At 47.6% G+C, this 72,089-nt stretch overlaps 1 protein-coding gene across 1 annotated transcript; it reads right to left on the reverse strand.

The window, feature by feature from the left end:
- Nucleotides 1–755: 755 nt before the first annotated feature.
- LOC132536237 (heat shock 70 kDa protein 12A-like) lies at nucleotides 756–59,895 on the reverse strand (the record flags this gene model as incomplete). The annotated part of the gene is made up of 7 exons (XM_060183800.1): nucleotides 59,869–59,895; nucleotides 59,546–59,646; nucleotides 47,698–47,960; nucleotides 10,572–10,657; nucleotides 7,554–7,681; nucleotides 2,009–2,195; nucleotides 756–860 (listed from the first exon to the last, which is right to left on the reverse strand). Coding segments are annotated over exons 1-7 (897 nt in total), but the record flags the coding sequence as incomplete, so codon positions are not given.
- Between the last annotated feature and the right edge of the window lie 12,194 nt (nucleotides 59,896–72,089).

The following is a 72,089-nucleotide window of genomic DNA, read 5'->3' on the forward strand; positions in this document are numbered from 1 at the left end:
CCTTACACTGGTCCTTGAGCTTTGTGCCACATGCATTTAACCCGCTGTGCTACCGCTGGACCCCACTCTTGTTCCTTTTTTAAGGTTGGATAATATTCCACTGTGTAGACAGATAAAAGCTTTCTATCATTCACCTAATGACAGGTGTCTGGCTATAATAACTAGGGATGTTTCGTTACTACTTACTTTTTTGCTCATTATAAATCAAGCTACTACACACATCAACAAACAAGTTTTTATGTGAATGCTTTATTTGGTATCTACTAGGAGGGGATAGAGTGTTTAAACTTCTATTTTCTTTTATGTGGTGCTGGGGAATGAATGTAGCACTGTGACCTCATAACCCAACTTGTTTATTCTATATTCATGGTCTATTGTGGGGGGTGGAGGGGTAATGGAGAGAGAGGAGAGGGAAAGAGGCAGAGGGAAGGTAAAGTTGGAGAGACCAAACCACCCCTCCACCATCCAGGAAGCTCTCCCGGGTGCTGTCTGTGGTGTTCCCATATGGTACTGGAGCTTGAACTCAGGGTGTCAGGCCAGAAAAAGTGTGTGCCTTGTCTACTGAGTGACCTCCTGGCCTCTGTGCGTCCTTTGAGGAGTCTCCCATCATTTCCCATTTCCCCAAAAAGCAGCAGCTTGAGCAAGGAATGCTGGAATCCACACACCACCTTCTGCGCCACTGTAATCTCCCCTCCCAACCCAGCTGGCAAGTGCACCCACTCCCCCCTCCCGTGGGGTGCTGAGCTGTGCCCTACCTTCAGTGCCTGCTCCTTGAAGTACTGCAGGGCATATGCAAAGATTTCCAGGGCTTTGACCTTCTTGCCATTTGCTGCTGTCAGGTCTGTATCCATGGTGAGGTCCTTGGTGGAGGAGAGGAACGAAGCAGGGAGAAGATGAAGGAGAAATGAGACTTCTGCTTTGGGCTATCTGGGGACCCCATGAGCCTGATCTGTTTTCTGATGTCTGCAGGGTAAGTCACAATGATGTCCCCTGCTAATGGGACTGGCAGCAATGTTCCCTTACTGTAGCTGCTCCTTAAGCCTCCATTCCCACCTCTCCCTCCCACCCCCGCATCCCCACCCCAGCTCTTTTTCTCTGTCTCTCTGGGAGCTGAGGTTTCTAGACAGTCGTGGAGCCCAAGATGAGAAGAGGCAGCTGGCTCTGGGGCTGATGCAATTTGCATGCTATTTCCACAGGCAGACACGCATGAGCGCCCTCTGTAACCCCTAAAGCAGGCCTAGGGCTGTCCGACTCTCTGCCTTGTGTGATGCTGAACAGACATGCAAGCTTTAACTCCCCAGTGAGCTGCCAACTCAGTTACTGAAAAAGAAAAGCTCCTATTTTAAGACTTGTCTGTCTAACTCACTGGGAACCTGGCATCACTGCCTCACTTTCTGCCAGAAGCTACAGTTATACCAAGACCCCACGAGAGCCCAGATGCTGGCTGGGCTGAGGTCGTTAACACTGGTGAGAGAAGCCCCCAGAGAGCGGGAAAGGGCAGGGAGAGTAAACATCAGAAGGAAGACCCCAGCCCCTCACACCCTACACAGAGGTAGCTCGGTAGTCCGGTTGTTTCTGGCTGCTATTTCCAAACTGTTAATGTCAGTTCCCTGAGCCCTCCAAATGTCCCCTAATCCTCAAACTCTTCCTTCAGGATCCCTCAATCTCCTACCAATCCAACAACGGCAGGGAGATCTCTGGGTACTACAGTCCGCCTACCCCACACCTATACTCTGGCCAGTGTTCATGCTGACTGGCCAATTCCCAAGGCAAGGAAGCCATTAAACATCCTGAATGTCTCCTTTGTGCACATTAGAACATGCTGGGCATTCCACCAAAGGGTGTGTGCCCTGGGTTATTATGAAATCAAGGTCAAGGCTTAATTTCTGCTTGTGGAACACTGAAGGATCATAGGGTTGAAAAGCAGCTCCCAACTCTTCTCCACCCCCTAGCTGGAGGAGCCTTAGCTCTCAATGCCAAAGACTTGGGGCAGAAAGGGCCAGCTCACCCCAGTGGTGTGCAGCTTCATCTTGAACTTCTCCAGGTACAGCCACTGCTTGGCCTCAGTGGGGTCCAGGTCATGGTAGAAGTCCCGGGCGGCATAGCCAAAGCTATGGAACTTCCTCTCAGGAGTAAGCAAGATGGTGGTCGGGGTCTTCTGGTTGGACACACCAGGGTCACCTCCTTCCCACCGCCTGCCACCAGGGAAAAGCAGAGGTGGTGGGCCCCTCCTTGGTCATGCCAGTACTGTGGCAGTGAGGATGCCAACGTTAAGTTCACACACAGGTGTGAGAGTTGGGGTGCTCAGCCACTGTTGCTGAAGCCCTGGGTTCAGCACTGGGCAGTAGGCAGAGGCACACCTTCCATCAAAGAAGAAATACAGTGGGGGCAGGAAATAGTTCACTGGGTTGCGTGTAAGGATTTGACCACCCCCAGACCATGGAAAGAACCGTGGAAAGCATCAAGAGAGCTTCATGGATGGTGGAGTGGTGCTTTAGTCTCTCCTCTGTCTCTGTGCCTCAAAATCACAGAATAGGTGCCGGATGGTGGTGCACCTGGTTGAGCAGACATATTACAATGCACAAGGACCCGAGTTCATGCCTCACCCCCCCATGCCCCACCCTACTTCCCGGCCCCACCAGCAGGGAGAAAGCTTTGCTGTTGGTCATCATTTCTCCTTTGGCTAATTCTGCTTCTGTTTCTATCTGTGTCATCACACCTGGTTCCCCTGTACTGCTTAATGCTGTGGTCTATTTACATAATCATTGTTTTGTTTGAGACCCGCCCTGCCTACAGGGCATTGGTTTAATCCCCATTGGTTTAATGCTCTTTTTCCACTCCGCCCTCTTATCCTACGTACTTCCTTTTCCACCCTACCACTTCCTTCCTGGAAAGTATAAATGCAGATTCTTTTCTCAATAATCACTGAATTGTGTTCCCGCTCAGCAATGAGTTCCCGGTCATCTCTCTCCTGCTTGCGAAGCTAGCGCAGCATACTGGCGCCCGAACAGGGACCTAACCCGCCCATCCCCCAGATAAGTATACACCGCTTGGCTACCTGTCCGCCATGGGCTACCTTCCTACTTATGAAGAAGTTTCCTTAAGTAGTAAAGCAGTGCTGCAGGTGTCTCTGTGTCTCCCTATCACCCCCTTCCCTCTTGACTTCTGGCTGTCTCTACCCAATAAATAAACAAAAATAATAAAAAATTCAAAACTACAGAATAAAAACTGGACCTAGAAAACTCAGTGGTGTCACACATGCAAATGCCTTAGAAGACATTCCTGACACTGCATAAAGCAGAAAATTAGATAAGGCCAAGGATAGAAAGACTAAGCTCTGTCTCAGTAAGAAGACATGACTTCCCCTATCACATAGCATTTACTGAGCATCTATTATATGCCACTATCTGTACTGCTGACACAGAGGCAGAACAGCTATTTGTCTCTGCCTTTAAATAATTCCCAAGCCATTAAGGTAATGAAATTTATTGTTGCTCTCTCCATTTGTAAGCAATGGATAGCAGATGATTAAGTGGCTTGGATCATCTTTGAAACAAGGCAGGGTATAAAGAAATGCATAAACACCTGCCTTATCCTATGAAAGGGGGAATCCAGAGAAATGTCCCCAGGAGGCAGAGAGACCAGCTGGTGAGGGAGAGGAGAGGAGGTAGGGTTCAAGAGCAGTTTGACAAAAAGACAGACTTGGGTTTTAAAGGAGTGGAGGACACACCAGGTTGCTCAGAAGTGGACAAGCACATGGAATGCAGGGGGAATGCTGCTAAGCAGTGGTGGGAGTTAAAGTGTGTGCATGTGAAGAGTGACTGTAAGTGGGGAGTGGGAGAAACGAGGCTGGGAAAGTATTTGGAACCAGGCTGAAAACACTGAGGAGTTAGCCATCTCATCGGAGGGAAAATGGGGAGCCATTAAAGGCTTTAGAGGAGGGGTATGATAGAATCAGCCTGCTGTTGACTAAATCAGAGTGGACTCAGGATGAAGACTAGAAGACAGGAGGTTGAGGAGGCTCTGGCCTCACTGTTACAAGGGAGCAGAAGTGAGGGACTGCAGGGGGTGGGGGAGGAGAAGGTATGAGCAGGGGCCAGGACCCCAATGTCTCAAGCTTGGGGTCCTTCATAGAACCAGGAACCCAGCCAGGAAGGAGATCAAAGAGAAAGCAGGGAACTCTCTGGCTCAACATGTAGGCCAGGATGGGAACAAGAGTTGAGGATGCAAGCTCAGAGATCATAGATGTGACCCAGGGGAAACAGTGTTCATCTGTTTGAGGGTGATAGCTGCAGTGTCAGGTGGCCTGAACCTGGAGTAAGGAGATGGGATGGGACCACATCCTGCAGAGCTGTATTCTCAGGACTCCCACAGTGGGGATGGACAGAGAGCCTGCAGCCAGGCAGGTGCAAGTGACATTAGGGAAAGATACAGGAGCAACAGAGCAGAGCAGAAGGGAGGCAGGGCCCAAAGAAGTTTCCTTCTTCCTCTCAGTAGAAAAGATGGATGGATGGATGGATGGATGGATGGATGGATGGATGGATGGATGGATGGTAGGAGATGAAGATGAATGGATGAATAAATGGGGGGGATACATAGATAATGGATGAGTGGACAGATGATAGATAAGAGGATAAAGATACAAAGAAGATGGATGGATGGATGGATGGATGGATGGATGGATGGATGGATGGATGGAGATGGGAGATGAAGATAGAAAGAAGGAGAAAAGACAAGAAAAGTAAAGCAGACAACTAGAGGTTTCTTCCTTTTGGGGGATTACATAAGAGAAGTCAAGGCTGCCAGTATGGGTGGGGGAGCCTCTATGAAAAGCCTCAGGTGGAGACAGTATTAATGGCCTGTGACAGTGAAGTGGCTATGTTCCTGAAAACACTTAGACCTGCTCCCAACACCACATCATCAAGCTCCAGTGGACCGTCACACTCCAAAAAGAGCCCACCCCACCTAGATGTCCACAGACACTGAGTTGCCCCTGCCCAATTCAACTCCTTCAGAAATAGGGCTTCTATCCAGAGAACCAAAGACCTAGTCACCCCACGGAGACATAGGGTGATCACCATCGCTAGGAACCTGGGCCAGGGGTGGGGGCCCAATTCTATATTCAAAGGGGACCCTGATGTCTCCAGTTTGAAATAAAACTCCTGAGTTTTCCCCTATTGAAACCCATTCCTATTTCAGTAGGAAAAGTGAAACTTTCTCATTCAGATGCTCATGGGTCTGTGTCATGTTAATATGCTCTGGCAGAAGTTAGGCTTAACTGGAGCTGCCCTCCAAGGTACTGCCAGTAATGAAGACAGAGTGACTAGATGCCTTGTGCTCTGCTGAGGCCTCTGAGGAGACCAACCCAGCAAGACCAAAGTCATTCCTGCTCTTTCACATCTTTCAATTCCTACTGCATTATTATCCCTTGGAAATTATATGAATGAATGAATGAGTGAATGAATGAATTTTGCCACCAGAGTTTTGGCTGGGGCTCGGTGAAAATACTACAAATCCATCACTCCTGGTGGCCATTTTTTCCTGCTGTAATTTGTCATTTTTAATAGATAGGACAAAGAGAGAAATTGAGAGATGAAGGGAGACAGAGAAGGCGACATAAAAATAGGTACCCACAGACCTGCCTCACTGATCATGAGTGGGAGCTTGAACCTGGGTCCTTCAGCTTGGTACTATGTGTACTTAACCAGGTCCACCAACCAGTCTCCCCCATTTATTTTTTATGTTTAGGTGGTGCTAAGGAACCAACCCAGGACCTCACTCATCCGCAATATCACTGAGCTGACCCCCCCAGAACCCTCCTCCTTTTTCTTTTCTTTTCTTTTTTTGAGACAGAGAAAGTGAGAAAGAGAAGAAAGAAGGAGGGACAACAGAGCCACCTTCTAAGAATCTCTCCTGGTGCTGTCCATGCTGCCCCCATGCAGTGCCAGCCAGGGCTCAAACCCAGTAAGGCATGCACTCTACTGGGTGAGCTATGTCCCAGTCCAGAAAAATCACGTTTATTTATTTTATTCATTCATTTATATAACTATTATTTATTTATTTATTGCATCGAGGGTTATCTCTGGGGCTTGGTGCTGGCACTAGGAATCCACTGCTCCTGGAAGCCATTATTTCCATTTTTATTAGATAGGACAGAGAGAAATTGAGAGAAGAGGGAGGGGGAGATAGAGAGGGGATAGAGAAAGATGGACACCTGCAGACCTGCTTTACCACTTGTGAAGTGCCCCCCCTAGCCCCCCCCTATAGGCGCGAAGCTGGGTGCTCAAACCCAGATCCTAAGTGCGCAGTTCCTTGCACTTAGTACTATGTATGCTTAATCCATTCAGTTGAGAAGCCAATGGCAATGTGTTTTCAGAATCACCTTTGTATTTGTTAAACTGGAGGTGATAGATCTAGCTTTGAGGGGCCACAGACTCTGCAGGAAAGGGCCCATCTAGGGGTGCCCAGAACCCTGGAAATGAGTGTGTATGGATAGGTAGATGGAAAGGCATGTGGGCTGTCCCCATGTGCTTTTAGGGGGCCCAAGGTCTTTGTGTCCAAAAGACCCAAGCCACTTGGCTGAATTTCACCCCCACACTACTCTTATTTTAAATCACTTTGCTGAGGAAATGTTGATTGACATGGCTGTTGTCACAGGTGAGTTCTACACATCACTTCCGCTCAGGCGCGGTGGGTGCCTTCTGCCTTCAGTGGCTGTTGCCCCATGACACTGCTTCACCTAAGAGAACCACACCTGCCCTGCTGGCACTACCCCTTAGCTCTTGCCAGGGTAGCTCATTCCCCTGCACGCCCACCCGTGAGGCAGATGCTTATCCTCCCCAGCTCCCTAAGAAGCTCCCCAAAGTGAGGTTTGGAAGGTTCTGTAGTTGTCTGAGATCACACAGTGGATAGCTGAGCTGGCACGGAGGCTACTTCCATCACAGACACTAGTCAGCCAGGAGGTCCCTTGGAATCACCTGGGCATACTTTCAAAGTACTGCCCAGCAGTTGGCAAAGTACCTCCCTTGGATACTGTGCTCCTTTCCTGTGCGCATGACCCAAGTTCAAGCCAGGTCCCCATCTGCATCAAAGGAAGGTTCAGTGCTGCGTTCTCTTTCACTCTCTGCTTCTCTACCACTCTCTTTCCAAATAAAACAAGAGAATGGAAGGAAGGTAAAAAGAAAAAAAAGAGGAGGGATGGAAGGAAGGAAGGAAGGAAGGAAGGGAGGGAGGAAGGAAGGAAGAAAGGAAGAAAGGAAGCAGGAAGGGGGGGAGGGGAAGAAAGAAAGAAGGCAGGAAGGAAGGAGAGAGGGAAGGAAAAAGGAAGGAGGGAGAGGGAAGGAGGGAAAGAGGGAAGGAATCCAAGTACTCTCTGCTCTCTGGCCCTTCCCCAAACCAACATCAGAACTGAGCCAATGCTCTTACAGAGCAGGAACCTAAGAGCCCTGGGATCAGCTGAGGCCTTCCGCAAGTTGCACAGGGAGCCTGGACCCACTGGGCCAGGATCCAGTACTCTCTGACTGAGTGTCTTTCCTCCGGGCTCATTGACTCACCGCATCACGTGGATGCACTCCGGCTCCTTGGTGAAGCTGTAGGCATAGCCGCTGGATGTGGTCCCAAAGTCGATGGCCACCACCACCAGGAAGGTCTGCTGCTCTGAGACGTTGGGGTCGGCATCATTCTGCAGAGACATGTGTGAGCCAGGGAGGGAGGAAGGGCTGGCTGGGCCTGGAGGCCAGGAGCGCACCCAGGTGCTCCCACCTGCCCAGCTGTGCTCACTGCAGACACACAGACTCAAGTCTGCCACCAGTGAATGACTCGGAGAGATAAGGAGGCGCCCCCAAATGCAGAGCGGGGCTACCTGGGCAAGGGAGGAGTTGGGGGCCAGTGAGGGCATGGAAAGCAAAGGATGGAGGAGTTGCAAAGCCAACGACAAAATATTTCCAGGGTCATCCTCTCATCCTCAGGTTTGGAAAGTCAGGGTGGCAAATGCCTGACCTTCAGAGTTCTGACATGCCGTACACTGGGAAGAAAGGCCAAGGGTCAGTCTGGAGGCACTGATACAGGTGCCAAGAGAGCCCTACGCCCCAGAAGATAGTCTTTCACAGATGGGTTAGAGGACATGGGAGGCTGAGAGAGCTTGAGTCCACTCCCTGAACCCTGTGCGCAAGAAGCAGGGTCATTGCTGGAACCCTGTGATTTATCATGTCTAGGGATGTGTCTGCAATACTGATTTTTGTGCCAGCCCATTTCTACTATACAATTTCTGACCAGTCATGTCAGAAATCCTTTATCTTCTCTTGTTATTAATATTACCAGCTAACATCCAGGGATATTGGCCAACATCTGGATAAAAACAGATTAACAGGTTAAAGGGCTCCACAGGCGAAGAGTCTTATCTGATACCCCTGAACTATTTCTATATCCTTGGGCTAAGGTCAGAAGTTGCAGAGGAAACATAGATTTTCTGTAATCATGAGGACCAGAGATAATAAGTCTGATATAGAGTGTTTTATATACTAGGGGAGAGATTAGTCAATGTGTATTCTCTTAAAATGTTTACACTCAATGGAGCTGTTTTGATGTGTATCTGTATGCTCAATAAAAAACAGAGGAATACAAATAAATAAATAAATAAAGGGCCAGGTGGTGAGCGCACATGTTACAGTGCACAAGGACCCAGGTTCGATCCCCCAGTCCCTCCCTGCAGGGAGAAAGCTTCACAAGTGGTGAAGCAGGGCTGCAGGTGTCTCCTGTCTCTCACCCTCTATATCTCCCTCTTCCCTCTCAATTTCTGACTGTTTCTATCCAATAAATAAATAACAGAGTGAAATCTCACTGCAGGACATAAACTGATGTCAGCCACCTCCAGACTCCTCTTTCGCCAATGAAGGTGTTTGAGGTCAATTATTCTATCTGGGGTTTACATCAGAAACCCTGTATCAATTTACTTCACAAGCAGTGAAGCAGGTCTGTAGGTGTCTATCTTCCTCTCTCCCTCTCTGTCTTCCCCTCCTCTCTCGATTTCTCTCTGTCCTTATCCAACAACAACAGCAGCAGCAACAATAACAACAACAACAATGGAAAAAAGATGGCTACCAGGAACAGTAGATTCCTGGTAGCCATAGTGCAGGCACTGAGTCCCAGCAATAACCCTGGAGGCAAAGAAAAAGAAGAAAAAGAAAGAAAGAAAGAAAGAAAGAAAGAAAGAAAGAAAGAAAGAAAGAAAGAAAGAAAGGGAGAGAGAAAGAAAGAAAGGAAAAGAAAAGAAAAGAAAAGAAAAGAAAAGAAAAGAAAAGAAAAAGAAACCCCGGATCCTGCCAGTATCAGGCCACCACAGAGATTCTGCCATCAGAGCAGAGGTGGTGACTTCAGTGACCCCATTCTCTCCGAGTCCCCACACAGACTCCCAACACTGCCCAGAGCGGCTGAGCAGCTGTGTCCTGCACACTTCCCAGCGTGTTGTACATGGAGCAGGGCTTAGCATATGGGAACCCTAATCCTGCCTTTCCAGAGCCTTTCTTTCCTCATATGCTGAGGAAATCAGCCCATTGCCAATTTCTAATCTTCTTTTACTCAAAGCGGGACTTTTACTAAGTCCCAGGAGATAACTGAGAAGCTAAAAGGCGTGCCTACCCAGGCATGAAGCCCTGAGTTCAACATCCAGCACCACATGGGCACTCCTCTATCTGCTTCCTTGATTCTTATCTCTTTCTTATAAGGAGGTGGGAGGGGATGAAAATTGGTCAAGGAGGCAGGTCAATAGTGTTATGTGTGTACAAGGACCTGGGTTCATTCACTGACACCCAGGGAAGAATAATAGATATAATATAAACAGGGAAGTGGAATGATAGCTCCTCAGGTGAAAGGCCTGGGCCTCGTCATGAGATTGGCTAGGCTTTGAGGCCCAGCGCCATATGGGAGTTTCATGGCACCAGAGCAAGTTCTGGTGTTACAATGATTCTCTCTCCTTGTCTCTTTCTGTGTCTTTCAGGTTGAAGGAAAAAGTGGGCCCAGGAACAATGAAAAGGTACATGTGCAAAGATGGTCCCAGCTCCAGAAACAAAAAAAATAGAAATAAAATGAAAGCAGTGTAGACTACTGTCTGAGTGCTTACAAAACTCATAATAGCTTTGGACTTGGATACTAAAAGGTCCTGGGTTTGTTTCCTGACACTTGATTTAAAAATAAAATTTAATAAATAAATGTTAAAGCAGTATGGACTTTTTTTTAATGCAGAAGTTGATTTTGGATTTGGATAACACCAGTTAGAGCAGGCAATGCCCCGCCTCTCCCCACCGCCATCTGACCTCCTCTTCCCAAGCCAGCATGGGGACCCTGAAGCTCTGAGGCAGAACCCACAGGTGCAGAGTTTGAGATTCACAGGTCCTGATCACAGATGAGCATGCTACCAATTTCCCCAGAGCAGGGGGAGTGAGTCCACAGAATGCAGTCCCTATAGTGTTAAACGGGACAGCTAGGGGACAGCTAGCATCCTTACTTAATGATGACAACCACGATCATACGGCCATGCACCTTGGGACCACCACACACACACACACATTTCTTACCGCAATATGGGAAGGGGACAGAGGTGTTATTCCTGTGTCCCCCAGACTCCGTGCTGGCGATGAGTATGCAGATGTGGGAGCTGTTTCTGAAAGGAAAGACAAAAGCATACCCCTTAGGAGGAAACAGCTCTACTGGTGAAGCACAGGTCTTGCATGCCTGAGGCTCCTGGTTTGATCCCAGGCTGGATGTACCAGAATGTTGCTTACTTTACTTTGGTGTCTGTTTCTCTCTCTCTCAAAAGAGTACTATGGGGGTGCCTCAAATAACTGGCTACTTAGGAGTCTGTGAGTTTGCTCCTCTAAGCACAGCTGCCCCCCCTGCAAAATCCACTAGCACAGTGGACAAGGCTGAAACCCAGCTACAAATGGATGGACTGTTCCAGAACTCCCTATGTTCAGCATTAAAAATGTATCCTATACTCAAGGACACAGGTTTGAGCCCCCGGTCCCCACCTGCAGGGGGAAAGCTTTACGAGTGGTGAAGCCACATTGCAGGTGTCTCTCTGTTTCTCTCCCTCTCTGTCACCTCCTTCCTTCTCGATTTTTGGCTGTCTCTATCCAATAAATAAAGAAATATAATTAAAAAAAAAGAAAAATAAACTTGTCCCAATGAGATGTTCCCTTTCTCCCAGTGACCAACCCTCCCTCCCCGTCCCACACAGTAGAGATGCCACCCACTCACCCCAGGTCCATACCTTTTGGCTTAGACCCTCTGTACTGCCTTGTTGGAACCCAAGCACTGTAATGGACTAGAACAACGTTTCTCCAAAGAAGATGAACAAATAGCCAATAAATACACAAAGAAATGCTTTCTAGAATAAGTTACTGGAGAAACACAAACCAGCGCCACCTCACTCCCACTAGGACGAAAACAATTTTAAACATGGAAACAATGAGTGTTGACAAGGAGGTGGAAAAATTAGAACCACTGTACATATCTGGTGGGAATGCCAGATGTTATAGTGCTGTAGAAAAGAGTTTGGTGGTTCATCAAAGTCAAAGACAGAATTACCATAGGACATTATGATTCCATTCCTAGGCATCTGCCCCTACGAATGGGAAATGGGAACTCAAAGTGGATTTCACTGAAGTGTTAACCCACAAGCCCCCAAAAGTAGACCTAACCCAAAGCCCATCAACATAAGAATGCATAAACAAAATGTGCTCTCTCCAAACAATGGGGCACTTTCTACTTAATTTTAAAAGGCAAGAAATTCTTCTCCATGCCACAAGATGCATGGGCCTAGAAAAAGCTTTGCTGAGTGAAATCAGCTAGACATAACAGAACAGACACTGCAGAGCTCTATCTGCATTCTGCAATAGGCAGACTCACAGACAGAAAGTAGATTAGAGGATACCAGGTCTAAGGAGAGAAAAAAAAACTACTCCAGCTTAATGAGTACAAAGTTTTTGTTTTACATGATGACAGAGTTTAGAAACAGTGATGATAGTTACACAACATTTTAAGGGGACTTTCTGTCACTTAATTACATAAAAATAGTTAATACTTAAAAATAGTTAACATGGCATGTTGTGTGGTATAGGCATACAAGCATATAGAGATACAGATATACTTGACCACAGTTAAAAACTGTGAAGCTGTCAAGAGATGTTACAGTAGGACTAGCACTGGACTTGCAGGCATGAGACTGAGAGTTCCAACTCCAGCACCACATGTGCCAGAGTGATGCTCTGGTTCTCGCTCTTACTCTTTCACTAGCAAATACCTAAGTCGGGCTGGGCAGTGGTGCGCCCAGTTGAGTAGCACATACTGCAATGCATAAGGACCCAGACTCCATCCTTCAGGGGGAAAACTTTGCCAACTATGAAGCAGTGCTGCAGGTATCTCCCTTTCTCTCTTCTTCTCTCTCTTCCCCCTTAATTTCTCTCTGTCTCTGACCCCTGAATAAATAAATATGAAAAATTCAAAAATAAAATAAATAAATCTTCAAAATGATTTTTTTTTGAAAATTATTTTTAAAAACACCTTGCTCTTCTGAAAGAGGAAGCATTTTCTGAATCCTATTGGTACTCAGAGTTCAGTACTCTTGAAAACAAAATGCAGAGCCAGGGAGATAGCTCAACAGGTTAGAGGTTCCCTGAGGAACCCTGAGGGTTCCCCAAAGCCTCAGATTCAATCACTAGTACCATCACCAGGCAGAGCTGAACAACGCTCTGATCTCTCTCCTCTCCTCCTCCTCCTCCCCCTCCCCCTCCCCCTCCTCCTCCTCCTCCTCCTCCTCCTCCTCTTCTTCTTCTTCTTCTTCTTCTCTCTCTCTCTCTCTCTGTCTCTCTCTCTCTCTCTCTCTCTCTCTCTCTCTCTCTCTCTCTCCCTCTCCACCATAAACAGAAAGGAAGCAAAGAAGGAAGACAGGGAGGGAGGGAACGAGAGAGAGAAGTGTTGATCACACATGACATGTTACAATGCTCAGAGACCCAAGTTCAACTCCCAGTCCCCACCTACAGGGGAGAAACTTCTTAAGCAGTGAAGCAGTGCTGCAGGTGTCTCTCTTTCCCTGTTTCCTCCTTCCCTCTCAATTTGTCTTTATCCAATAAATGAATAAGATAAAAATGCACTTAAAAAAATGCACTTAAAAAAAGGAAGAAATTATGGAAGAAAGTGGGGGAGAAAGAAAGATACCTTTACTATATAAACATAACAGAGTGGAAAAGGCTGGGTCCTGACTCAACACACCGAACTCTATCATTTTTAAAAATCTATTTATTTATTTTGTCGATCTCCTTTCAACTCCATCACTCCACTTGGAAGGTCCAACCAGATGGTTCTGCACCTGTTGGTGAGAGGTCCTCCCTGCCCATGGCCACTTGGGTGGAGAGATGCCATCTTACACTGAGAGCCTGGTCGCCATCTCCACCTGCTACCTGGAAAGCCCCACGGCCATGTGTCCTAATTTGCACAGAAGGCCTTGGAAGGAACCAAATGTCTAATTGCCTGGAAAATCTGGTGTTGGCAATTAGCAAACAAGCTATTATCTGCAGACAAACCATCCACCCCGCTGTCTGTTTGGTTCTAATTATCCCATCACTCTGCCCTCTCAGAGCATGTTCTGCGTCCTCCCACTGACTTGCCACAAAGCCTGTGTTGAGCCACATGGGCAAACACACATGCCTTAGGCTCCCCCAAGGAGGAATCTAGAATCCATGAGGTCATGAACCAAGGATGTGTTTGGCTCTCTCCCCCACTGCTCTGAAAGAAAGCAAACAAATTATTTCTCCAGCTGATCAGCCAGAGCTGCAGACAGGGGAACGGCAAGGACTTTCCCCATCACAGATTCATGCAGTTACCTTGTGTGATCGATCATTTCAACTCATCTGCAGAGAAGGCATAGTGGAAGAAGATTTCTATAGATATGCATATCAGGCCCACCCACTCCTGGAGTTCTATAGATCCCAAGTCAAAGATAATTCACTGGTTAATATGCATCAACTCAGCACCAAGGGCATACAAAAGAAGCCTACAGTGACAACTTTGTTCTCGAGCTAATATTCTGCAACTCCTTAGAATATCTAAGACATGCTCAAGAGGTGCTTCAAGAAGAAAAGAAGAGAAAAAAGCCTAAGGGATGTGGGAAGTTTAACTCTGTTTGGCTAGTAGTCCCAACCAACCTTGAGGTTCTCTTCCGGTCAGTAACTGATTAGGAATAAAGACAACAAGGTCCATGGAAACTTGTGCATTGATCTATGGCTATTGGACAGACTAACAGACAAGAAGAGAGTTGATGTCTATTGTGCAAGGGACACACCCTCGGTGTCCTGGCTGTGAGTTATACAAAAGCCATTCACTACAGTAAGAATTACTGGTTGTCATTCATCGTGATTTTGCTTATGATCCTCTGTAAATACATGCAACACAGCAACATCGGCCCCACAGTTACTCCCACCATGCCATCGTGTATGTTCCTAAGTGACTTAGGCACATTGGGACCAGGAAAAGAAAGATGTACCCTTCTTATCCAACGGAGCTGTTGATCATTATTAAATCAATAAAAAAAGAAAACCGAAAATAGACAACCCCACAATACTAATTCAGCTAAAGGAAGATTTGTCATCTGCAAGCTATCATAGAGGACTGAAATAATTTTCTGACTACAGTTAGAGGTCAATTTAATAAATAGTCAGGTAGATCTTTTCAAAAAAGCAAAAGCAAAAGCTAAAAGCTCGCCAAGAATAGAGCTCTTCAGAGAGCAGGTCCTGAAGGTGGCTGATGAAAAGGGAGACCCATCTGTAGCAGCAGTGATGGAAGAAGGATAAAAGAGAGAGAGAAAGAGAGAGAGAGAGAGAGAGAAGTTTCACCCGGAGATGTGTGGTCAAATGCAGAGTGGAGAGATCTGGGTGTTTTGAGAAACACCCACTGCACTATTGCACCTAAGGACCAAAAAGCGTCTTCCATTTATTTTAGTACATCATAGAATTAGAAATGCCTGAACATTTCAAAAATGCAAATGATTAGTCACAGAACTACGATTAAACTGAGGAGAAAGAAGTCTTAAGTTGTCTGTGAGAAAGAAAATACTCCATAGTTCTATTATTAGTCTTTTATTTTATTTTTATTATCTCTATTTATTGGATACAGACAGTCAGAAATTGAGAGGGGAGAGAGAAATAGAGAGGGAGAGAGACAGAGACACTTGCAGACCAGCTTCACCACTTGTGAAGCTTTCCCCCTGCAGGTAAGGACTGGGGGTTCAAATCTGGGTCCTTGAGAATTGCACCATGCATACTAAACCAGGTGCGCCACCGCCCGGCCCCCTCTGTTATTAGTTTTAACCTGTCACTTCCAGCTTGTGTATTTCATAGGAGGAGGAGGAGGAGGAGGAGGAGGAGGATTTTTGTTAAGTGAACATAAAATAAGGTGATATGAACATTATTTCCAGGCTACTCTTAACTGAGGATCCTTCTCCCTCCAACACATTTTTCTACCAGGCACTTTATAAATGATTTTACAGCAATAAAGGGTATATAAATAAATGAAAAGTTTTATTTTTGCAGCCAAGTAAAGGATCTGTATAGTAAAAGGATGACTCAAACAGCAAGTCTTTTTTTAATTTTTATTTTATTTTTAAAATAAGCGAGCAAGATACAGAGAATGAGACCAGTGCACTGCTCAGCTCTGGCTGTGTCAGAGCTGGGGACTGAACCTTGAGCCTTAGAGGCTCAGGCTTGAAAATCTCTTATATAACCATTATGCTGTCTCCCCAGCCCAGCAAGTCTTGCCGCAGGATTTCTTGAAGCTTCAAACCCAGGAGCCTAGGAGGAAGTGTTTAACTTGTTAGATTAAGACTCAGCACTTGTTTTAGTGGCTTTAAGAATGAAAATACAGGCTTCATCAGGGTTCCTGCTCGAAAATGCAAGGCATGTAAAATTCAGACGCATTTTTATTTATTTGCTCCCGGCTTTAATGGCTTTAATCAAGCAGACATTCTCAAGACAAAAAAAAAAAAAAAAAAGTCTAGATAAGAGAATGTCAAAGCCATAATTCATGAACTTGGCTCGCTGTCCTTAGTGGGAGACATTCATCAGCAAATAGCCGTGAGCAGAATCACCGACTTTCTGAGATACATAAAATCGATTCTGCTCCATAAATACAACATTTCAAAAGATGAAGACACAACCACTGGGCTGACTTTACCCTACAGGGCTCCAGGCTCATGTAAAATGACAGGTGGCCTGAACAGTGGTGACACCCTGGCTTTTCCAAAGAGATCTACTGCTGGCATTGAGATTTCTGTATCTGTTAAATAAATGCTGGGTTTCAAAGGGATTTTTAGGATCTGGTCCTATGGATTTAAGAAATGCAATATATATTTTCATCTCTCTTTCTCCTGCAGACTGTGAGATGATATGTATTTGTTGACAATGGCTTAGAATCAGGCTACTTAGAATTAAAATCTCCTACCCTGCCCCCCTCTCCTTATACATCCTCCCTGCTATTGTAAGCTTTGAAAATTCATCAGCTCAAGGTCACATGGAGGTTACTGACAAATAGCCTTTAAGGAAGGAAAATAAAAGAATATTTTATTACCCTATAACAGGTTTCACAGCTAGATGAGCTAATGCATTATTACCGTAAGCTGAACCTCCATTTCAGTAAATAATTTATGGTGGTTTCTTTTTTATTATTATTATCACTGTCCAGAGTAAATGGAAATTTTATTGGTATGAACTGGGAGACCCTCCTGCCCACGAAGAACACAGAGTGTGGAGTAGCTGCTCTCCAAATGCTAAATAACAATTAGGGAAATTGTGTCAGAGGCAGAAAACAGGACAACCAAGAGCAGGTGGGGTCAGGGTCCTATACCAGCTCCATCCTGAGGCCAGTCAACGCCTGGTAGTTATGCCGTCTGCATAGTGTAGGGGAGATGCCCCCTTGAGACAGTGAAATCCCATATCCCAACAGCCCTGAACCAGAAGAGGGACGGTCACATTTCCCCTCCCTTCCCCCAGCCCTTGTGTCATATTGCCACCAGTGTATAAAGCGTATTGCCACTGTGTATAAAGAATCCACCACTCCTGGCGGCCAGGCTTATCCACGCAGCTTGGTGCCTGCATGACAAGCCCACCACTCCCAGCAACCTATATATTTTTGGTAGGACACAGTAATAGAGAGGGAAAGGGAGACAAGGAGGGAGGGAGAGAGAGAGACAGAGACATCTGCAGCATAGCTTCACTGCTCATGAAGCTTCCGCCTGCAGGAGGGGACCAGGAACTTCAACCTGGGTCCTTGCACATGGCAATATGTTTGCTCAGCCAGGTACTCCACTGCCCGCCCCTGACATTATTTTTTCTTAAGCTGTAGCTCAATCAGAGCGCCTGGTCCAGGCCTGGCAAATGCTCCAAATATGCGTGTCCAGTGACGAACAAGACAGTAAGGAAACAAGCTTCTTTAAACCTATCCACGTAGACTTTGAAGGGCTGGACCTGGGCATAGTGGAGGGGTATCCAGCTGACTTCTCAGAAACTGAGGCTTGGGAACGATCTGGATGATTCTGAAAGGAGCCTGAATTTCAGCAGGTCTGAGCTTGTCCTCCTGTAGAGAGCAAGCCAGATACGCAGACTCCGGCTGAGCACCACCCCCGCACCCCATTCTAGGGAAGGTTCTAGTCCAGCCTTAGAGAGTCTCCCCTGCACCCTGCCAGAGACCTCACAGTCCATCTGAAGAGACAGTCCCTTGCCCACTTCTGAGCACCTCCATGTTCTGAGAAATGAGTCTGTCTGTGCAAAGAGCAGGGTCACTTGAAGGACCCTAGTTCATTGTGCTGTAGACCTGTTGTTCCCACGGGCATACACGAGTAGCAAGAGGCCTTGGAGAAAGAAAGCGCTGATATCTTCTGGCTGTGAGGGCCACAGGAGGTCACAGGTATAGTGTCCTCTCTCCGTGCTCAGTCAGTGAAGCCAGCGAAGGCCACTGTCTCCTTAGGACTAGGGCAGATAGAGCCAGAGCTGACTCTGGCTTGTGTTCATAGAGAAACACAAGAAAAACAAGATGGCACCTGCTGACACAGCAGAATGCAGATATGTGGAGCCAGGGGAAGCTGCCTCACCTCCCTCCCACGTAGCCTCTCAGCCTCTGAGCAGCTGCAATCAGTATTCCTCTCAGACCTCTGTTCCATGCTTCAGGGAACAAAGAAGGCAGTGATGCACAGGAAACCCTCTGAACTACTGCAGCCATGCACCGCATTTGCTGAATTCCTTCACAGGGCCAGGTTTTTCTGCACGTTTTGACTCTTCTGCAATTGTATTCAAACTCTCATCATTGTTGGCCAATGGACCGAACACAAACCCAGTAACCGATCGGGAGTCTTACAGGTGACCCACAGTCAGTACTCACTGAATGCCAAGCTCAAGCCACACTCTACAGGAGTAGCTCATGAAATCTATTGTGTTCAAGGGCCCTGTGGTGCTGTCATTCCCCTCATTCTGTGGGTGAGAAACCCCAGGACTAGAAGGCTAAGGAAGAAGTCAGTCGGGATGCCAACCAAGTGGGTCCTAGGAGAGCCCACGCTGAGTCTGCTTCTCTCCACTGTGCCCAGTGCCAGGTCTCACCCAGGCACCATGTCTCATGACTGATCAAGTTATCAAAGAGATATCAAACTTAACCCCCATTTCACAGGCGAGCACACAAGTGAGGGAGGAGTGGACCCCCTGAGGTTAATCACAAAATGCTCCCACGTTCCTCTGGGGCTCTGAGGCCTAACAGGGCTCACTCTTTCCTCCTCCTCCTCTTGTCCTTTTCTTTTCTCACTGACTGAATAGAAGAAATTGACAGGGAAGCGGGAGAGAGAAGAAGAGAGAGAGAGAAATGGAGAGAGAAAGAGAGACACCTATAATGCTGCTTCACTCCTTGTGAAGCTTTCCTCTCCTGCAGGAGGATCAGGGGTTTGAGTCTATGTCCTTGTGCACTGTGGCATGTCTGCTTTACTGAATGCACCATCTCCTGGCCCGTGAGATCTCCTTTTCAAAAGCTGTGATTCATCAAATACAAAGATCAGAGTGGTAGAAGGGCTTTCAGGAACATGGAGGTTGCAGGGGCAAGTTCAGAGTCAGGAGAGTTTGAGCCCAGCCTGGCTCTGCCCAGATTCATGGGGTTGAATGGGCTACTTAATTTATCTGAGTCTCTGCACCTGGAAACTGGGAGCGAGCGCTTATAGTAGTGGCGACGTATTTTATAGACTCTTTATGAGGGATATGTAAATGAATACCTGTATAACTTGGTAAGCGCTCAACAAACCACAGGTGTTATGTATTATTTATTAGTATTACCATCATCATCATCAAAGCAGTCCACATACTACTGGGAAAATATTCACAGTCGCAGTACAGACCCGCCTGAGCATCAGGTCAGCAAATGCATGTCCTTAGTGTCTTGCTTCTCCAGGCAGGTTGTTAATCAAGAATAAAAGGTCCCACCAGGCAGAAACTTACAAATGGAACCTTCAGGAAAACTCTCAGTGACGGGAAGCACAAGGGCTGGGCCGACATGGGTGAGGAGACAGTCTGACCCTGACTTCCTGCTCAGGCTGACTGCTCACCCCAAGAGGCACTTACAGAATAGCCGAGAATCTGGGAAGCCATGTGGCCCTCCTCACCAAGCAGCTAACCTCAGGCCTTCCTGACCTCCACATGCAGCATATTTAAAACTGACCAGGGGCCTGGGTGATGATGCATCCATACAGCACATGTGTTACCATGTGCAAGGACACAGGTTCAAGCCCCTACTCCCCACCTGCAAGAGAAGGACACTTCACATGCAGTGAAGCAGTACTGCAGGTGTCTATTTTTTTCTTGCACCCAGCAGCTGGAGCTTGGTGCCAGCACTAGGAATCCACCACTCCCGGCAGCCATTTTTTCCTGTTTTCATTTCATTCAATAGGACAGAGAGAAATTGAGAGGGGAAAAGGAGACAGAGAAAGGGAGAGAAAGATACAGACATCTGCAGAGCTGCCTTACTGCTTATGAAGCGTCCCTCCCTGCAGGCGTCTCCCTTTCTATTCTCTCTCAATTTATGTCTCCATCCAAAAAAAAAAAAAAAATTGCCTCTAAGAGCAGGCACTGTATCCAGTGGTAACACTGGTGGTAGTGAGAGAAAAAAAAAAAGATAAAACTGAGCAAGTAAATGAAGACACATTCTCCCTGTCCAGACGCAAGGAGGGTCCAGGTTTAAACTTTCCCGAGCTATTTCCTTTTAAGTTTCTTACTGATGTGAAGCCACACAGGCTTCAGGTACAAAGCAGCATAGCTAAACATCTGGATATACTGTGCAGTGATCTCCATCAAAAGTCTGCTTCCCATCTATCACCACTGACTCCCCTTATCTGACTCAACCCTCCCCCAAGCCTCCTTCACTCAGCTAACTACCGTTCTATTCTCAGAAATTATACGTTTAGTTTCATTTGTTCTATTTCATCTTCCACATGAATGAAAAAAAAACCATACAATATCTAGCTTCTCCACCAGACATTTCAAAATTACAGACATTAGCAAAATGCCCTCCATATTCATCTGTGTCACTGGAGATTTCATCACCTGTTGGGCAGTAAACCAGCTCCCCCTGCTTAAAGCCTCTGTCTCTAATCCTGTTTAACTAAGCACAACCCTGCCGGCTTAACACTGCTGTCTATTTACATAACACTGTTAAATAAGCACCACCCTGCCTCCGGGGCATTGGTTTAATCCTCACTGGTTTGTGGCTTTTTCCTTCTCCCCACCCCCTATCCTATGTACATCCTCTTCCGACCTGATAGTTCCACCTCAGGATATATAAGGACAGGATTGTGATTAGAGATAGCTTAGATTGCGCTGCGTTCCACGTTCCACATGAATAAAGACTGAACTGCATATCACTCAGCCATGAGTCCCTAGTCGTCTCTCTCTCCCGCCCGCGAAGCTAGCCCGGTAATCACCTTTTCTGTAGGTGATGTATTTTGTAGGTGATGTAGGTAGCATTCTACTAGGTCTATATACCCCATCTTTCTCCACTCATTTGCCCGTGGGCGCTTAACTCCCAGAGAGCTTCCTCCAAAATGTAAGAACAGGAATATCACCTGATCCAACTGTTCTACCTGAGGCTTTTTTTAAAACATTTTTAAATATTTGTTTATTCCCTATTGTTGCCCTTGTTGTAGTTATTGTTGTTGTTGTTATTGATGTCATTGTTGTTGATGTCCTTGTTGTCGGATAGGACAGAGAGAACTGGAGAGAGGAGGATAAGACAGAGAGGGAGATAGAAAGACAGACAACTGCAGACTTGCTTCACCACCTGTGAAGTGACTCCCCTGCAGGTGGGGAGCCAGGGACTCGAACTGGGATCCTTATGCCGGTCCTTGGCTTTGCGCCACGTGCACTTAACCCACTGCACTAATGCCCAACTCCCTACCTCTGAGTTTTTATCCAACAAAAACAAAGACATGAATTTGAAGACATAAACACTCCTCTGTTCACTGAAGCATTTTTATAATAATAGTGTTTATTAACTGGATGGTGCACTTGTCACTTAGGTGTACTGTAAATAATAATTATATTTTGAACTTAAGATTTGCCCTGTGGTCCAGGAGGTGGTACAGTGGATAAAACATTAGAGTCTCAACCATGAGGTCCTGAGTTCGATCCCCGGCAGCACATATACCAGATGTGGTTCTTTCTCTTCTCCTATCTCTCTCATGAATAAATAAATTCTAAAAAAAAAAAAAAAAAAAGATTTGCCCTAAGTCCTTTGCTGTGAGCATTTTCACTACAAGATTTTTCTGACTGCATAACTACTGGCCAATGGCTTTAATATTGCTTAATAGACAAAAATCATGAAGCATTTTTTTTCAACCTGACCACTATTCAACTCTCATTCATGATAGTGCCGGGGTTGAACCTGAAACCTTTGGTGCCTCAGACATGAAAGTCTTTTTGTATAACCAGTATACTATCTCCCCAGTCCAGTTTGCAGCATTCTTTTCAATAGCCAAGATTCAGACCTCCCCAATTTCTATCATTAACAGCAAAGGCCACTCACAGTCAGTGCTGACCATATCAGGTTAGAGACAGACAATGTCATTCTCACTGGTCACACTGAGCAGAATCTTTTCTATGCTGAAAACTCAAAAGAGACAAAACAGAAGGCCAGACTAGGAAGACAGACATCTGGTTCACCACACCCCCTTCAACTACTCCCTCCCAAGGGCTGTCCATCAATCTACTATGGAGTCTAAAAGACATCTGGACTTCCTTTCCTGAGCCACAGCGTCCTTTTTCTGGAAACAAGAAATAGTCAAGAGTCAGGTTTCCATGCTTTGCAGCTAAATACTGATTCACAGCTGAACAACCTTGAGCAAGGTTGCAAAACTTCTCTGAGGCACAAGTTGCCTTCTCTGAATAATAAGGGTGATAAGAGTATTTCCCTGGACATGCCTTACCCTGGGTGAGGCCCTGGGTTCAAGCACCATAGGGGACAGTGAATAGAGCAGGGGAGCTCTGCAGATAGCAGAGTGGTGCTGTGATTTCTCTCCCTCTCCTTGCCTCTCAAAATAAAACCCTGTGTGAAATTTAGGAGGGATGCAGCCTCACTTGCCTTGACATCGTCTGCTGGTAAGTGAAGCTAATCGCTACATATTTCTTTCCTCCCTGGACTATTTGCAAAGACAATGCAAGAAAATGCATAGGGAATATTAGCTACTCTCATTAAGACCTTTGGGTGAATCATTTAATCATCCTAAGACCTGGCACAGAGAGGCTGAGCCAGTAATCACACAGCTTGATAGAACAGAGAGAAATTGAAAGGAGGATATAGAGAGGGAGAAGAGCCAGAGAGACACCTGCAGACCTGCTTCACAGCTCCTGAAGTAACCCCCTACAGGTGGGGAGTGGGAACTCGAACATGTACCCTTGAGCATGATAATATATAGGCTTAACCAGATGTGACACTGCCTGGCTCTGGGTATGAGTTGCTCTTATTTACTTATCTATTTATTTATTTTGTTGATTGGTTTATTTAACTAGTTAGGTATTTTTACCAGAGCAAGATTCAGCTCTGGCTTATGGTAGTACCATAGACTGAACCTTTTCAGGCCTCAGCCTTTTACAAAACAACCATGCTAGCTCCCAGGGCCTGAGTTTCTTTTTCAGGTGATGAAAATGTTCTGAAATTTTGCAGTGGTGATGGACACACAACCTTTCACACATACTAGAAACCAGTACTTCGCACATTTTTTAAATGGTGTTTTTCTAATATGTGGATTACATCTCAATGAAAAGAATTAAAAGGGGTCGTGGGGGAGGGGTAGCTCTGTAACATGGCATGTACTCCCCATCCATAAAACAAACAAAAAAAAAAAAAAGAGAAGAAGAATTGGGCTAGGAAGACAGCATAATGGTTATGCAAAATACCTTAATGTCTGAGGCTCTAAGGTCTCAGGTTCAATTCCCATCACCACCATAGACCAGAACTGAGCAGTGCTCTGGTCTGTCTTACTGTATCTTTCTCTCTTTCTCGTTAAAATGGGGCTGGGTGGTGGTGTACCTTGTTGAGCGCACATATTATAATGTGCAAGGACCCAGGTTCGAGGCCCCAGTCCCTACCTGCAGGAGGAAAGCTTTTCAAGTGGTGAAGCAGTGCTGCAGGTGTCTCTCTGTCTATCTCCCTATTACCCCCTTCCCTCTTGACTTCTGGCTGCCTCTATCCAATAAATAAAATAAGTATCTTTTACAACAACTGAAGAGGTGCAGGGTATGGAAAGCTTGTTCCCTGGGCATGCCCTCTTGCCTAGGAGTGAACATCAGTCACCCCCAGCCCATCCCTGCCTCCCTTCCCAGGTCAGAGGTCTTGCCTCTCTGCCAGGCAGATTTTGCAGCAAATCTTCTGGGCCCTGTGTGCTGGTGGAACCTGCCAATACTCTAACCAGTCAGGGGGCACGGGTGGCACAAGCCTGTCTGTAGATTCCCTGCAACTCAGCAACACAAGAAGGCAGGCAGAGCAGGGATGGGGTTTCCCTCTCCGCCAGGTGCTCTGAAGATGGCTGACTAGGGCCCAACAGTCCAGAGTCTCCCTGGGGGTCATGCAGAGCAGACTAAACACAGGACTTGGCTGTGATTTCCTTGTCAGTAAGCAGCTTGGAGAATCCTGTCATAAATGCCAGGAGCAAATACTAACAGCCCCGCAGCCATAACTCGCTCTCAGCATGGCCTCAGCCCCACCAGTCAGGAAGGCAATTGCACCTGCACTAACACTTCCTTCAGGGAACCGCTAAGGGGAAGAGTCTGCCTGGGAGGGAAATGGCTGCTTCCAGAAGATAAAGGAAAAGAAAAGGAGCTCTGAAGATCCCCCCAGGGAGACCAAGCATAAGACATTCATTGAAGCATGGTAGGGGTTGCTGAGGGGCAACCCATGGAGGTAAGGGGCTGCCCTGGATGTGGAGAAGCCCTTGCAGTCAAAGGCTCTACCAAGTAGGGTGCCCTGGCACCTGCTTGAGACACTCCTCACTCACGTGATCAAGGAGGAGTTCATGTCAGCAGGAGAGTCTCATGTGAGAAAGGCCTCCTCAGCCCTTACTTGACAGAAAACTGCCCAGGAGGACTGAAGTTCTCACAAAGACTCCACAAACTTGGCTTTGATTACCTTTAGACTCTGCTAAGGGGGACGGGTGGTGGTGCGCCTGGTTAAGTAGTGCAAAGGTAAGTATGCACAGAATAATTTTAAGAGAAACTGTTACTTTTAGAAATATTTTGTTGGGGTCAGATGGTAAGCACACATGGCAAAGTGCAAGAATCTTTGTAAGGGCCCTGGATCGAGTCCCTGGCTCTCCACCTTCAGGGGAGTTGCTTCACAAGCAGGTGTCTATCTTTCTCTCCCCTTCTCTGTCTTCCCCTCCTCTCACCATTTCTCTCCATCCTATCCAACAACAACAATAACTATAACAAAGTCACAACAAGGACAACAAAGTGGGGAAAATGGCCTCCAGGAGCAGTGGATTTGAGCCCCAGTAATAACCCTGGAGGCAAAAAGAAAGAAAGAAAGAAAGGAAGGAAGGAAGAAAGAAAGAAAGAAAGATTTTATTTATTGACAGAGAAAACTGACTGTGATACCTGAAGCCCCAGGGGTCTCAGGTTTGATTTCAGTACCACATATGCCAAAGCTAAGCAGTGGTCTGATGCGTCTCTCAAAAATACAAATTAAAAAAAAAAAACTTAAATAAAACAAACAGCCTCCCAAGACAGAGGATTGTTCCAGGCCCTTCAGTGGCAGGTAAGCAAAGTCCCAAGCCCCAGGAAGGAGATTTGGCACCCACCCAGAACACCAGCTGCCCAGGTCTGGGCTTAGGGAGGATGTGAGGGGCAGGGTATTCATAAGGCAAGGTAGTCGGTCTGACTTTTCATGGCTGCTATCTCCCAGGCCTGTTCCAGCCAAGACACAGGCCTACCCACTGCCTAGGCCTTCACAGACATCCCTTCTCCAGCCCCCACACCCGTTATGTTTACCAGCAGTGGCAACTCCTCTGCTGAGTGGAATGTTCCAGAGGCCTAGTGACCAACAGACTCTCTGCAGTCACACCCCACTGAGCCCGGAACATCCCTGCACAGAGCAGTGACCTGTGACTTCAGGAGGTATCCACAGGAATGTCTTGGGCTAGGGGGAGGAGGGTTGATGGACACAGACTGCTGTCTCAGGTCCATCCCATCTCCTTGCCACCCTCTTTCCACAGACCTCAGCTGGGAAAGTCCTCCATGAAGTCCTGGGTTCGATCCCCAGAGCCAGATATAATGATAGAGTGGTGCTCTGGCCAGATTACATCTCTCTCTCTCTCTCTGTCTCTCTCTCTCTGTCTCTCTCTCTCTGTCTCTCTCTCTCTCTCTGTCTCTCTCTCTCTCTCTCATTTTCAGAAACAAAGCATTCAGGGGCAGGGCAACAGCTAGCCAGGGCAATGCAATCATCTCAGGATTACCTGCAAAGAAGAGAGAACCAGGACCTATGTGACACAGCCCCCAGGGACCGTCATTAGTCTTGTCCAGTGGACACAAGGGCATGTTCTTATTTATTTCATCCATGAGAAAGGCACCACCACCATGGGTGCTCAAGCCAAGAACAGAGCAAGTGATCTCAATCTGACTACGGTAATTAAGAATCCCATTAAATGCCATTTGCACATGGGCTCTTTATTAGACAGCACGGTAAGTACCCCGGGGGGGTAGGGGGAGGGAAGGCAGGCCCAGGGCTGTGACGTTGACAGGCTCCAAGGGAACCACAGGCATGAACAAAGGCAGAATGGCACCCCACCTCCAGACTCCCCACCACCACCACCCCGGTTCCATCATCACCACCAGTAAGTACATCAGCCCGACTCAACTCTCAGCTTCAAGAATCAGACTATGCCTCCCACTGCCCTCCATAGCAGACTGGATTCTCCAGCCAAGGAGACACTTCCCTTCACCCTTCCCACTATCCCTCCCGCCACCACTGCTGCCCCCACGCAGCCCCCGCACCTGCTGGGCTGTGTCCTCTACCATCTGGGAAGCCAGCTGTCACCCCCCAGGCCTGTCTCCTGTGACCATGTACAGAGAGAAAAGATCCTGCTGGCCTTCCCATAGCTGTCCTCCACCAGGCAGAGACCTGGGCTTCTTGGTTAGCGCTGGGGAAGGGGTGGGGGTGGGGGTCAAGGCCTCAAAGTGAGCTGGGCTCCAGAAAAAACACCCTGTTGTGCTGCATTAGCGGCCTGGCCCAGCAGTTTAAGCTCTGCTATATGGGGGTGGGGGGCAGGGCACCTGCTAGGAAGAAGCAAAGCTGCCCTTGTGCAGAAAGACCCCCCAGGCAGCATAGTGAGGCTTCCTGCCCACCTCCAGGGCACATTCCACATGGGACTAGAGGCGCTACTCCCACAGACAGCCCTCAGCCTGCTTCCAATCCCAGCTGGTCCCGCCACCAAGGCATCCTTAGAGAAAGGGGCTGGGACTCCTGTACCCATGTGCCCCTTTGCCAGATGCCCACCTGGGGGCCCCAACCACACCCTAACATCTGGGGCCAGGGTCTAGCAATCTGAGCCATCCAGGGCTCGGGCTCAGCCAGGCACCAAGAGCCCTAGGCTTCAGGAAGACACAAGTGAAGGTGGTTTGCAAGCATGTGCCAGCCCGAGCACAGAGCCTGCTTCTGGGGGAGTCCAGCCTCTCCTGCCCTCCAGGTGTTGGGTATAAAGGCATGAGGAGTAGGGTGTGGTGGATTTTGTTGTTTTGAGTTTGCTTTGGTGCCTAGGATCAAGCCCACAGGTACCACGCCATGGCCAAGACAAGGCTTTCCAAAGAGCCCACACTTGGGGCTTAGCTACTGTTAGCCCACTGCAGCTCTCTCTCCGTGGGGCTTTAACCAAGCGCCCAGGCTTTCCTCTTCTCTGTGTCCTTATCCATATAAGCAGGGCGAGTGGGCTGGGCCTGGCGACAGTCCCTCTGTTAGCTCTGCTCCATCAGCAGGCTACTTACCAAGGGGTGAGCGAGCAGGTGATGCCTCTGACTGTGAGGCCCTGGCTGGCTGCTCCCACCTTTTTCCTGTGCATGCAATTATCCATACTGAGCATTTAGTGTTTGTCATTTGAACCTGTTACCTTTGTTTTTACCCAGCACCTGGATCAGGAAGGGTGGGACAAAGGAGCTAGTTAGGTGGTGGGTAGGGTGCACAGATGAGAGTGTGAAGCTGCCATTTTTTTTGCTTTTTTTTTTTAGATAGAGACAGAGAGATAGTGAGAGTGAAAGAGACCACAGCACTGAAGCTTCCTCCAGTACAGTGGGGGGTTGGCCTTGAACCTGGGTTTTGCACATGGCAAAGCAGTGCACAAACCGAGTGAGCTATTTTGTCCTGAAGTGGGCTTTTGCCCATCACTTCCTTTGGCCTCACTGGGCAGGTCCTGCCCAAGTCTGTTTCCTGCCTCAGACGCCTCAGCCTCCATCCACCAAGGGCCTACTGTCTGGCAAATCTTCCCAGCAAAGTGGAAGGGTAAGTATGAAAGATTTCAGCCTGCCCAAGTCCTCACTGCCAGTACAAAGCAGCACTGAGGCTCAAACCCAGGACTAGAGTACACCCATAATGCCACACTGCCTCCCAGAGAGAACCACCTGGCCTCTTAGTCGGCTCCAGGCCCTGGAGAGGGGCTACCATTATGAGTGTGGTTTCTGGTTTCAATATTCAACCCCCCACACACACACACAGATGTCCCCAAACGGTCATGGCCCTGGCCTGGGACATCCTGGTACAGAGACAAAAATCCTGCTTCTCTCTTCTGCCAGGTGTGGGCACCCTGCCTTGGTTCCTAGCCTTGCCCCCTCCCCACCACACCCCTACCCCAGCACTGCTCATTTTCATTAGGTTAGAGACCTAGTGGTCAGCCACCAGCTTTGAGGATAACCCGGAGTTTCCCATGTGCCTGGGACACCATATGGTCCCCTCCAAAGGACTACTGGGGCCCTGACAGGCAAGGTCAGTTTAATGAATTGTAGCAGTTTCACACACCCAAACCAATTTACAACCTCTCTTTGAGGTCAGCCTAGGAGGGATGAGCAGAGGGTGGGAGAGGGAGGGGTCTGGAGCCTGGAACATAGTAGCCCTGGCCTCTCCGGATGAATCACAGGATAAGGAGCAGCTGGCCCACTGCTGCCCACCCCCAGCCCTGTGACTGTACTGTTGACGGTGTTTTTGTGTTCAGCTGCTAACATTTCACTAGAAAGTGGTCCCACCCTGTCCCGGCCCCTACACATGTGAAGGTTGTTGAACAGCACTGACTTCCTCCAATCCCTGACCTATTTATTTTGAAAAATTTTTATCTATTTGGATGAAAGAGGCTGAGATCAGAGCGCCACTCTGGCACACATGGTGCAGGGGATCGAGCCCAGGGTGTCATGCACGCAAGTCTTGGGCTCTACCGCTGAGCCACCTGAGCTCACAGGATGTGCTTTTTTTTTGAGGGGTGTCCTAACAGGACCCCTGGCTGGACTCCAGCGTGGGTGTCCTCTGTGTTAGTTTCTAGGGAGCACAAACCCATTGGCACAGAGAAACTCAGCAAGAGAGTCTGCTTGTCCACACGAACATGATTCAACACATGGAGTTTCAACTCCAACAACAACAACAAAAAACCCAAGTAGGTCAAAATGAATGCTCACACTGCAGCTGCACCATCCCACTGGCTTGTTGCCCTACCTATGAACCTCAAGCTCTGTCCCCCAACAGAGGCACTTGGGGACTTCACCAGTGGATGTCCACAGAGGCCCAGGGGACTGTAGTCAGGATAGAATGGCAGCCATGAACAGCCACGTCTGAGTCCATGTTTAATAAATCATTTGAACCCCATGGTAGAGCTACCAGAAGTTGCTCACATCTCTGTCTCTCCCTTCTGTCTCTCTTTCTTCTTCATCTCTGCTACACCCTCTCCTCCTCGCCTTACTTTACATGCAGACACACACACACACACACACACACACACCCATTCCCAGCATCCTCTGGGGAGACAGGTGCAGCAGAAGCCAGCAAGCTCCAGTAGTGTCAGGTCTTTTCTGAGTAGTTGGCCCCTCTGTGTGCACCACTCCCCTTGGGAGTGTCCCTCCCCCCGAAGTGTCATCCCCTAAGGTACACAAGCCTCTATTTCCCACAATGCCCCAAAAGTACCTCTTAAGTCAAGTAGACCACAATCAAGGTCCCTATCCCCAGTCTTTCCCCCAAGCCCAGCCAGCCAACCAGGGTAACAGTGGCTTTGCATGTTTCAAAGGACAGCACCGCCCTACTCTGCCACCAGGGCACGAGGATTCTATTTCTTCATCTAGAAAATGGGCCGCAGTGCACCAGGTAGAATACACGTGTTGCTATGCATGAGGCCCCCTGGCCCCCACATGTGGGGGAAGCTTCTCAAGTAGTGGGGCAGGGCCGCAGGGGTCTCTCTCTATCAGAAAAGAGGAAACACTGCCATCTGGAGTGGTGAAATTATCATGCAGGCAACAGCCCCAGTTGCAAAGAAAATAGAAAGGAAAAAAGGGAAAAAAAAAGAAAAAAAAATGAAGGTGTTGGCTCACAGAACATGGGCAGCCCCTCCATGCACCTCCAGTGTTACTCATTTCTTATGCTGGTCACTGAAGTCGTGCTCACCACTGGTGAGTGAAAAGATCCAAAGTTCCTCAGCAGCTCTGCCGTACCCCAACTCCACTAATTCCCTGGTTCTAAGGTCACTCGACACACCACGCACTGACCCTTATGCCTACAAACTGTGGGCTGACAGTATTGTCAAGTGTTCTTTTTGCTGCCATGAGACATTCAAACCCTTTATTTTGTTAAAGGTATCACATGCTGCTTATGCAATTCATAAAAGAATGGAACTGTATCAGGTTTTTTTTTTTTTTTACTATATCAGTTTTCTATTGCTAATGGCAAAAGAAAATTGACCACTACTGGTGAAAGTGGACAGTCTTTATTTAGTTTTGACCATATATAGGTACTAAATCCTGTTTGGGTTTTTTTTTTCTGCATTTTTTTTTTGTTCATATAAGCATATGACCTTTTTCTTTTGATGCTGTGGACTATCACATTAATTGATTTGCATACTCAAGACATTCTTGTATTCCTAGAATAAACCACAATTGGTTTTCTTTGATTGCTGAATTTTATTTTTAAATTTTCAAACAATGTGAGTGGAACCTTTTATCTATTTGTTTAATTTTTACTAATTTTTATTAGTAATTTATTATTTATTTATAAGGTTATATCATAGGGGTATAACTCCATACAGTTCCCACCACTAGAGTTCTGTGTCCCATTTCTTCCAGTAGAAATTCCTCTACTGTTTACCCTTCTGGGGTGCAGAAGGTGGGAGTTAGTACTTTTGTAATTGTTTCTGAAAAAGGACCTTTCAGGGGCAGGGCTCTGGAGAGGTGAGATTACAGGAAGCATTGCTGAGGTCATCTGCCCAGGGAAGTCAGGATACAATGCAAACAGCATCTGGAACTTGGTGGCTGAAATGCAGTAAAGTAGAAAGCAGGTCAAAATGTTTGATAAACAGGGGCCATAAAGGAATAGGGCAGATACAAGAAGGGACCTTAGGGTGGAAGGAAGCTAGGAAATCTATTTTAGGAATGTTCCTAGGATCCTCTGCCTTAGTAATCTTTGTTTGAGCTTGATTTGCATACTCAAACCATCCCTGTATTCGTAGAATAAAATCCAACTAGTCAAGACATATGAGCCTTTAAAATATTGCCGAATAAGGGAGTTGGGCTGTAGCGCAGCGGGTTAAGCGCAGGTGGCGCAAAGCACAAGGACCAGCATGAGGATCCCGGTTCAAACCCCGGCTCCCCACCTGCAGGGGCGTCGCTTCACAGGCGGTGAAGCAGGTCTGCAGGTGTCTGTCTTTCTCTCCTCCTCTCTGTCTTCCCCTCCTCTCTCCATTTCTCTCTGTCCTATCCAACAACGACAACAACAATAATAACTACAACAATAAAACAACAAGGGCAGCAAAAGGGAATAAATATTTAAAAAAAAAATATTGCCGAATTCTATTTGCTAAGATTTTGTTGAGAACTTTTACATCTATGTTTATTCAGAGATGTTGGCCTATCGTTTCCTCTTTTGTGATGTCCATGACACACACACACATTCATTCTCTCTCTCGTCTGTTTAGTTTTTTTTTTTTTTTTTCAAATTGCACAGGTACAATGTTACAGCTTCCAGATCAACTCTTTCATTATTTTTATTTTAGGTAGAGAGAGGACTAAGAGAAACAGAGGAGAGATACATGACAAAACTGTTCCATCATCCATGGAGCTTCCTCAGTGCTGTGGTGCTCCTAAAATGATGTCAGGACTGAAACCCAGGAACTCACACATGGTCAGGTATAAACTCTAGCAGGTGAACTATCTCTTTGTCTTTATCTGGCTTTAAATCAGGGTAGTGGTGGTCTCATTAGGAGCATTTGGAAGTGTTCTTGTTGATTTTGTAAGACTTTAGAAAAGGCACATATTGAAAAACTAAGCAACAGCAGAGAGAATATGGAATGAAAGAACCCTCAAATGATGTTGGTGAGACTGTCAATTGGTGCAACCACTATGGAAAACAGTACAGGAAATGGGCTGGGCAGTGGAGCACCTGGTTAAGTGCACAAAGTACTAAGTATAAGGACCTGTGCAAGGATCCGGGTTTGAGCCCCTGGACCCCTACCTGCAGGGGAGACACTTCACAAGTGGTGAAGCAGGTCTGCAGATATCTATATTTCTCCTTCTCTATTTCCTTCTCCCTTCTCAATTTCTCTCTATTCTATCCAACAAAATGTATCTAAAAAAACAAACAAGCCATGCCAGCACCAAGCCTTGGAGGCAAGGAAAAAAATAAGAAAGAAAAGAAAAACAGTATAGGAATTTAAAAAAAAAATCAGACATCACCTCTAGTCTAAAATCTGGCATTTGGGAAACACAGCATTTACCAATAACCACATTCCTGCCACAGTAAAACTCCTCTCCTGAGGAGTCTTCTTGGATCCAAGGACTTCACATAAGTACCACAGATTGTCATGGAGGTCAACGGGGGACACGGGACCACAGACACCTGGGCCAAGCCACACTAGCTGACTCTGGTCATGCAAGTGTGGGCTTGCTTTGGTTGAAGCACTTTCAGTAAAGTAGGCACTTTCAGTCAAGTGTCTCTGCAGGCTCTGTCCCTTTCTCCTCAGAGCCAATGAGAAGCTGGCTGAGAGGAGCTACCAAAGCCAAAACCCTCAATTCCAAGCAAGTAACAGCACCTGGGGTCCGGCCAGAAAGGACCCTTCAGGTTCATTTTTTTTTTAATTAGTGATTTAATAATAACTGACAAGATTGTGGGATAAGAGGAGTACAAATCCACACAATTCCCATCACCAGAGGTCCACGTCCCATCCCCTCCATTGGAAACTTCCCTGTTCTTTATCCCTCTGGGAGTGTAGACCAAAGATCTTCATGGGGTGCACAAAGAAGGTGGGAGGTCTTGGGCCCCCTCGGATATATTTAAAATAGAATTCCTAGCTTCTTCCAGCATGAAGACCCCCAAGTCTCGCCTGCTCTATTCTTACCTTTAGGTTCCTGATTTATTAAAAATGTGTTCTGCTTTATATCTTAATGCTTTTCAGCCACCAAGTTGCAGATGCTACCATGATGCTAACCTGACTTCCCTGGGCAGATGACCCCACCAATGAGTCCTGGAGCCCCACCTCCCCAGAGCCCTAACCCAGTTTGGAAAGATAGGAACAGGCTGGGGGTATGAATCGACCAGTCAGTGCCCATGTTCAGCAGAAAGGTCCTTTCTTAATGGGGAACTGTTAGGGGTTTGGGATCTCCGTTATTTGAGGAAAGCCTCCACCCGCAAACTAGAATCCTATCTGCAGGATACCTGAAAACAAATCCTTGCGACTTTGCAGTAATTCATGTATTGATGTGAAGGTGGGGTTACATGAGTGCATATGTGTTTGTCAAAACTCAGGTAACTGTGCACCTGTAAAGTGTATGTCTCACACCGTGCAAGTTGCACTTTAATAAATCTCACATTGAAAAGATCTCCTGAGACTGGGTGGTGATGCACCTGGTTGAGCACACATATTAAATGTCTAAAGACCCAGGTTCAAGCCCCCTGTCCCCACCTGTAAAGGGATAGCTTCACAAGCAGTAAAGCAGTGTTGCAGGTGCCTCTTGATCTCTCTCCCTCTCTAGCTCCCCTCTCTCATTCCATTTCTGTCTGTCTCTATCCAGTAACAACATAACTAACTAAATAAACAAAAAGAATCTCCCCAGCATGAAAACATGCCTCACCTACTTAAAAATTGCACCTGCTCCTGGGACCTTTCTGAATATCTAATTCATCCCATGTGGGTGCCATAAATACTAATGCTGCTTACCACTGAATGGGAACATCTGGGGTGCAAAGAATATCCAATGTATAATACCCAATGTATATCTGAATCCTCAGATTCCCAGGACCATGCCATGGGATGCCATAACCCACAGGTGACTGAGAGTATACCCACAGAGGTAACTCTCACTGAACAACTTGCTTATGTCAAGGTCACACAACCAGTTAAGTATGAAGGCCAGGACTTGGGCCAGAACTTTTTAAAAAAATTAATTAGCAATTTAATTTTTATTTGCAAAATTATAAGATAACAGGGGTGTGATTCTGCACTATTCCAACCAACAGAGTTCTGTATCCCTATTCTATCCACTGGAAGCTACAGCAGTTCTCCCAAGGTTGCAAATATGGGTTAATTATCATTTCTATAATTATCTGCCTATATTTGTATATATTTGCCCTTTTTTTTCATGATCCAATCTTCTCTTCCTTTCCAAGTCACACCTATACTTATTACTATTTCCAAATTTCCCTCCCTTTTTTCTATTCTCTCTCCAAGTCCTGATGGAGTTCAGAGTCCCCTGGTCATCTTCCCCCTGTCATTTCTCCTGTGCTGGGAGTATGGACCAAAAATTCTTCTTGGGATGCAGTTTGGAATATCTGGCTTCTGTAATTGCTTCTCCACTGGGTGTGGGTGTTGGCAGGTCAATCCATATCCCTAGCCGATTTCTATCTTTCTCTATTGGGGTAAGACTCTGGAAAGATGAGGTGCAGTCGTCTGCTCAGGGAAGTCAGGATGGAATCATGATAGCATCTGTAGCTTGATGACTAGAAGGCAGTAAGATACAAAGCTGGACAAAATGATTAATGAACAGGGACCAAAAAGTAGGAATAGAGCAGATGAGAGTAGGGATCGTAGGGTGGAAAGAAACTAGGGAGTCCATTTTAGGTATGTTCCCAGGAGCCCACAACTATTGTAGTTTTTGCTTGAGTTTGATAGCTAACATGGAGTTTGACAAAACTACTGTCTGAAAAGATGGTGTCAGAGTTGAAAATAGGGCTAGAAAGATGAATTAGGGCAGCGTAGCTCCCAATCTTGAAGAAAATTTATGAATAAAATTAACTGTTTACCCTATCCACCTGACCCAGGGCATATATATATTCATATTTAGCACAAGAGCCTGTATACACAGGCTAAGTCCTTGTCAGTCTGAACTCACAGTTCACGGTCACAGCTGGGAACATTCTAGGCTGCACTCATTTCAGAACCAGTGTTCCTCAAATGGCAGGGCAGGATGACCCAGGCTCCTTTCAGAAAGAGGGACAGTCCCTACCACTGCTGTTTCATAGGGAGGACAAGTTCCTGGAGTGGCCCAGGAGAGGGTTTATGCTGATGTTCCTAGTGGGAGTGACCAGTGATGGTGGAGAGAGGGATCTATTAGAGGTCTAGGCCCAGCTGTGTGGGAATCTAAGAATTCCCTGACTCAGAGGCAGAACTTTCTTCTGAGCTAAGCCTGCTTCCCTCCACCAGATTCTTGTCCAGCACTAGCTGCGAGGCACAGAGTGTCGCATCTTTTTTTACTGAAGCCCAGAGAGTGTGAGTGATTTGCCTGCGATCACACAGCTGGAAGGGACTGACACCAGGAACTGAAGCTAGCACTGTCTGATTCCAAAGTCCATTCTGCTTCACCAGCCACAAAGGAGACCTGGGGTCCTTCCGGCGTGGACCCACCACCAGCCCCTCTGTTCAAGGACTGTGGCTCCAAGTGCCTCCCCTCTCCTCTCCCATCTGTCCCAGCAAGTGACCTGACGGAAACCCACCCCAAGGGTAGATGGTCACTTCAGACAGCTTGCAGAGGCGGGTTTGAAAGTGAGGACCCTGGGCAATGGCCTTCCAAGGGTACCTGCATAGTCCCAGGATCATGGCTAGGAGAGGCCAGGCCCAGTTGGCTGCCCAGGCCAGAGCAGAGCACACCTCTTCTCCCAAATCCACAGAATGTCTTAGAAAAGAAACCCAGGGAGCAGGTGCAGAGAGAGATGGGAACGCAGGAAAGTGTAGCCCAGCTCCTCTGAGAAGCCGTGTTCCCTTGGCTCAGGGCTCCCAGAGCAACCCTCTCAGGGAACTTCCATTCACGCAGAGCAGGCACTGCAGCTAATGTATCACATGGTAACTTTGGCCTCGGAGGACAAATGGCATGCCCCTTTTGCTGTACTCTCCCCACTGCCCCCCAAAAGCTACTGCTTCACCTGAGGTCCACGGCCACTTTAAACGGGGCCAAATGGCCAGTGCCAGGTGACTTGACCAGGGCCCAGCATGCACTGGGAGAATCCTGCATACTCCATGATCAATCACATCACACAGCATGCACCACTGACAAGAGTTTTTTCCACAAAAGATCAAGAGAGTGAACCTTCCAACAGGCTGCACATTTATGCTCCACCTGTGTCTCCAGCCTTCACCCGCGAACCATGAGCTGCACGTGACTCAGTTATTAGCACTGTGACCAGCCACTTGGAGATGTCACTCTGACCACCAGACAGTGCTGTTCCTAACCCTCCTCTCCCATGAAGATAGCCTTAACCCCTAGCCAGGGGTGCTATTCCAGTTTGGAGAACGTAGGGTATTGTCTGGGAAAAAAAGATTTGGGGGAGGAACACAGACTGGTGGGGGGAGCACTACAGGGAGAGGAGACAGAGTTGACAAACAGGACAAAGCAGAGGTATGAGATGGAGAGGAGGAGCAAGGGGTACTCCAGGCTCTTCCACACTTCTCCCAGCTTCAGAAGCCACCCCAGAATCATAACATGAAGACTCCTTTCAGGCTTCCTCCAGTTCAAATAAAAGGTTTTAGTTACCTGGAACCAAAAGTCTCACTTCACACTCTTTTACAGTGGGCATTCAGCTAAGGGCCAGGGCACAGCAGACAGATAACCAGGCCTGTCCACTGAGGGAATGTGCTTGAGAGGAGGCAAGCAAAGGCCATGGTGAGTGTTCTGTCATTTGGGACTCTTGTTCCTAGCACTGTGATTGTACACTTCAGTTCAAAGGAGGTCTCGGAACTTTACATCAGGCTCAACCTGACGCTGTTGACTGGCTACGGAAGAAGGGCAAACGCTAGAAGAAGAAGTCCTCTGAGTTAAGCACTACTTCCTCACTCTTTTAAAATGTAACTAGGGGGTGGGAGGAAGTCATCACTTGCTAATGACAAAAAAGGGGGTCCAAGCTATAGGCCCTCTCTGGCTCACTCCAAGAGTGGCTAGGTGGACAGCTGTGTTGAGAAGGATTCTGAGGCCATCTCTGGGCTCAGTGGAGAAACCTGTCAAGGGAGGGAATCTTACCCTGGCTTTGGGAAGTGTTGGGCACAATCTCTCCCTTTCTTTGGCCTACCTGCAAAGCACAGAGGGTCACCCAGGTCCCACCTGACTGTTGATATCACCTGCCAGCTCTGTTTTCTCAATGACTTTCATCTGCACTTTGGGAACCAAGGTCCTAACATTTGTGCTGGAGACCATTTCCTATCCCACCAGTAGAGATGGCCCCTCAAAGAGAGAAAAGGAAGAAAGAAAAAGGAACAAAAAAGGAAGTGACCAGAGGAAATTAGCCATTGGCCCACAGGAAGCCTGGGAGATGAACAAAAAGAGGTCCATGGGAGACCCCAAGACAGCAGGCTAGAGCCCCAACATCTACATCTTATGCCCCAAAGAGGGGAGTAGCGGCTAATTTGGGAACCACTGCCCCATGTTACACATAAACCAACAAGAACACAAGGTCTGTTTTGTTAAAATTCGGCGGCTCTAGCTGGCCAGGCGGGCTGGCTTCACGGGCGGGTAACAGAGACGCGGCTGGGCAGGGAAGCTGTATTTCTTTATTCAGGAACAACGATTCATAAACTAAGACAAACTAATCACCAAACAGAACTCTGCTGTCTCTTTGCGGGCGGCGCAAGCACTCTCTCTTTCTCTCAGGAACTCAGGAACTCTGGCGGGGTTCCTCGGGGCGGGGCCAAGCGGCCCGCGAAATTAGCAGGCCTGATCTAATTCTCTTGGCGGGGGGAGAACTAGAACCCAATGTAAAGCATACAACAGGTCTGATTTGGAAAAAAAAAAAATCAGCAAGATGAGAGAGCCATTTACTGCCAGTTTATGGGGAACAAGGTCATTGGCAAAACCTCCTCCCCCTGTGAGTTCTTGAAGTGCTCCATTGAACAGGAGACCAGCCTACAGAACTTACCACCTTCCTGGAGCCTCAGCTTCCTGGTGGTAGCATTAGAAGGTGGTAGACAAAACTGGCCCCCAAAATATGCCCAGACGTCCACTTAACTTACACAGAAACAAGATGAAGAGAAGCAGTACTTCTGTTGGCCAAGGTACTACTCTGTAACAGAGTCTATTCTAAAATGCTCTCCCATCCTGACAGCAGAAATATGAGTGTTTCTATTGTAGGGCAGTGTGTTTTCTGGAAATTTTTCACATTCAGTAAAATTCTCACACTAAAAATAAGATCCCAGGGAGCTTACTTTGAGGGACAATGGCATACCCTGCAGAGTACACGTTACCATGCGTAAGGACCTGGGTCCAAGACCCCAACCTCTACCTGGGGGGGTGGGAGAAGATTCACAAGTGGTGAAGCAGTGCTGTAGGTGTATGTCTGTCTCTCTCCCCTTCTCCCTCCCCCTTTCATCTTCTCTCTGTTTCTATCAAAGGAAAAAATATATCTGCCAGGAGAGGGGGATTTGTCACACAGGCACTGAGCCCCAGCAGTAACCTTGGTGGTAATTAAAAGTAATACTTTCTTTAAAAGATTATTTGTGATTAATAGTGGCTTACAAGATTACAGGGTATAGTTATAAAATAATAATTAAAAGATCCACGATTACTTATGGAACTTCTTTACCTGAGTGTTCCCCAAGCAAGAAGCTCTAAGAATGCCTTATAATAAATAGACAAAAGGAGCTGTCAGAAAGGAGATGTGACAATGACAGCAGAGACTTGAGTGTCAGGCTGTGGAGATGGAAGAAGGGGCCACAAGCCAAAGAATGTGGATAACTTCTGTAAAAGTGGGAAGAAACCGATGTCTCCCATAGAGCCTCTGGAGGAACATGACACAGTCACACTTGGATTTTATCCCAGCAAGACCTGTATTATACTTACTTCCAACCTTGAGATTATATATCAGATAATAAATTTGTGCTCTTATATGCTCTGAGTTTGTGGCAATATCTACCAAGGTTATAGGAAACTAACATACTGGCTAATTCCTCCTGCCTCCGAGAATGTACTTTAGAATAGCCATTCATTAACAGTAACAGCTATTAATAAAAGGCTGATCTGAATTCAGTGTCAGCTTTGTTCTAAGTGTTTTTCCTGTATAAATTCATTTCAATGTCATCAAAGGCACCACTGAAATCCATATTTTAACAGATGAGAAATGGAAACCGTGAGAGGTAAAACAATGCACTAGAGGCACAGAGCAAGTAAATGACACATCCCAGAGCTGAACCCAAGCAGTCAGGCTCTGGAGACTGTGTTTAACCACTACACCTGTCAAGTCAAGTCAAGTCCATTACAATGACAACGGACTCCCAGCCACTACAGAGCCCCCTCTGCTTAACAGGGGCTTCACATGGTCTCTTGTTTACTTCTCATAGCATTCCATGGGGCAGGGCTATTAATCATCCTCATTTACAGCAGGAGAAACTGAGGCAACTGCATGTAATGGCACATCCAGGCGTTCAATGCATCAGAACCCAGATTAGTCTGAACCCAGAGGCCATGTTCAGCCTTCCCCTTGCTCCCTCCTTCGTCCCAATGGAGGCGCAGGCGTTGTGGAAAGGACCAATCTAAGCAGCCCCAACTAGGGACACTCAGAAACTGAAAGCTGTCACCATGAGTCATTTCACTGGGCTGAGAGGCTTAAACCAGAGTCTTGGCTGCCCTGAAAGATAATGGGACTGAAACCAAGTCCACAATCTGCAGCTCAGTTCTTTCCCAGAAGGGACGCTGTACAACACCCATCAGCCAGTGCAACAGCATCCAGGAGAGGGTTAGGCAAGCAGGGGTGGTCCTGGCACAGCTCAGAGCAGCATCTGCAAAGCTCCAGAGCTCAGGGCCCCAGCCTGTTCAATGGTGGACAGGGAGTCCATCTGAGGGCAGAGGCCAGAGAGCCCTGGATAGAGTCCAGAGACTCAACAAGACCTTGAACCCTATTGGCGGCCCCAGACAAGAATCCCAGCGGGGAATGGGAACTCAGAGCAAAAAGCCAAGTGGGGCCAAGAGCCTGAGACACCCAGGTCTTCAGAAAGCCCTGAGGCTGCTGGAGAAGGAGCCACATGGTTCTGTGACTCAGGCTGGGTCTGCTGTTTCTGGGCTGTAGGGCCATGAGCCACCCTTTCCCCCTCAGGATGAAATGTAGCCAGAATTAACCACCTTACCTGCAGCCAGGAGTTCACAATCATAACTAGTAAGAGCAGAACACAGCAGGCATATATACTCAGCACTTCCACCGAGTACTCTGCTTACTCCTCCTGCAGCAGCGAAGACACTAGGGTGGAGGAAGGGGTGTGGTGCCTGACTCACCCAGTGTCCCAGGGCTGAAAAGTGGGGAAGCCAGGATTGGAATCCAAGCTCACTGCCTCCGTATAACTGCACAGGGGCATTCAAGCTTGCTGTTTTGCTCAACCCAAAGCAGCTCACTTCATGCAGTGCTCCCCAGAGAAAGGACCCCCATCCTCCTGGAGGGTCAGAGGGTCCATGGACCCCACAGTCACATTTGACCTCAGTTCTTTCCTGATTATAAGATCCATCGGTGGGCTTTCCTAGAGGGTCTAGTCCCAGCAGATCTAGATAGGAGGATTACAGTGACCTTCCTTGAGTGATTACTGAAACTTCCCCATCTGGTCAATTCTCTTTCCAGCCTGACTCTACCATATCCTACCTTCCTTGAAGGTTCCGGTGGATTCTCGTCTCTCTCTGTGCCCAGAAAACAGCTTCAGCCCAAAGTCTTAGGCAGGTGAAAGCTTTTGCCTAAAGCTTTTCACCAACTTTGGGTTTCCTTTCTTTTAGGTGGTGATTCCTTTCTCTTTCTGGCAAATGTTCTACTTGGTGAACTGGCATAACAAGAACTTTAAATGCATCTTTAAAAGCACCAGATTAACTTTTAAAAGAGTCAGTGATAGTTCGGGGAGGGCGTGCGTGCATATGATGGAATCAGGAAGGTGAAGTTCAGCAGTTCCCTGAGGCAATGAGGCACCAGCTGAGTCTTTCCTGACAGTCCTGAGCTCCTTTCTAACATCACTCCTTAACCTAAGTACCTCCCAGAACGGTACTTAACTGCCCTGAGCCTCAGTTTCCCCTTGTGTAAAATCATTCAGTTTTGTGATTAGGGAACAGATCTCGGTGCTGATAAAAAGACTTTGGGACACAATTAGCATATGGCTGACGTCAGCCTATGAGCACAGTAGGACCTTACACAAACCCACCAAGGGATTGTGGGTACATTGTAGAACTTATTCAAGTGCTAGCCAGCCAGCAGTCGCTCTCAATTCCTGCAAACTCAGCAGGGGCTAACTTCTCTGGCGGGGTGTCTCCATGTCTGCTCTCCTCTCCAGAACCCCTCCCCGGCCACGGCCTCTTCTGTCGGGACCTGAACACGTGGAACTCAGCTTTGGTAAAACTAGCTTAAAAAACTTATGGCTCTCTGGCACTATGATTAGCAGCCAATATCTCTGCCCCATTGTCTATTTTGCTGTACCTAAATAATATTCTATCGTACTGCTGCACCACGATGTAGTAAATTCCTCAGTCATTTAAACTCCAAACCCACACCCAAAGTCTTTTATTTTTATAATTACAGTATCTGGGGCCCGAACCCACCACCCTGAGATTAAGTCTTGTGCTCTACTGAGCTAGGGGGGTTAAAGGAGATCGAACAGGCTGAGCAGTTCACACAGGGCTGGTGCAGAGCCAAAAAAGTGCTGACTCAGTCAGTCCTGCACGAGAGTGGGCGATGACCCTCCCTTTCCCCTGACCCACACCCCCTATCCTCAACGATCCAGAACTCACTAGTTCTCAAACTTGGCTTTTACATGAAGGGTTCTAGGTCAAGACCTGGGCATCAGGCCTTTGAAAGCTCTCTACCGGGTTCAAGCAGGTGCCCAGGGTTGAGAGCTTAGATTAGCCAGAAAGGGTAGCTGCCTGCACCCCACACTCCAGGCCCAGCCCGGGGAATCCAACCTCTCTGCTTCCCAACAGGGGAACCAGCAGAAAAGGGAAAAGGAGCCAGAGAGAGCTGCTTTCACACTGGCCGAAGAGTTGTCCTTTCCATCCCTTCCCAGGGTCTTGCTTCACAGTAATAATGGTTTAAAGGCAACAGGACCCAGGTTCAAGCCCCCAGACCTCTGTCTGTGGAGGGAAAGCCTTACGAGCAATGAAAGCAGTGCTGCTGGTGTCCCTCTATCTCCCTCTCTCCCTGTTTCAATTTCTCTTTGTCTTTATCCAATAAACAAATTAATGAAATTTAAGGGGGGGGGCATGAGGTGGCACACCTGGTTGAGTGCCCATATTACAATGAGAAAGGACCGGGTTCAAGACCCAAGTTCCCACCTGCAGGGAACTGGTTCACCACTGCTTTGCAAGTGTCTCTCTCCCTCTCTATCTCCCCCTTCCCTCTAGATTTCTAGCTGTCTCTACCCAATAAATAAGATCATGTTTTAAAATTTTTAAAAAGCATCAAGAATCAAAAACATTCCTCACAGAGGCACAAGTCTGGGGGAAAAAAAAAACTAGAGCAGAATGGACTCTTCATTGAAAGTCTCCACAGCAAGCAGTCTGTCACATAAGGCAGTGACAACCCTGGTGGGCATCTGGGGTGTGGAGGCAGGAAGGCCACCTCTCCCTTCCTCCTGTGGGAAGAGAACTGATAAGTATTAAGACCATTTCCTGCCCATCCATTATCTCCCCCATTCCCACCACAGACCAGGAAAGGAGGCTCAGCTGCTCCTGGATCCCGCCACACCTGCTACTGATGGCTCGGAGCAGGCTGGCAGGCTAGGCAGCAGTGTGCCATAAGAGGACTGGGGCCGTTGTTGGCAGGGCCTGCTGAGTGAGGCTGGGTGGGTTTCTGAGTAGAGCTGGTAGATTGGGGGTCCTCTCTGGGGTCTGCTCTGCTGTCCAAGCAGTGTCCAGCCCCAGACATACCCAGGAGGTGAGGTAGGCTCATAGACACACCCTGCTTACTCATTCATTCAAGCCCTGGTCTCCCCCCACCCCTGTCACTCTATGCACAGCGGCAATAAAGAAGCTTTCTCCCTAACCAAAGAGGCCTATTTATGCGATGAGAGAAAGCACTTCGCCCCCACAAGATGGAGTCATCACTCAAAGTCTTGTTGGAATCAAAGTGGCATCTCTTGGGGGAGGAGGATTTGACGGCCCCGCCCAATGCCTCCCCCTCCAGCTTCCGCCCACACCTGAGCATCTGCATTTCCTAAGTGCCACTCCAGTATGGGGTGGGCAGAGCAGGGACGCTGTACCTGCTTGTGATCTGCTGGATGGTGCAGGTCATACAGCAGGGTGCCTACTGGCACCTTCCAGTGTCCTTCCTAGGGACAAGCACATGACGCCAAGGTCCCTGACCTTCTCGGGACAAAAGGCACTGAAAGAAGGGACATCTGCTTTTAGACTCCACCAAGTGACCCAGTTTCTCAAAGCCTCACTTGCAAAAAAAAAAAAAAAGAAAAGAAAATGGGGTGATACAGTTTTGATGTTATCTACACATATCAAACTGAAATGTGAGGAGCACTGAGCTACCTACCAACTGTCAGTACCCAAGGTTGTGGAACTTGCAGTTGGGGTCTGGCCCTGAAGGCGAAGTCCAGGAAGGCTTCCTGATAAGTGACACACAAAATGATTTTTTTTTTTTTGCCTCTAGTGTTATTGTCAGGGGCTCGGTGCCCACACCACGAATCCATGGCTCCTGGAGACCATTTTTTCCCCTTTTGCTGCCCTTGTTGTTCCATCATTGTTGTGGTGGTGTTGTTGCTGTCGTTGGATAGGACAGACAGAAATCGAGAGAGATGGGGAAGACAGAGGGGGAGAGCGAGACAGACACCTGCAGACCTGCTTCCCCCCGCCTGTGAAGCGACTCCCCTGCAGGTGGGGAGCCGGAGGCTCAAACCGGGATCCTTATGCTGGTCCTTGCGCTTCGCGTCACGTGCACTTAACTGACCGACTCCCATAAAATAAATTTTGAAGGATGAATAGCAGTGTGTTAGACAAGGGTGAATGTTCCAGGCGGGGGGAAGACAGCACGAGGAGCAAAGGGTAATTACTATAAGTCGACAGTGGGGAGAACATACCTGACCCAGGGCCTGGCTGAGAGGGACCACAGTGACTCAACTCTAGAGTCAGATGAAGACATGAAGTAGAGCCCATGCCAGCCATGACTGGGGGCAGAGGTGTTCTGGAACCATCTCAAGCATCTTTCCCTTCCATCAGTGGCTCCATGGCCACAGGGCAGTGGGGCAGCAGCATTCTCTGTAGTAGTCATGCACTCACTCACTCACTCACCCTGACACTCAGCACAAACCCCTGAGGACCCACAGCAGGCCAGGCATGTGCACGGCTTGACCCCTTCTTCTAACCCTCACTCAATCCCCTTGCAGCTGAGCCTGGCAGCTTTGTCATGAGATGGGGGGTGAGCAGGCCCCTCTCAAAGAGCTGTTCATTCAACAACAAATGAGCTCAGGGCACAGTGAGATAATTCAATCAATATTTCCAGATTTCGGCATCAGCTAAATCCTCAGTAAATGTCAGCATTCAACATGTTTATCTTGACTACGATGAACTGCCAGGATGGAAAGAATCTCATCTCCAAAGCTCAAAGCAATGCCTCTAGGCATTCCAACACAGGCAAACTGCTTTACCTGGTATTCCCTGCCTGAAATCCCAACACTGGAGAAAATGAGTAGACTTCCACTGCCTCCAGCTCACTCTGAGTTGGTCACCATAGGAGAAATCCCAGCCAGAAGTCCCCTCTGCCTCCTCAGTCCATCTCATGTTCCATGTGTCAGTCAGCTCTGACGGGCGAGGGAAGAGAGGCCGAACCAAAGTGTCATCTCAGCATTTACTGCTCAAAGCTTCAGAGATTAAAGGGGTGTCTTTAGTAGCCAGATGGAGGCATACACCTTATCATGACCAAGGACCTGGGTTCTAGCCTCCCATCCCCACCTGTAGGAGGAAAGCTTCACTAGTGGTGCAGCAATGCTGCAGGTGTCTCTCTTTCTTTGTATCTCTCTCCCCACTCTAGTTCACTCTGTTTCTTCCAAAAAATAAAAAGGCGAGAAAATGGCCACTGGGAAGAGGGGATTCAAGCAGGCACTGTACCCCAGTGACAGCCCTGGTGAAAAAATAGGCAAATAAATAAAAATGAGCCCACTGGGGTTTTTGTAAATTAACTAATTTAAATATTCTAGTTAGGAAACTGACACATGTATACAACGTAATCTGAATAGTTATGAACTGCTATCTACCCATTCAGCCAGCTTCAACAACCACCCACAGCCTACTTGATTCTTGGGGGAAGATTTCATGGCCAACCTCTCTTGAACCTCATCACTGGAAGTCCTCAGTCTGATGCTCTTGGCATCAAGGTATCCTTGAGACAATCTCCTGAAAGACAAGCATTTTTCTGTCCCTAACAGAATGGTCACTGTCAGCCTCTCCCTCAGGGATTATACAGAATGAGAAAGGACTGGAGCCTTGGAATCAGGAGGCCTGGGTCCAAATCAGTGCTTCTTAGATGTGTGACCTTGGCTAGGTCATTCAGCCTAGGGTTGAGCTTGTCCACCCAGGAGAAGGGGGAATGCTGGCTAAGGTTTGTGGTGAGGGTTGAAATAATAAAGGTATCACAGGTTCACTGCCCAGCACAGAAGGAGCTATGAGGGAGCCCTGGAAAGAGACTTGTGTGGGGCAGGCTGAGGAGCTCTGCCCACGAGATGAAGGCATGAGAACCCAGAGAGAAGCAATGAGGTACCCAGGACAGCACGCTCCTTGTCCTGAGCCCATGTGTCTGGAATTGTCCCCACTGCCTGCAACAGCAGATTGCTGCAAATGAAGACACTCTGGAACTGTCATAGGCAAGCAGTGGCAGGTGGTTCAGTACACCCTGTGTTTTCCCAGTCTGCAGAAAGCAGCCCTGTAAGTGTGTGTGTATCAGAGCTGATTTCTAGTCCCCAAGCCAAAATGTGGAATGTGGTGGATAGACATCCCTGCTCGATCTTCTCTCTTGGCAGATCCTATGGCCAATCTTGCATCGGATACAGTACTCTACTAAGCACAAGAGCCAAGAAAACTGCTTCACTAACTTCTGCTTTAGCAAGGCTGAGCAAGTCAGGTGCCAGTCTGTATCATCCTAATCTTCCCCACTCCCCCCCTTCCTAGTTTACAGAAAGTGGGTGAAGGGGAAAATGGACCCATCCATCCAGAGGCTTAGTGATGTTCAGACAAAGGCAGTCTCCATCCAGCCCATGGCCCTAAATTTGCCAGATGGAGAGGGGCAGGGGAGGGGTCAGACTGAAGAGCACATTTGTACTGGGTCTGGGCTTTCCACTGGCCCCCACCCCCATCCCAGGAGTGAGCCTAAGCAGGATCCCCTCCCCCCTGCACTCCCCACCACTGCAGTGTCTGCGGGGAGGCACCTCCCAGATCCGCAGGAACAATGGGCTGGGAGGGGGCAGGTGTGGCCAGGGGCGCGGCAAAGGGTGGGCGACCACTTGGTGACTACACAGCCACCTGACTCAGTTTCCCCTGCAGTAAGGTTCCTGCAGAGCCGAGCGCTAGCTGCGTGCCAGGATGAATTCCCAATTCGTCCACTGGGGATTTGAACTGCACCCTTGCCAGGCGGCCCTGACGCTCCTGGAGTACCCACGGGCCATTTTCCCCCCGCAGGCGCTGCCCTAGCCCAGGCCCCGCAGCTCACCTCCCAGCGCCCAACTTTCCCCACTTGGGACCCACAATTCTGACCGGCCCGCCTCCTCCGGGGTGAGGCCGTGATTTATAGATGCTTGAGCAGCTCCTCCTCTGCTGGCTGGACCTCCCTGCTTCTCTCCCCCTGCCTCCCTCCTCCCCCTTTCCATCTGAGCCCTAGGGGCGCTCCGCAAAAAGAGAAAGAGACTGAGCGACAGTCCTCGCACCTGGTCCCACGCCCTGAGCCCGACCCAAGTCGCGGTGGCGGTGGTGGGGGGTTGGGGTTGCAGTGCAGCCCCCCACGGCTTCACCTCTCCGGTCCCAAAGACTCGCTGGAGGTTGCAGGGGTAAAGTCCGCGCTGCAGCCCCCACCCACTCCCTGCGCGCCGGTGCACCCTCGGAGAGGTGAGGGCACAGGTCCAGAGTTCGATTCCCCCGACCCCCACCCTCGCCGAGCTGAGTCACTGAACTGAGCCGCAAGGGGACACTGGGACACCCCTCTACTGGCCAGCGCTGGGTGCCCGCAGCGCGCCGAGGATGGGGCTTTCTGGACCAGACGCGCAGGAGGCACCACCCTGCGGTGGGGACCCTCGGGGAGCCGGGCGGAGACTCGGCTCCCCGCCGCAGAGTCCGCACCCCTGCAGAGAGCTGAGCACGTGACCCCGCGGAGACCCCCGGCCCAGCCGCAGCGCAGACCCCGCCCGCCCGCGAGGACGGGATGGGGCGCGGGCACCCACTTTGCAGCCCGGAGCGAGCGCGCTGCAGGCAGGGCGCGGGGCCGAGCGCCGCTCCCTCCGCCTCCTCCCCGCCCGCCGCGGCTGCGGGTCCGCGCTGCGCTCACCTCGGGGCCCCGCGTCGCCGCCGCCCGCCTCCTTGTCCGCCATGGTCGCGCAGCCCGGCCGCCACAAGCGCCCCCCGAGCGGCTGCAGGTCCCCGTCGGCGTCCTGGGCGGCGCTCGGGCCGAGTGTGAGGCGCGGGGCGGCGGGAGCGCTCGGTGACGCGGAGCCGCCGCAGCCCGCGCTCCTCCCCGCGCTCCTCCCGGCCCGCCCAGCGCCCCGCCCGCCGAGCTCGTCCCCGCGCCGGCTGAGCCAGCGAGCTAGCGAGCTGCAGGGACAGGCTGAGGGCGCCTCCCGCCCGGATGCGCGTCCGCTCCCAGCAAGGCTGCAGCCCGGCACCCGGCCACGCCCGCCGCCCCCTGCCCCAGCTGCTCACCCCGGGCCCGGGAGAGGGGCTCTAGGACCCTTTTCCACAAGCCGCACAAGGAGGAACCCGGAGGATCCAGGCTGCAGGCTCAGCCCCCAGACCCCAGGGTGGGCGCCCGCCTCCAAGCAGCCTGGAGCCCAGAGCTTTTGCCTCCATCTAGGACCTTCCTTCCTAGCCCACCTGCATGCTAGCTGTCGGACTCAGACAAACATTTACAGTAAAATCATGGGCCCCTTGGAATATAACTAAAATAGACTCTCTAGCTCCTCCCAACATGAAGACTCCAACTTTCATCTGCTATACTCTTACCTCTAGGTTCCTGGTTATTAAACAAATTGTTCTGCTTTACAGCTTAATGATTTTCAGCCACCAAGTTGCAGATGCTACCATAATGCCAACCTGACTTTGGTGGAACCCCACCTCTCCAGAGCCCTGCCCCAGTAGGGAAAGATAAAAACAGGCTGGGAGTATGGATCGACCTGCCAACACACCCATGTCCAGTGGGGAAGCAATTACAGAAGCCAGACCTCCCACCTTCTGCACACCATAAAGATCTGTAGTCCATATCTCCAGAGGGATAAAGAATAGGGAAACTTCCAGTGGAGGGGATGGGATATGGAACTCTGGTGGTGGGAATCTTGTCATTATTAAATCAGTAATAAGAAAAAAAAAGGGGAGAAGCCTGAGAATAACGACATTAATAATGCAAGATGTAGGCGGTCTGTGATTCATCATCCCTGTCCCCTCCAGCTCTGACACAACACACAGGCAGGCGAACCACCTGCACTGGTTCTCACCTAGACAGTGGCTAAGGGACTGACTGACTGCCACCGGCTCATTTTGGCAATCCAGTGGTGAATGACATAATGGCTTCTGTGATTTCAGCCACTGCGAAATAGTCTCAACTCATTTTTCTTTTTCTTTTTTTTTTTTCTGCACAACTCTACAGTGGGGACTAGGGCTTCCTCCATTTGGCATATTAGCAAACTAAGGCTTGAGTTGAGGTAACTGGTGATTCCCAAGATACCATGCAGCCAGGATATCTCCCCCTCTCCAACCCAGGTTATCATTTCCAGTCGCCTCTTAGCCTTAGCCCTGAGATTGTTCACAGCTCTCAAAATACCCAGGGAAGGCACCATTCCTGCTTAGGTAGGGGGTGGAGGTGGGCAGAAGGTAGGTGGGAGTTGATGGTAGCGGGTGGAAGTAGGATGAACCTGTCCTCTATGGGCCTGTGTTAAAGGAAGTCAAATGCACAGACTCACTGGCTGTGTGCTCTAGCTCTCTCACTGAGCCTCAGTAAGCTCAGTTTATGAAGGGGGCCTATCAGGAGAACCCACCCACCCCAGTTCACACAGAGAAGGAAGAGAATTAGATGAGAAGACACATGTGACATGTTTGGCGGCAGGCCCATGGTAGACAAAGAAAAAAAAAAGTGGGAGTCAGGCAGTAGCACAGTGGGTTTAGCGCATGTGGCACAGAGCACAAGGACTGGCAGAAAGATCCCGGTTCAAGCCCCCAGCTCCCCACCTGTAGGGCAGTCGCTTCACAGGCAGTGAAGCAGGTCTACAGGTGTCTATCCTTCTCTCCCCCTCTCTGTCTTCCCTTCCTCTCTCCATTTCTCTCTGTCCTATCTAATAACAACAACATCAATAACAACAACAATAATAACTACAACAATGAAAAAAAACAAGGGCAACAACAACAAAAAAGTATTAAGGCAGTATTAATTCAAGATGCCTTTAAAATAGTAGCCAGTTGTGACAGGCACTAGACTGTGGGGGCACACTGAAGGACGGGGCATTTTCTGAGATAACACATCAAAGGCAGACCAGGGGGAGCTGGAGGTCAAGAGAAGCACATGGTCCCTAAATGCAGCCCTCTATCTCCAAAACCCGCCCCCCACTCCTACCTCTTCCTGCCCACACCCAGGCCTCCAGCCTCCACCCCCCTCCCAGACCACCAGCCCAGAGAAACTTCCAGGGACACACGTGCTATGCTAGTCTACACACACCTTCCTCTGCACTCGGGGCTCCTCCTGCCCACTTTGGGGGACCCCTGGCCCGCACTTCAAGCTGCGACTCTCTCTTCTCGCTTCCAAAACTTGAGGGATTCTCCCTAGGCCGCCTTCTAGACACCGCCCCCCCACCCCACTCACCCAAAGCCCAGTGACTCCTCATTCCCCTCACTCCTGAGTGCTGCCTCTCAGGAAAGAGAAAGTCCTGAGGTTTCAAACCCCCTTCAAACACGTTTGGCAACCAAGCCAAATCCTGGACCCCAGTTTGAACTCTGCCCTCAGTGTGAAAATGCTGCCTAGCTGACATCTGAAATGTTTTCTCCATCCTCACTGTCACCATCAGTATCCAGGCCTTGTTCTCCCATCTCCTGGACCCCCTGAGTCCATTCTCTGTGAACCTAGACTCCCTGCCCTGACCTCCAGTTCCTGCTCCCCCCAACACTTGTTCCCACCCCTCCTCCTCTCCTCTTAGGTTGAGGTTGAAAACCCCTTCGGACACGTTAGATGTTTGGGCCACTCCCTGCACACTTCCAATAGCATCCTAGAGATCTCACCTCCACACCACAGGGAGCCTTCTCTGCTCCCCCATTCTGGCTTGGGCATGTTTGTGGTACCCTTGCCTCCACAGCCACACTCCCCATTTCCATTGGAGGGACCAGTCACCCAGCATTCAGACAGCAACCATGGCAACCAGAACCACTGCAGAGCCCACAGCTCCAACCACCCTCAAACCCCCCCCCCCGCCCTGGCACCATGGGTTCTGTTCTTCTTCTAGCGTTTGCCCTTCTTCCGTAGCCAGTCAACAGCATCAGGTTGAGCCTGATGTAAAGTTTCGAGACCTCCTTTGAATCTGGAGAGGTGGCAGTCGTTGACTATGTGGGTCATAGTCTGTCTGGAGCTGCAGGGGCAGTTCGGGTCGTCTCTGGCTCCCCAGCGATGGAACATAGCGGCGCACCGGCCATGGCCTGTTCCATAGCGATTGAGGAGGGCCCAATCAAAACGTGCTAGGTCAAAGCCGGGTTGACGCTTGCAGGGGTCTGTGATGAGGTGTTTGTTCTTTACCTCAGCTGACTGCCAACTCTGTTTCCAAGAGACTGGAACAGAGAAGTTCAGTGTAGGCGTAGGGGACCAGATTGGGTGATGAGACTTCAAGCGTTGGACAGGGTGGGCGAAGATATCCGCGTATATTGGCAGGTCCGGTCGAGCGTAGACGTGGGAAATGAACTTAGATGATGCCGCATCCCACGAATATCTGGTGGGTTCTGTGAGGGGCAGCTATAGGCTCAGCCTACCCCCAGTCTCTCTCAGCCCTGCCAGCAGCCTGTTCCCTTACAGGAGAGGAAGCAGAAGCTCAAAGAAGATCAAGGCGCATGCTCAGGCTTCCTTGGACAAGAGCAGCTGGACTGGGAGTCAAGGTCTGGGCCCATCATCCCCTGCCACTCAGCATCAAGGAAGGGCATCTACCCTTGACCTCTAGAAGCATTTCTCCAACAGCTACCCCTGTGAGATGATGTAATTCTGTCACCAGCTCCTCCGTGAACAGGCCTTCATGAGTGCAATCTCTTCCCCCTTCTCTCTCTCTCTCTCTCTCTCAATTTAAAAGCAGTTTATGAAATAGATACAAAAGGGAAAAGTGGTAGTTAAGAGCAAGGACAAGCAAAATATACCCTCAAAGGAGCAGGAGGTGGGCAGGACAGGAGAGAGAGGCTCTGCCCTCTTCTTTTGAAAAGAGTTATTTAATTTTTTCCCTTTTATGCCACCAGGGTTATTGCCTGCATAATAAATCTACCACACCCAATGGCTATTTTTTTTTTTTTGCTTTTCCTTTTTATTTGATAGGAAAGAGAGAAATTGAGAGGAGGGAGAGAGAAAAAGAGATAGCTGCAGCCCTGTTTCACAACCCATGAAGCTTCCTCCCTATAGGTGGGGAGCAGGGGCTTGAACCCAGATCCTTGTGCATGGTAAGGTATGTGCTTAACCGGGTATGCCACCTCCCAACCCCTTAATTTTTTTTTAATGAGATAGGGAGGAAAAACCAAAATACCACTCTGGCACATGCAGTGCCAGAGATCATACTCTGAATGTCATGTTTGTGAGTCCAACACTTTATGTTCTGCAGTATGTGTGTATGTGTGTGTACAGTTGAGATTACTCAGAATATGCAATGTCACCTTTCTGGTTCACTTTTCTCATTCAGGTGGGGAGATGGTGGGCACCACAGCATGCCATATGGTGCCAGGGCTCACACAGGACTATGCAGGCACCCTGCCCAGTGAGCTACCATGCTAACCTTGTATGTTTGTTGATTTATTAATTTATTTGTTTTGAAATTAATTTCTTTACTCAGGATAGAGGAGGGCAAGACAGAAAGGGAGAGACCTGCAGCACTGCTTCACCACTCATGAAGCAGTGGGGACCGGGGGCTTGAACTTGGGTCCTTGCACACTGTAATGTGTGTACTCGACTGGGTGTGCCACTACTCAAGCCCCCTGTTTATTTTTATGAGAGAGAGACAGAGACTAAAGCTAGGATCTTAGGCAAGCAAGTCCTATCCGCTACCAATGAGATATCTCCCCACCCCCTACTTTAAAATTCCTGACACAATTAGCACATAAGACTTGCATTCCATTTAAAAAAAATAGTTGATATCACTGTTTTCAGCCGATCTTGGATGGAGCTTGAAAACCTCATGTTAAGTGAAATAAGTCAGAAACAGAAGGATGAATATGGGATGATCTCACTCTCAGGCAGAAGTTGAAAAATAAGATCAGAAAACACAAGTAGAACCTGAACTGGAATTAGTGTATTGCACCAAAGTAAAAGATTATGGTGTGTGTGTGTGGGGGGGGGTTTGAGAATACCGGTCCAAGAAGGATGACAGAGGACCTAGTGGGGGTTGTATTGTTATATGGAAAACTGAGAAATGTTATGCATGTACAAACTATTGTATTTACTGTCGAATGTAAAAACATTAATTCCCCAATAAAGAAACAAACAAAAAAAGACTTGCATTCCAAAAGTCCCAGATTTCATTCCAGCAACACGTAATACCAGGGTTGGCTGGTACAGTGGACTCTTTCATGAAAATAACTAAAATTCTAAAAACAAAAAACTCTCGGGTCGGGGTGGTAGCACAGCAGACCTCCACGGCTAAGCCACTGGGGCCCCAGGTTCATAAGCCAGAGCTGAGCAGTGCTGTCTGTCTCTTTCCTTCACCACCCCCGCCTCTTATCCCCCCTCTGTGTGTCGCTGTCTCTTGTTAAAATACTTAAATTAATTCTTTGAGTTATTTTAAAATCCCTGATGTCAGGGGGCTATGTGGTGGTGCATCCAGTTAAGCTCACACATTCCCATAACAAAGACTGGTGTTCAAACCCCCCACTCTCCACCTGCAGGAGCAGTGAAGCAAGTACTGCAGATGTCTCTCTGTTTCTCTCTATCTCCTTCTCCCCTCTCATTTCCTCTCTGTCCTATCAAATAAGTGGGGGGGGATGGTTGCGGGGAGTAGTGGATTTGTTGTGCAGGCATTGAGCCCCAGCAATAACCTTGGTGGCAATAAAAATACATACATACAATCACTGATGTCTTTTGGCCTTGTAGCCCTCCTCTCTCCCTTCCACCAAGTCAAAACAAACATTTGAACAAATCTGGTCCATGTTCAGGGCCTTTGCACTAGTTGGTCACCCTGCCTGGGACATAGTCCCTCTATGGACTCACATGACTTGCTCCCTCACCCACTCTGGGAAGTGTCACTGTCCCAGTCTGCTTCATCCACAAGAGGTGCCTCCCCCAAGCAGGCAGGGTGGTTTCCTCCATCCCTGAAGCAGAAGCACACCAGGCTTGGCCCAGCTGAGGGAACCCCCAACACACACACACACACACACACACACACACACACACACACGAACAGGCATTACCCTGACTCCTGCGGGCCTCCAACCATATTGGAGCAAGTCCAGAATTGTAAGGTGACTCAGCAGCAAGCCCCCCTCAAGCCTGCAGTGCTCCCTGGGGACTTGCCACAGTATCTGCTGGGCCCTCAGGGCCAGACTGTGGCCTGTGGTGGTGGCATTCTGTATGTTTCCATGCCACCAGTACCAATTACACTTCTCAGGAGGACATCTGTGTCCCCAAGAGGGCTTATCCAGAGTCAAATCACCACTTTCCAATCCCCTATCCCCAACTTCTAGTCACTCTCACCACATGGCTGTGTCCTCAGGTCCCCCAAAAGCAGATGCCTCAGGGACTGGTCAGTAGCACACCTGGTTGAGTGAACATGTTATAATGCACAAGGCCCTGAGCGCAAGCCCTCAGTCCCCACGTGCAGGGGGAAAGCTTTGTGAGTGGTGACGCAGTGCTGCAAGTATCTGTCTCTCTCCCACTCTATCTTCCCCTTTCCCCTTTTGATTTCTGCCTCTATCCAGTAAAATAAGTGAATAGGTAAATAAAGAAATGTCTGTTTATTTATTTATTTATTTACTTACTTACTTATTATTTTTACCAGAACACTGCTCAGCTCTGGTTTGGTGGTACAGGGGATTGAACCTGGGACTCCAGAGCCTCAGGCATGAGAGTCTATTTACATATTTCCCTAACCCCCCCCCCCAAGAAATGTCTTTAAAATGAAGAATAGGCACCTCTGCAGGAGTTCATTCTCCATTCCCTTCTGCAGGCCACCTGCTCCTCTTTCAGGTCACAGCTTACAGGTCATGCTCTCTAGGAAACCAACAGAAACCCCTCCTTGTTCCCCTGTGCCCGACTCCCTCACAGGGATCACAGCGCTCATCACAACTCTGGGCTTGGTGTGGTCAACCCTGCAACTGAGACCCAGCTGAGAAGCTGCAGAGCTGAGACTAGAACTCTGAAATGAGACCTTGGACCTTTCCAGTTTCAAGTTTCCCATCTTCCTCTCTGGCTGCCAGCCCTTGGGATGGGTTAGCCATGCCCACATTTGCACAAGCCAGTCCCTGGCACAGGGCCTGAAATGATAATGATACATTGAAGGAAGACAGCATTCACCACTTCAGACCCTCCATTTTCTTATCTTCTCCAGCATCTTCCCCCCCCATCAAGGTTATTGCTGAGGCTTAGCGCTAGTAGTATAAATCCACCACTCTTGACAGCAAATCTTTCCTTTTTTTTCACTTCCTATTTTTATTTGATAGAACATAGAAACTGAGAGAATGGGGATAAAGAGGGAGAGAGAAAGAGATACCTGCAGACCTGCTTCAGTGATCATGAAGCATCCCGTGCATTGGATCCCGTGCATTGGATCGACCTTCTTGTGGTGCATCCTGTGAGTACCCATTCATTGGGGAAACTGACGATCCTTCCTAGCCGACTGAATCCACATGGATCCCAGTCACTTTCAAAGCCAGCAACAAGCAGCTCCTGACAGCTTTCAAGCTGACGCTGTTGACTGGCTACGGAAGAAGGGCAAACGCTAGAAGAAGAAGAAGAAGCATCCCCCCCATAGGGGGGGAACAGAGGCTCAAACGCAAGTCCTTGTGCACAGCAATGTGTGCACTCAACTAGATGCACCACTGCCCAGCCCCCTCTCTGGAATCGTCTTCATCTGCCAACCCCTAGCCATCTCCTGTCAACACTTCCCTTGTACCTCAGTCCACAAAAACATACCCCTCTTCTGTAGTGACAACCCATGCAAATCTCAGAAGCCACAGCTTCAGCCTAGCACCTACTGTCACCTGTAGCCCCTGATCAGTGTGAAAAGGCTGCCCACTCTGGGTGGGGTAGGAAGTGGGGTGCCAGGGGAGGTGACTGAGTCCTCTGAGCACAGGTAAGGTCTAGCATCCATCTATGGATGGCTCAGCCTTGAAGGCTAACAGAACACAGGATGACACAGCATCAGCCAGGCCAGGGTTCAAATCTAGGTTGAGTTAATTGAAACCCCATCAGGCGATTCTGGGACACTTCTATGTTTCTGTCCCTTCACCTTTAAGTGATTACAGGTGGGGAAATTGTAGAAGAAATTGCATGTAAAACGTTTAGCGTAGGCCTGTGCTACATAGTCAGTGACGTATAAAACTTTCTGTTCTTTTTAAAAATTTTTTTATAGAGACAGAAATTGAGAGGGAAGGGGGAGAGGAAGAGAGATACCTGTAACACTAATTCACTGCTCACGAAGCTCCCCCCACACCCTTCAGTTCTTGAGCCTGGGTCTTCAAACATAGTAATATGTACACTTTACCCAGAGCACCACTGCCCAGCCCCCAGGACTTTTTATTCTTCAGTGTGTTTGTCTGACATCAAAAATACCTAATCCTATGGCAGGGAGATACTTTGCCCTGTAGGGTGCACATCTTGCCAAGATCTTGACTTTGAGCCCTGGCACCACGTGTGAGCATTGTGGACAACACCAGGGAAGCTCCATGAATGTTGGAGCAGTGCTTCAGGGTCTATCTTCTCTTCTATCTCTATCCCTTTCTCCCCTCTCTCTAGATCATAAAATGGAATCCAGGGAGAGCTGTTGAGTAGTAGTAAGTATCGCGCATGTTTGAAATTCCAGTGCTACATAAAAATTATGCTTATTCCTTGCGTATTATAAATTACAGAATATAGAATGGGCTGCGGCCCTAAGTTATCATGCACAATAACTTGGCTTCAAGCCCCCATTCCTACCTATAGTGGGTGGGGACGGGAACGATGCAGAAGTAAACTTCACAAGCAGTGGAGCAGTGACGCAGGTATCTCATCTCTCTGTTTCTCTCTCTCTCCTTTTCTCTCTGTTTCTCATGAAGAAGAAGGTGGAGCAGGAGGAGGAAAAGAAGGAAGAAATGTAAAAACAAAATGGGAAGGGTAGAGAAGTCTTTCAAGCAGGCACTGAGCCCCAGAGATAATCTTGGTAGCAATAAATAAATAAATAAACAAATAAATAAATAACAGAATGGACCTAGGCAGCATTTTCTTGGCTGGTGGAGACACACAGAAGATGAGGGGGAGAATGGCTTTGTTATTTTTAATGTTTATCAAAAAATATTTTTTTTAGCTTGAGAAAGTAATACTGATCTAAATATGGGCTTTTATGTTGGCACCTTCCAGCAAAAGTTGCTTTGGACTTTATGCTATTCTAACAGAATTGTATCTTAACATAAGACAAAGAATTCTGATGAGTCGAGGCAGCATAAAAACTTAGAGGAAAAGCCTGGACATGCCTCTGAGTCCTTGACCTCTGACCTTGAACACATTTGAAAAATTCATCATCAGAGCAGAATGACACTGCCCAATTTAGACAGCAACTTCCCTAGGGTGGGTAGAAATCCCATCTGGTGTGGATCAGACTCTCTCTAACAGTCCCAAACCTGCTTCACACACATATATCAACTGTACATAATGTGTCTTGCAGGATTATTCAAAGACTAGAGGAAGTTATTCCCCAAGATACCACAATCACTCAGGCCCCAAATGTAAACTTTAGAAAAGCCTGCCCAGGTGATAGAGGGTTATCCAAATATTTTCTCTAAGTATTTCAAACAGCAGAGCAAACATCTATGCCAAACTCTTTCTGAAGCATTCTCAGAACTGCTCAGACTCTGGCCCTGCACGCTTCCAGCTTGTACTTAAGGTGGAACATTCCCGAAGCCACATCTCCAAGAGAACGGTGCAAAGTGGGACAAGGTTCAGTGAGGAGAAGTAATCACATGGCCTAGAGTGCTTTCACTAGGACTGCAGTGAGCCTCAGTCAGAGAAGAAAGGTTTCATATTGTGGAGAAAAATGCATTCAAGCACTGTTTTATTTGGGCCAGAGCACCACTCAGCTCTTGTCTGTATTGGTGGTGCAGGGAAATCAAAGTCAGGGGACCTGCAAGTCCTGTGCACTACCACTGTGCTGGTTCCCTTGCCCCCTACCTATTCCATCTTCTGTAGCTCTCACACCAACCAGTGCTTGACTCACAGCAGTGACTGCCAATGTGTTGAAGAAATGAATACATAATACGTAATGGAGTGGAAACAGGCCCAGAGAATCTAAATCTCTTGTTCAGTGTCACAAAAATTAGTGATAGAGCTGCAGCCAACCTCCAGTCCCCTCTGGAGTCAGCTCATCCCTCAGTGCCTTCCTCTGTAGAAGACCCAGTAGAAGGTAGCACATGCTACCTGGGATTGATTGGTGATGCCTAACTGGGACACTGAAGAAGACACAAAGGCCTCTTCTATCTCCGCGGAAGTTCATATAGTGAACTAGTAATGCCTGCTCCTATAAGGAGAATGTGGGTCAGTGGCATCTGTGTTATCATCTTGTCTTGGGATCCCTTAACCTCCAGAAGCTGTCTTCTTTAATTTTCTTAAAGTCTATAAGGGTCAAAGAGAAGATGTTGCCCTGTGCAAAGATAAGTCTGGGCAGAATCAGTCACCTGCATCTTCAAATGCCAGGAGCAAACCCTGAAAAATCACTTCCACCCTAATCATGGGGCTGGCTGGTCACCCTCAATCCTGGAGCTGTCCATCTGGATACTTTTGCCCCATCCCAAGGAACGTATGTGCAGCCACCCCAGACAGAGGCAGGCTGTACCCATTCATTGTGTCTTCTTCCTAGAGGTAGGGTCATTGTCACAGAATTTGCCTGGAGAATAGAGGGTGATGGCACTGGAGGGAGGATTGTCATTGAATCACCAAGTGTCTGAGCTCAGTTCTGTGGGAGCTTGTGTCTGGACCTTGATTTTGTCATCTTTAAAGTAGCAAAGTTACATTAGGGTCCTTCAAGTTCTTCCTAAGAGTCCATGAGTAGACACCCTCCATTTCTAGAAACCATAGACTTGTCCAGCCTAACTAGCCAAAGATGAAGTATATTCTCTGTAACAAGTCACAGAAATGGGTCCATGCCCTTGTTCTTTTACATTAGAGCATGCATTAAAGTTGAACAGTTTCTAGAAGCTCCCTACTCCCAATCAGCTAAGACCTTGATGCTGGGTATTATCCAGCCCAAACCTCAGAAATGAGAGAAATAGACAGAAAGCACCAGAGTTCAAGGCACATCTTGACTAGTAACAAGGCATACACAATTTACAGTGAAAATTCATGGGTCAGGAGGCTCACCTATCCTCTGTTTCTCCCATCAGAACTCAGAGACTCAGAGTCCTAGAAGGAAGAACACAGAGAGCAGAGGGGTTTGAGGATGGATAATACGTGAACTGGAACACTGGCTCCATCCCTAGATATATGACTTTGAGTCTCTAAGTCACATGTAAAAGACACATGTGAAATCCTCCATACTAGAGCCTTGAAGCATGATATTAGATGGTGCCTAACAGTTTCTTTTGTAAAGGAAGCTCTCCATCACTGAGGTGTGGGAGGTGCAGACCCCCCACCCTGGGTAGAGGCCTGTCACTTCTGCATTAACTCTTGAGGAGGTAGACCCCAAGGTCAACCTGGCCTAAAGGTGTGTTCCTCCTTGGCTGTGTAGGGTGAGATGGCACCGAGCTCAGGGGCAAGGGAGCCGCCTCCTTTCACAACATACCCTAAAGGTTCCCGTTTCTTGTGCATGACCGATACATGACCTCCCTTTATAAGGCCATAACTTGGTTCCTTATAGGCTGGTAACTTGCCTTTGAGCCCAAGCTGGATATGAGAAGTAGGTGTAACCTAAGAGCATGAATAAGATGCACCTGGGGGTAATTAACATGGCATGAGTGTCACGCACTTTCCTCATTGGGTCCTACATACTTCCCCAATGTTCCTATTGGATGGTGATCAGTATATCTAACCCCGTGTATGAACAATAAACGAGCTGTCTCTCTGAAGCACCCCCCGGAGGTTGGTCTAATTCCTCCAATGCCTCACCCTCACCACCAGTTCCTGGTTCCCCATGTTGCTGCCATTTCTCCGCTAGCCAGAGGACACCCAGTAACACTGAGGGTCATCACAATCTACTCTGACTCATATCCAGTTCTTAGGAATGAGTCCCAGCTTGCCTAAGGGAGGTAGACATTTTGTGAAAGAGTGTGTCTGTTCCCCAGGATGTTTTTCTTAATCAGCCATGCTTTGGGAAGTCTGCACATTTGCAGAATAAATAAAAAAAAATTAAGTACTCAATCTTCCCTACTCATCTGGCCAAGGATGTCATCCACATGTGAGAAGAACAATCTGGAGGTCAGTGGAATGGGGGCAGAGACACCCTGCTGTTTCTCAGCCTCACGCTGGTCACTGGCACATACTCCATGGTCCTACAAAGCAGATCTGAGGGCAATGTGGATGGGGTGACCTGGCTCCATGCTCAGGAATTCTTGGCTCCCACCCAGTCTCTCTCCAGGACCTCCTCCTAGGTTGGGGTTGGACTACACTCAACCCTCAGGTCTGAGTCCCTAACTATATGAATTTGGGGTCCCAGCTGTTTGAGGAGTCTGAACGAGGATGAATTGAATGAATGAATGAATAAATAACTGAGTGTCTTGACTGATTGGGAGTGGGATGCTTTTAGAAATGGTACAACTGCAATGCATTCCAGAAGGGTAACTCACACCCAGTGAGTGTACACCTAGCCAATGCCATTGGTCATTATGTCAGTGGTGAGACAAGCCCCAGATCTGGTCTCAGCATCACTAGCTCCAAGACCAAGCTGTGACACACATTTGCTGTGTGACCTTGGGAAGGTCACCGAACCTCTCTGATGCCCAAGCCTTCCATTTATACAATGCAGGTGAAAAACCACATTTATTCTTTTTGCCCCATGTAAGCCTGTTACACACCTGGGGTGGAATCCCATTACCAAATAACTAGTTTCAGACTTTGGAACCTTGCTTAGGATTATTAGGAACATTCTGATTAATTATCGCCTGTTGTTAAAATCAATTCTGTGTCAAAAGAAAAATACTCTGCAATGCCATTGCATAAAAGGAGTACAGTTAAAGAAAATTACAAGTACAAACAGGAATGTGGTAGAGATACATAGTAAAATGGCACAATATAATACCAAGCAGGAGGAAAAAGAAACATAAAAGGTACATATACAGTAATGACTTCAACCACTAAAAGTATGCCCTGAGCTTGCTAGAAAAAAAAAAATTGTACTACAATGACCTTGGGTCCATACTCCCAGAGGGATAGAGAATGGGAAAGCTATCAGGGCAGGGGAGGGTATGGGATATGGAGATCTGGTGCTGGGAGTTGTATGGAGTTGTACCCCTCCTATCCTACAGTTTTGTTAACCTCTCTTTTTTAAATTAATTAATTAATTAATTAATTTATAATTATAATTGTGCTATAGTGGAGAGATAAGGGAGAATTTTGTCTGAGCTATCATTCCCCCCAGCACTTCTTCTAGCTATCTCTTTTCCTTTCCTTTTTAAAGTTGAATCCTTAATTTCAATGTTAAAAAGTATGATACAGCATGATTAGATCAGGTTATTTAGAAATCTGAAGTAATTTTTAATATTTTGCCACCCACTGGCATGATTTAGCATGTTAATAAGAAATAAATATGAATATTTGACAAGGAAAAAATAAAATTGAGGCTACCAGTTCAATAGATGAGGAAAAAGTTTGTTGACTAAATTCACAAACTTGCTTAGGATGTAAATTCTCCATTCAACCAGGAAAAGAATTCATGTTCTCCAACCTGAGAAAGCACATCTAAGAGAACACTCAATCTCTTTTCTTTTTTAACATTTTATTTATTGATTGATTTGAAAGAAACAGAGAGAAATTGAGAGGGGTGAGGGAAATGGAGAGGGGAAGAGACAGAGAGAGACACCTGCAGTCCTGCTTCACCACTGGTGAAGCTTTCCTCCTGCAGGTGGGGACCAGGGGCTTGAACCTGGGTCCTTGCGCACTGCAATGTGAGTGCTCAACCAAGTGCACCACCTCCTGGCCCCTTGATCTCTTTTCTAGACTTTTTTTTTTTTTTCACCAGAGCACTGCTCAGCTTTGGCTTATAGTGGTACACTGGTGCGGGGTATTGAACCTGGGACTTTGGAGCCTCAGGCATGAGAGGCTCTTTGCATAACCATTATGCTCCCTACCCCCACTATAGACTTTCCATCTGGGAGAGTACCCCACAGTTCCAGGAATAATAGAACCGCCTACTCTAACACTCCTTCCTCACCTCTTAATCTGGTTCCTAGACTGTGTCGTGGTTACTTAAAATGGCTGCTCTCAAAGCAAAGCAACCAAGGTGTGAGCTCGGCAAACACTTCACGGAAACAAACACATCCACCTCTGTTGCTGAAATTTCACACAGAACACAAAGTGTCACTCCCCATAAAAGGTTTCAGGGGCCCCAAGAATGCGCTCAGAAGGGCTGCTGGTCCTTTCAGCTTCTTGGTGTCTCTTTGGGACTCTGACAAGTGATCAGATTCTACCAAACATTGTGCAGTTCATGGAGCTACCAGCTCACTCACTCATTCACTCACCTGTGCAGTGAAACCAGCATGTATCTGGGGCCTGTGTTGTGCCAGGCCATGGAGAAGTCCCTCCTGTTTCTCCCACTGTCTTAGGGACATGTACACAGAAAATGTGAAAAATAGAATGAAAACATCCAAGGAGTTGTAGTTAGGCTACTGGCCCAAGGATACAGTTGTGCCAGCATCAAAAAAAATGCTGGGATTGAGGGCCAGGTGGTGGTGGTGTACCTTACTCAGTGCACATAGTACGAAGCCCAAGGACTCAAGCAAGGATCTAGGTTCAGTCCCCGGACCCCCACCTGCAGGGGGGATACTTCACAAGAGGTGAAGCAGGTCTTCAGATGTCTATTTCTCTCTCTCTCTCCTTTGCTCCCTCCCTCTCTTCCTCTCTCTCCTATCCAAAAAAAAAAACAGTATTGACTGAGCATTCACTAGATAGAGGCTAGCTTGGTCCCTGAGTCAATTCATGGCATAGAAAGCTCACTAGGGGGAGTTGGGCAGTAGCGCAGTGGGTTAAGTGCAGGTGATGAAAAGCGAAAAGAAAGCTCACTAGGGATTTTCATGGGTTCTGTTTAATTCACTTCATTTTCAGCAACCCTAGAGACAGGGACTAGTATTATCCTCATACAGATGAGGAAACTGAGGCACAGTGGAAAATCAGTCATTTGTTCAGGATTGGGCAGCGGAGAAGTTTGAGATATGGACCTTGACAACAGATGAGACTAGCAACCAAGCAGCCTTAGCCACCATGGAGCTCACTGCGGGCAGAAGGGAATGAGCAGCAAATGGGAGGTGGTGACTGGACTCTGTGGCCTCCCAGAAACCTGGGCACCATGCTGTTCTGGATGATGCCTGAATTTCCAAGATGAGTTAGAACAGGAGGACAAGGTTATGGACACGTCCAGATATTGGGTGACAGGGTTAAGGATCAGAACCCAGAAGGGGCTTTGTACCTGTGTGGAGAGCCAGGATCCTATTTCTAGGTCCCTCGAGATCCCTCAGCCAGATTGACAGGGCTGGACTCATAAGCCCACACACTCTGGGTATGAAGTTGTACAAGGACCAGGTGGCAGGGAGAAACAGAGCAGTCCTGTAGTCCGACCGCAGAGAGAAGAAGAGCAGGAAGCAGAGAAAAGGACAGGCCTGCATTTCATCTCTTGTGTGTGACTCTGGCTACTTCTTGATGCTTTTATTTTTTTTTCTGTAAAATGAGGATAATTATTGGAATTGACTTTATAGGAACACTATGAAGATTAAATGAGCTAATATGAATATGCAGAAAGTGACTGGCACTTAGCCAGTGACAGTTAATGTCTGACTCTGTGGACTATAGATTGAGTGGTCATATTAACAAAGTCACAGGAGGTGGGCAGATAGCATAATGATTATGCAAAGAGACTTTCATGCCTGAGGCTCCAAAGTCTCAGGTTCAATACCCCATACCACCATAAACCAGAGCTGAGCAGTGCTCTGGTAAAAATAAGTAAATAAATAATTAACTAATTAACAAAGCCACATAGCCAGATAAGTGAATATCATATAGCTTTATTTCTCTAATAATGATGTATGTATTTGTAGGGAATGGAGAGGACACTAACGTATTACCGATGGCAATCCCTTACAAGTGAGGTAATCAGCAGTTTATATTTCTTTATATCCCCCTCACCCGCCCCCCCCCACACACACACTGTTACAGCAGATGTAACATTTTCCTTTTATAACGTAAGGGGTTAAAAAGATAGGTGTTGAACATGTTTTGGGAAAGGTGATTCCTCCATTTGTAAATTCCAATCTCTTTAGAAATGTCTGAGTCACTATTTCATTGTTTTTATTTGTTTATTATTGGATAGAGACAGAGAGAAATTGAGAGGGGAGGGAGAGAGACACCTGCAGCCTGCTTCACCACCTGCAGGTGGGACCAGGGGCTTTGAACCTGGGTCTTTGTGCACTGTAATGTGAGCGCTTAACCAGGTGCACTGCTGCCTGCACTCTTCAAAGCAATGCTCAGCTCCCATCTTCTGAGAGTGAAGCTAACTCTGTACCCTGACCCCACACATTTGGTCTCCTCTGCATGTGTCCAGACCTTCAGGAAGAAACACCCCTATGACTTTAATTGATATGTACATATACATATCAATCCATATTCTACTATGTGATAGACCCTAGGATGGCTACATGACTGGGTGGGGCCCAAAGACAGCAGGCATCTTGCCAGGACCACCAATCCAGTGGTTAACACCATTAGAGTTCAAATGCAGGTCTCTTAAGTTCAAGGTTTACCTTACTAGGCAGTTCAATTAGTCAGGGATTACTGGACTAGTCCGGGGCCAGGGGAGAAGGGCTCTGTTTTCTGGTGAGAATCCTTGCCTGTGAGTGATCTGGGTGGTACCCCCACATGTGTTTGCATCTGAAAGTATGCATATGTAGTTGTGCATGTTAGAGACAGGGAGAGAGCAAGAGTATGATAATACAGTATTTTCCAAGACTCTAAGAATAGACAGCAACACATGGAGCTTGCCTAAGTTTTGTAAAAGGAGAACCATTTAAATTAAAAAAAATTAAATTAAAAATAAAAAAATAAGAGGATGAACTTGGATGAGTAATAAAAAATATGGCTCTGTGGAATGCATTGGGATGGAGCCCAGACTAAATCTAGATCCTCTTTCTGACCATAGAATCCTGGAAGTTCAAGGTCAGAAGGAACTTCAGAGGTGAGCTTGTTAAATTTTCCATTCCATGCAGAAATCGCTTCTGCAGCACCCCAGCTGCTAGTCTGTTTGAATGTCTCCTTGATGAGAATGCAGTATCTGAAAAGGTAGCACAGCCCCCTTAGCTGCTGTCAGCTAATGTGCCCTCTTACAGGACTACTCTCCCTATAACCTCACCTTTTAGATGCAGTTTCTTCTTTCTTTCTTTCTTTCTTTCTTTCTTTCTTTCTTTCTTTCTTCCTCCCTTCCTTCCTTCTTTCCTTCCTTCCTTCCTTCATTTCTTCCTTCCTTTCTTTTTAGCATTTATTTTTTATATTTCTTTATTATTGGATAGAAACAGATAGAAATTGAGGAGGGGGAGATAGGAAAAGAAACAGAGAGACACCTGCAGCCCTGTTTCACCACTCATGAAACATTCCCCCTGCAGGTGGGGATCAGGGGCTTGAACCTGGGTCCTTTCTCACTGTAATGTGTGCGCTCAACCAGGTGCACCACCGCCTGACCCCATGGATGCAACTGCAATCTCTGTTGTGATGAACAATCAACCTGTCCTTCTATCTAAGAGAGCTTATTTTTTTCCTCCTTCCTTCCTTCCTTCCTTCCTTCCTTCCTTCCTTCCTTCCTTCCTTCCCTCCCTCCCTCCCTCCCTCCCTCCCTCCCTCCCTCCCTCCTTCCTTCCTTCCTTCCTTCCTTCCTTCCTTCCTTCCTTCCTTCCTTCCTTCCTCCTCTGTCAAGAGTGAATGTTCTCTTTTACACATAATCAGCTAGCTTCTGGCATTTCTGACTGGAAGTGGGCCTGTGCTCTCTTTTTCAGCTTCATTATCATGCTATCAGCACCAAGTATGCACACAAAAGTGTCCTTTTAGGGACAGGGAAGGGGGTCTACATTTACTGAGAAGAGAATACCAGGCATTTAATTATTACCCAATTTGTCCTGCTTTATATCTTATTGCCTTGCAGAGACCAAGTTGCAGATGCTACTATGGCTCCATCCTGACTTCCTTGGGCAGAAAACCTTAACAATGTGTCCTGCCTGGGACCTCACCTCTCCAGAGCCCTATCCCACTAGGGGACAATAGAAACAGGCTGGGCTATGGGTCCACCTGCCAATGTCCATGTCCAGCAGAGAAGCAATTACAGAAGCCAGAGCTCCTATCTTCTGCACCCTATAAAGAATTTTGGTCTGTACTCCCAGAGGGGGAGAAATGTGAGGGGAAGATGACCAGAGGGCTTTGAACTACCAATTCTATCAAGACCCAGAGAGAGAAGAGGAAATTTGGAAGTGGTAACAGGTGTAGATGTGACTTAGATCCAGCTTTCTAGTCCTATTTCCAACTCTGATGACATCTCCCCAGACTATATCTTTGGTCCACCTGCATGTTAGCTGTCAGACTCAGGTAAAAATTAGTAAAGTCATGGGCCCCTTGGAATATACCTAAAATAGACCTACTAGCTGTTTCCAAAATGGAGACCCCAAATCTCATCTGTTATATTCTTGCCTTTAGGTTCCTGATTATTAAACAATATGTTTTTCTTTATGTCTAAATGCTTTTTAGACACCAAGTTGCAGATGCTACCATGATGCCAGCCTGATTTCCCTGAGCAGACGACCTCACCAACATACTCTGCAGCCACATCTCTCCAGAGCCTTACCCCACTAGGGAAAGACAGAAACAGTCAGGGAGTATGGATTGACCTGCCAACGCCCATGTTCAATAGAGAAGCAATTACAAAAGCCAGGTCTTCCACCTTCTGTATCCCATAATGATCCTTAGTCCATGTTCCCAGAGAGACAAAGAATAGGAAAGCTTTCAAGGGAAGGGATGGGATACAGAACTCTGGTGGCAGGAACTGTGTGGAATTGTACCCTTGTATCCTATGGTCTTGTTGATAATTTTTATTTTATAAATAAATTATAAAAACAAATATTACAGATGGGGGAGAGAGCATAATGGTTATGCAAACAGACTCTCATGCCTGAGGTTCCAAAGTCCCAGGTTCAATCCCCCACACCACCATAAACCAGAGCTGAGCAGTGCTCTGGTATTTCTCTCTTTCTCTCTACATCACTTTCAAAAGTAAAATAAGTAAAATATTAAAAAATGTTACTTTGACATTAAAGGGAAAAATAATAAGAACAATAGTAAATATCTGTGTGTAGAATTCTAAAAAAAAAAAGGAAGGAAGAGAAGGCAAGACGATAAAATAAATGAGCAAATATAGGTATATATATATATATATATATAAACCCATACCTGCAACCTTGGGAGAACCACTGCAGTTTCCAATGGAGGGAATGGAGACACAAAACTCTGATGGTGGGAACGATGTAGATGTACAATTATACTTTCGTTATCTTATAATTTTGTAAATCAATATTAAATCACCAATAAAAACAAAAAACTACTCTGGTTGTGACCAGGGAGGTGGCTTAGTTTTTTGAGTGTGTTCTTTGCAAGCCTGAGGCTCCAGGATTGATCCTGCTACCATATATGGTCAGAATGGTGCTCTGGTCTCTCACTCTCTTTTGACATAAACACACATCTTTTTAAAATAACTAAATAGGGACCAGATGGTGGTGCATTTGGCTGAGTACATAGGTTAGGTTACCATGCACAAGAACTTGGGTTCAAGCCTCCGGTCCCCACAAGAAGTGAACTAGTGCTACGTGTGTCTCTCTTTCTCTCCCCAACCTCCCCCTTCCCTCTCAACTTCTCTAAATAAATAATAAGTAAGTAAATAAATAAATTTAAAGTTGAAGAATAATAAATGAATGACTCTTCTTATTTGTTCAAAGTCAACTGGCAGTCTTCTTTTTTCTTTTTTAATTGTCACCAGGGTTACTGGGACTCAGTGTCTACTGAACAAATCCCCTGACCGTAGTAACCTTTTTTCCCTTTATTAAAATTTTAAATTATAGTATACGGAAAAATTGAGAGGGGAGGGGAGATGGAGAAGAAGAAAGAGAGGCACCTGCAGCGATGCTTCATAGTTAGTGAAGCTCCCCATCCCACAAGTGGGGAATGGGGGCTTGAGCCTGGATCCTTGAGAGCATGATAATGTGTGCACTTTACTGGGTGCACCACCTAGCCCTGCCAACTAGCATTCTACCTTGGGAATTATTTGCCTTTCTCCTTCCCTTTCTCCATGGTGTTGTCCTCCACATTCTGCAGTGATCTGCTTATCTGTCCCTCACACTCAACTGCCACAACCTTGGGGGACAGTGATATGTCTGAGTCACCTCTAACACACCTCCTGTCATGGAGAGATGCACAAAGAAGCTTTGTTGCTAGTGGGGACAGAGAAGGCAGAGTGCAGAAAGATATACCCTGCTGTCAGGAGGGGCTGGCACTGCCCACTTAGTTATTCCACTTAAACTTGTGCATGGTAGAACTTTTCAATGGCTCCATTTTTCTCTCAAAGGCAGAAGTGGGCCAGGAGCCATCAGTGACCTTTGAGTTGATTTGAAAATGAAGTATATTTTTTTTTTAATGACAAGAGTGACACATGACTGTTTTCAACCAATACCAGCAACGAAATGACAATCAGCATGGGGAAGGAAATGAAAGTCTTCCAGGGACACACAGAGACATAGGGACATTCTGACCTTGACCTTTGCAGATGTCTCTCTTGTGTAAATTTTGTGCAAGGTCTCTATTGTGTGACATGGCCCCATCTCTCTAAACCCACAGGGTTCCAGCTTCCCAGAGTCTAGGTGGAACTGTTTCCAGCTGGGTGGGAAAGTGGTGGGGGGCTTCGTGTGGGGGTTTGGGCCTGGGTAAAAACAGAGTTGGCTCCAGTCCCAACATGGGGCTTTCTACAAAGGGATCATTTTTTCTCCCCCTCGTGCACATTGTGCTCTGGAATGGGAGTTTTTCTGGCTTACAGGATTCAATTCAGTTGGGAAAGATCATCTGAGGTTTCCCAAGAAAGTTAGATTTAAAGACAACATAGACTGGAGCTTTATTTTTGTCCAGAATAATCATGAATTATGAGAACCGTTGCGGAGAACAGGGGGGGCTTTTGTAGAAAGAAAAAGCGTGGGCTAGATCTAGATGCTGGTAGGACTGCTGGGAGGACTGGAAGGACCGACCACTGAGTTGTGGGAGGGACTCGACAATGAGTCCCTCTCTGCCCTGTATCCCCCGATGGGGTGCTCATGGAAAGAACTGAGTCAACGCCAGTGTCAGGGATAAGTCCCAGAGGATTAACCACAGCTGCTCTGTTACAGCTGCCAGGGAAGTGATGGATTGCTTTATCCCTTCTTGAGGGACAGCCATGCATTGTATTTAGAAGATGGTCCAGTCGTCAGAAGTCCCCTGTGGAAACCACAAGTATGGACATATTTACACTATGGCCCAACAGTCTTGCATCTAGGAGTCTATTACAGATAGGAAATAACAGTGCAAAACAGAAGATTATTTGTAATTGCAAATGCTGTAAACAACACAAATGACCACAAACCTATTGAAAATAAAGGATGGTACATCTACAGGGGGGTAGTCTCTCCAGTTGTTCACATGAATGAAGACAAGTCCACTGGAATCACTGTCGGTGTCAGGAATACAAACAGTCCTTTAAAAACAATGTCCATAACTGTATGATCCTCCAAAGGACACCCCTTGGCATCAATCCAAAGGACATCATGACTAGATAAAGAAATTACAGGGGGTTGGGTGGTAGTGCAATGGGTTAAGTGCACACGGAGCAAAGCACAAGGACTGGCTCAAGGACCCTGGTTCGAGCCTCTGGGCCCCCACCTACAGGAGGGTCGATTCACAGGTGGTGAAGCAGATCCGCAGGTGTCTTTCTCTTTCCCTCCCTGTCTTCTCTTCTCTTTCTTCTCTTGATTTCTCTCTGTCCTATCTAACAACAGCTATGGCAACAACAAGGGCAACAAAAAATGGGGAAAATGGCCTCCAGCAGCAGTGGATTCATAGTGCAGGCACTGAGCCCCAGTGATAACCCTGGAGGCAAAAAAGGGAAAGAAATTACAGGGGAGGCACCCTATGGAACACTACTCCACCACTTAAAAAGACGACATGGCATCATTTGGGACAACAAACGAAAGATGCTAAGTGAAATGAGTGAAAGACAGCCACTAATGATTTCACACATGTGGAATATAGATAAGTAAAACAAATGAACTTGCAAAAAGAGAAAGAAAGAAAGAAAGAAAGAAAGAAAGAAAGAAAGAAAGAAAGAAAGAAAGATGGAAAGAAACCAAAACTGCCTATAAGACTCTGAAAACTGGTTGTCTACACTACAGGGGCCAAAGGTCTTTGGTGGTGGGTGTGATGAGTTGTATACACACACATGAAAGTCGACTCCTGGAAACTTATGATTTTGTGAATCAAGAGCAATACAAAAAAAGATTTCTTTTTTTATATTTATTTATTTATTCCCTTTTGTTGCCCTTGTTGTTTTTATTGTTGTAGTTATTATTGTTGTTGTCATTGTTGGATAGGACAGAGAGAAATGGAGAGAGAAGGGGAAGACAGAGAGGAGGAGAGAAAGATAGACACCTGCAGACCTGCTTCACCGCCTGTGAAGGGACTCCCCTGCAGGTGGGGAGCCGGGGTTCGAACCGGGATGATGGCGAGTGTGTTATCTAATCACACTGTGGTCATCACCAGATCATAACACCGCACCCCTTAAACTTACAGTCAATAATATTTGTCAATTATAACTCAATAAAGATTGGGGAATTCAATACTGTAGTTAAGTCGAAGAGAAGCAGGAGTGCCAGACAGATGTTGAGAAATGATCTGGCGAACCCCAGGAGCCAGTTGTTACCAATGGGGTGGCAGCGCCCCCTAGAGGCTGCTTCCCATGAAAGACCTCTCAGCTCTGCAGCCAGTGTTAGAACCGCCAGACAGCTGAACTTGACCTAAACAAGCAACCGCACATAGAATCTGTTCTTTGTCCATCCTCAGTGCTGAGGGTGATCTCAAGAGTTAGCCATGAGGTTGTAGGATGACCAACTTATCTTGGTTTGCTTGGGATTGTCTTGGTTTAAAATCTGAAAATCTTGCTGCCAGGAGCTCCTTCTGTTTTGGGTAAACCAAGACAGCTGGTCACTCTACCAAGGGGTGGGGGCCAGAGACACAGGGTGTCAAGGGAGGCAGGGTACTGCTGGCCTACAGGGAAGCCAAGTGTGCTTCCAGTTAGACATCACTCCTCTCCAGGAAGCTCCTGAGGCGCTCTGCTCAGGGCCCATCAGTGAGAAAGGACGGCTTCCTCCTAGGCGACATCTTTGGGCTGACTGGGACTCAGAGCCACTCACCAGAAGACTGAAGCCCCTGCCCAGAAGTACCCACAGAAAGACCAAAGACCCCTGGTGGTTTCAGCCATGTAGAAAGAGTACGGATGAACTCAGGCTGTTTCTTCCCTGCGATTCACTCAGCTCGAGTCTGACCCAGGGGAATGTATTTGTTTTAATCACGATTCTCTTCACAGTCACTCTTGCCAGTAGCAAGGGGTCCCCCTCCATTCATGGAACTATGGTTCACTCCACTGCCAGCCTCTTCTGTCTTCACAACTGAATGAACTGTTTTTTTTTTTTGAGAGACTATTTTAAAATAATATGTTGGAAACTTCGTAAAGACTGACAATGATACACCTGGGCACCACCCCCCCCCCACACACACACACCTCATCAGGAAAGGCTGGGTTTGCAACCACAAGTCACCCTCAGAGATTGGAGATCAGAAATCACCAGTCCTGTCCTGGTGGGGGTGGGGTGGGGAGCTGCAGTCTTGAGATGGTAGTTGGGGCAGGGTGGGACCTGGAGGACAGGACAGGCTAGAGACAGGGTTCTCATATGATTCCAGGGGACCCGCTGAGTGTCTCCTCTCCTGGGTGATCCGAGGAGAAACCAGCCTTAGAGGCACCAATCTGGAAGGAGGTGACACAGATGACAGCAATGAGGGCTACAAAGTACTTGGGTCTAGGG

This window comes from Erinaceus europaeus, unplaced genomic scaffold (genome assembly GCF_950295315.1).
Source record: "Erinaceus europaeus unplaced genomic scaffold, mEriEur2.1 scaffold_601, whole genome shotgun sequence".
Classification (NCBI taxonomy): domain Eukaryota; kingdom Metazoa; phylum Chordata; class Mammalia; order Eulipotyphla; family Erinaceidae; genus Erinaceus; species Erinaceus europaeus.